This window comes from Calliopsis andreniformis, unplaced genomic scaffold (genome assembly GCF_051401765.1).
Source record: "Calliopsis andreniformis isolate RMS-2024a unplaced genomic scaffold, iyCalAndr_principal scaffold0007, whole genome shotgun sequence".
Lineage (NCBI taxonomy): Eukaryota > Metazoa > Arthropoda > Insecta > Hymenoptera > Andrenidae > Calliopsis > Calliopsis andreniformis.
In genome coordinates this window covers 9,564,331-9,636,419 of record NW_027480425.1, presented here as the reverse complement: position 1 = coordinate 9,636,419, position 72,089 = coordinate 9,564,331, and positions in this window count along the sequence as shown.

Here is a 72,089-nt window from a genome sequence, read left to right as displayed (position 1 = left end):
GCCCTAACTATTCGATCTGGTGGTACAACGCCCTAGGGTGAAGCCTAGGTTGACCGGAACGTATAAATGACCATAACTTTCACACTGGCAGAAATTATTCGTCTTATACAATGGAAAAACCGTTCTATTTATTTTGTATTTTATGCTTCGGGCGTTGACTTCTAAGGCCCTAACTGTTTGATCTGGCGGAGCAACGCCCTAGAGTGAAGCCGAAGTTTCCCGGAACGTAGAAATGAAAATCACTTTCAAACTGGTTGCAATTATTCCTGTTATATGATGGAAAAACTGTTGTATTTTTAATGTATTTTATGCCTCTGGCGTTGACTTCTAAGGCACTAACAATTCGACCTGGTGGAGCAACGCAATAGAGTGAAGCCTAGGTTGCCCGGAACGTAGAATTGGCCATTAGTTTCAAACTGGTTGCAATTATTCCTGTTATATGATGGAAACACTGTTGTATTTTTATTGCATTTTATGCTTCGGGCGTTGACTTCTAAGGCCCTAACTATTCAATCTGTTGGAGCAACGCCCTAGGGTTGAAGCCTAGGTTTCTCGGAAAGTAGAAATGTCCATAAGTTTCATGCTGGTTGCAATTATTCGTTTTATACGAAGGAAAAACTGTTGTACTTTTATTGTATTTTATGCTTCTGGCGTTGACTTCTAAGGCACTAACTATTCGATCTGGTGGAGCAACGCCCTAGGGTGTAGCCTAGGTTGCCCGTAAAGTAGAAATGACCATAGCTTTCATACTGGTTGCAATTATTCGTTTTATATGATGGAAAAACTGTTATATTTATATTGTATTTTATGCTTCGGGCGTTGACTTCTAAGGCCCTAACTGTTTGATCTGGTGGAGCAACGCCCTATGGTGAAGCCTAGGTTGACCGGAACGTAGAAATGACCATAACTTTCACACTGGTTGCTATTATTCGTTCTATACGATGGAAAAACTGTTACATTTATATAGTATCTTATGCTTCTGGCGTTGACTTCTTAGGCCCTAACACTTCGATCTGGTGGAAAAACGACCTAGAGTGAGGTCTAGGTTGCCTGGAACGTAGAACTGACCATAACTTTTACACTGGTAGCAATTATTCGTTTTATACAATGGAAAAACTGTTCTATTCATTTTGTATTTTATGCATCTTGCATTGACTTCTAAGGCCCTAACTATTCAATCTGTTGGAGCAACGCCCTAGGGTGAAGTCTACGTTGCCCGGAACGTAGAAATGACCATAACTTTCACACTGGTTGCTATTATTCGTACTATACGATGGAAAAACTGTTATATTTATATTGTATCTTATGCTTCTGGCGTTGACTTGTTAGGCTCTAACAATTCGATCTGGTGGAACAACGACCTAGAGTGAGGCCTAGGTAGCCCGGAACGTAGAAATGACCATCACTTCCATACTGGTAGCAATTATTCGTTTTATACGATGGAAAAACTGTTTTATTTATATTGTATTTTATGCTTCTGGCGTTGACTTCTTAGGCCCTAACTGTTCGATCTGGTGGAACAACGCCCTAGAGTGAAGCCTAGGTTATCCGGAACGTAGAAATGACCAGTACATTCACACTGGTTGCAGTTATTCCTGTAAAACAATGGAAAAACTGTTGCATCTTTATTGTATTTTATGCTTCTGGCGTTGACTTCTAAGGCCCCGACTATTCGATCGGGTGGCGCAACGCCCTAGGGTGAAGCCTAGGTTGGCCGGAATGTAGAAATGTCCATAACTTTCACACTGGTTGCAATTATTCGTTTTATACGATTGAAAAGCTGTTGTATTTATATTGTATTTTATGCTTGCGACGTTGACTTCTTAGGCCCTAACTATTCCATCTGGTGGAACAACGCCCTAGGGTAAAGCCAAGGTTGCGCGGAACGTAGAAATGACCATAACTTTCACACTGGTTGCTATCATTCGTTTTATATGATGGAAAAACTGTTGTATTGATATTGCATTTTATGCTTCTGGCGTTGACTTCTTAGGCCCAAACTATTCGACCTTGTGGAACAACGCCCTAGAGTGAAGCCTAGGTTGCCTGGATCGTAGAAATGACCATCACTTTCACACGGGTTGCAATTATTCCTGTTATAGGATGGAAAGACTGTTGTAGTTTTATTGTGTTTTATACTTCAGGCGTTGACTTCTGAGGCCGTAGCTACTCGATGTGGTGGAAGAACGCCCTACTGTGAAGCCTAGGTTGCCCGGAACGTAGAAATGACCATAACTTTTACACTGGTAGCAATTATTCGTTTTATACAATGGAAAAACCGTTCTATTTATTTTGTATTTTATGCATCGGGCGTTGACTTCTGAGGCCCTAACTGTTTGATCTGGTGGAGCAACGCCCTAGAGTGAAGCCTAGGTTGCCCGGAACGTAGAAATGACCATAACTTTCACACTGGTTGCTATTATTCGTTTTATACGATGGAAAAGCCGTTATATTTATATTGTATTTATGCTTCTGGCGTTGGCTTCTGAGGCCGTAGCTATTCGATGTGGTGGAAGAACGCCACACAGTGAAGCCTAGGTTGCCCGGAACGTAGAAATGTCCATATCTTTCACACTGTTTGCAATTTTTCGTTTTATACGATGGAAAAACTGTTTTATTTATTTTGTATTTTATGCTTCGGGCGTTGACTTCTAAGGCCCTAACTATTCGATCTAGTGGAGCAACGCCCTAGAGTGCAGCCTAGGTTGCCCGGAACGTAGAAATGACCATAACTTTTACACTGGTAGCAATTATTCGTTTTATACAATGGAAAAACTGTTCTATTTATTTTGTATTTAATGCTTCGGGCGTTGACTTCTAAGACCCTAACTGTTCGATCTGGTGGAGCAACGCCCTAGAGTGAAGCCTAGGTTGCCTGGAACGTAGAAATGACCATCACTTTCACACGGGTTGCAATTATTCCTGTTATAGAATGGAAAGACTGTTGTATTTTTATTGTATTTTATACTTCAGGCGTTGACTTCTGAGGCCGTATCTATCCGATGTGGTGGAAGAACGCCATACAGTGAAGCCTAGGTTGCCCGGAACGTAGAAATGACCATAACTTTCACACTGGTTGCAATTATTTGTTTTATACGATGGAAAAGCTGTTGTATTTATATCGTATTTTATGCTTCGGGCGCTGACTTCTAAGGCCCTAACTGTTTGATCTGGTGGAGCAACGCCCTAGAGTGAAGCCTAGGTTGCCCGGAACGTAGAAATGACCATAACTTTCACACTGGTTGCTATCATTCGTTCTATACGATGGAAAAGCTGTTGTATTTATATCGTATTTTATGCTTCTGGCGTTGACTTCTTAGGCCGTTGCTATCCGATGTGGTGGAAGAACGCCATAGAGTGAAGCCTAGGTAGCCCGGAACGTAGAAATGTCCATATCTTTCACACTGTTTGCAATTATACATTTTATACGATGGCAAAGCTGTTGTATTTATATTGTATTTTATGCTTCTGGCGTTGACTTCTTAGGCCCTAACTATTCGATCAGGTGGAGCGATGACTCAGAGTTAAGTCTAGGATGCCCGAAACGCCGAAATGATCATTACTTTCACGCCTGTTGCAATTATTCCTGTTATAGGATGGAAAGACTGTTGTATTTTTATTGTATTTTATTCTTCAGGCGTTGACTTCTGAGGCCGTAGCTATTCGATGTGGTGGAAGAACGCCATACAGTGAAGCCTAGGTTGCCCGGAACATAGAAATGACCATTACTTTCATACTGTTTGCAATTATTCCTTTTATACGATGGAAAAGCTGTTGTATTTATATCGTATTTTATGCTTCTGGCGTTGACTTCTAAGGACCTAACTATTCGGTCTGGTGGAGCAACGCCCTAGAGTGAAGCCTAGGTTGCTCGGAATGTAGAACTGACCATAACTTTCACACTGGTTGCAATTATTCGTTTTATACCATGGAAAAACTGTTGCATCTTTATCGTATTTTGTGCGTCTCGCGTTGACTTCTTAGGCCGTAACTATTCGATCTGGTGGAGCACCGCCCTGGAGTGAAACCTAGGTTGCCCGGAACGTAGAAATGACCACTACTATCACACTGGTTGCAAATTATTCCTGCTAAACGATGGAAAAGCTGTTTTATTTATATCGTATTTTATGCTTCTGGCGTTCACTTCTTAGGCCCTAACTATTCGATCTGGTGGTACAACGCCCTAGAGTAAAGCCCAGGTTGCCCGGAACGTAGAAATGACCATAACTTTCACACTGGTTGCAATTATTTGTTTTATACGATGGAAAAGCTGTTGTATTTATATCGTATTTTATGCTTCTGGCGTTGACTTCTAAGGACCTAACTATTCGGTCTGGTGGAGCAACGCCCTAGAGTGAAGCCTAGGTTGCTCGGAATGTAGAAATGTCCATAACTTTCACACTGGTTGCAATTATTCGTTTTATACGATGGAAAAACTGTTGCATCTTTATCGTATTTTGTGCTTCTGGCGTTGACTTCTTAGGCCGTAACTATTCGATCTGGTGGAGCACCGCCCTAGGGTGAAGCCTAGGTTGCCCGGAACGTAGAAATGACCATAACTTTTACACTGGCAGCAATTGTTCGTTTTATACAATGGAAGAACCGTTCTATTTATTTTGTATTTTATGCTTCGGGCGTTGACTTCTAATGCCCTATCTGTTTGATCTGGTGGAGCATCGCCGTAGAGTGAAGCCTAGGTTGCCCGGAACGTAGAAATGACCATAACTTTCACACTGGTTGCTATTATTCGTTTTATACGATGGAAAAACTGTTATATTTATATTGTATTTAAGCTTCTGGCGTTGACTTCTGAGGCCGTTGCTATTCGATGTGGTGGAAGAACGCCATAGAGTGAAGCCTAGGTAGCCCGGATCGTAGAAATGTCCATATCTTTCACACTGTTTGCAAGTTTTCGTTTTGTACGATTAAAAAACTGTTTTATTTATTTTGTATTTTATGCTTCGGTCGTTGACTTCTAAGGCCCTAACTATTCGATCTGGTGGAGCAACGCCCTAGAGTGCAGCCTAGATTGCCCGGAACGTAGAAATGACCATAACTTTCACACTGGTTGCAATTATTCGTTTTATATGGTGGAAAAACTGTTGTATTTATATTGTATTTTATGCTTCTGGCGTTGACTTCTAAGGCCCTAACGATTCGATCAGCTGGTGCAACGCCCTAGAGTGAAGTCTAGGTTGCCCGAAATGTAGAAATGACCATAACTTTCACACTGGTTGCAAGTATTCGTTTTATACGATGGAAAAGCTGTTGTATTTATATCGTATTTTATGCTTCTGGCGTTGACTTCTTAGGCCCTAACTATTCCATCTGGTGGAACAACGCCCCAGGGTGAAGCCTAGGTTGCCCGGAACGTAGAAATGACCATAACTTTCACACTGGTTGCTATTATTCGTTTTATACGATGGAAAATCCGTTATATTTATACTGTATTTTATGCTTCTGGCGTTGACTTCTGAGGCCGTTGCTATTGGATGTGGTGGAGGAACGCCATAGAGTGAAGCCTAGGTAGCCCGGAACGTAGAAATGACCATAACTTTTACACTGGCAGCAATTATTCGTTTTATACATGGAAAAACTGTTCTATTTATTTTGTATTTTATGCTTCTGGCGTTGACTTCTAAGGCCCTACCTATTCGATCTGGCGGAGCAACACCCTACAGTGAAGCCTAGGTTGCTCGGAACGTAGTAATGACCATTACCTTCACACTGTTTGCAATAATTCATTTTATACGATGGCAAAGCTGTTGTATTTATATCGTATTTTATGCTTCTGGCGTTGACATCTAGGGCTCTATCTCTTCGATTTGGTGGAGCAACGCCTCAGAGTTAAACCTAGGATGCCCGAAACGTCGAAATGGTCATTGCTTTCGCACTGGTTGCAATTAGTCATGCTATACGATGGAAAATCAGTTGCATATTTACTGTATTTTATGCTTCTGGCGTTGACTTCTAAGGCCGTAGCTTTTAGCTGTGGTGGAACAACGCCCTAGAGTGACGCCTAGGTTGCCCGGCACGTAGAAATGACCATTACTTTCACAATGTTTGCAATTATTCATTTTATACGATGGTAAGCTGTTGTACTTATATTGCATTTTATTCTTCTGGCGTTGACTTCTTAGGCCTTATCTATTCGATCTGGTGGAACAACGCCCTAGAGTGGAGCCTAGGTTACCAGGAACGTAGAAATGACCATTACTTTCACACTGTTTGCAAATATACATTATATACGATGGAAAGGCTGTTGTATTTATATTGTATTATATGCTTCTGGCGTTGACTTCTTAGGCCCTGACTATTTAACCTGGTGGAGCACCGCCCTAGAGTGAAGCCTAGGTTGTCCGGAACGTAGAACACACCATTACCTTCACACTGGTTGCAATTATTCCTGTTATACGATGGAAAATCTGTTGCATCTTTATTGTATTTTATTCTTCTGGCGTTGACTTGTTAGGCCCTAACTGTTCCATCTGGTGGAACAACGCCCTAGGGTGAATCCTAGGTTGCCCGGAACGTAGAAATGACCAACTCTTTCACACTGGTAGCAATCATTCGTTTTATACATGGAAAAGCTGTTATATATATATTGCATTTTATGCTTCTGGCATTGAATTCTAAGTCCCTAGCTATTCGATCTGGTGGAGCAATGCCATAGAGTGAAGCCTAGGTTGCCCGGAACGTAGTAATGACCATCGCTTTCACAATGTATGCAATTATTCATTTTATTCGGTGCAAAAGCTGTTGTACTTAGATTGTATTTTATTCTTCTGGCGTTGAATTCATAGTCCCTAGCTATTCGATCTGGTGGAGCAACGCCCTAGAGTGAAACCAGGATTACCCGGAACGTAGAAATGACCTGTACTTTCACACTGTTCGCAGTTATTCCTGTTATACGATGGAACAACTGTTGCATCTTTATTGTATTTTATGCTTCTGGCGTTGACTTCTAAGGCCCTAACGATTCGATCAGGTGGTGCAACGCCCTAGAGTGAAGTCTAGGTTGCTCGAAATGTAGAAATGGCCATAACTTTCACACTGGTTGCAAGTATTCGTTTTATACGATGGAAAAGCTGTTGTATTTATATCGTATTTTATGATTCTGGCGTTGACTTCTTAGGCCCTAACTATTCCATCTGGTGGAACAGCGCCCTAGGGTGAAGCCTGGGTTGCCCGGAACGTAGAAATGACCATAACTTTCACACTGGTTGCTATTATTCGTTTTATACGATGGAAAATCCGTTATATTTATACTGTATTTTATGCTTCTGGCGTTGACTTCTGAGGCCGTTGCTATTCGATGTGGTGGAAGAACGCCATAGAGTGAAGCCTAGGTAGCCCGGATCGTAGAAATGTCCATATCTTTCACACTGTTTGCAATTAGCCATTTTATACGATGGCAAAGCTGTTGTATTTATATTGTATTTTATGCTTCTGGCGTTGACTTCTTAGGCCCTAACTATTCGGTCAGGTGGAGCGATGCCTCAGGGTTAAGTCTAGGATGCCCGAAACGCCGAAATGATCATTACTTTCACGCTTGTTGCAATTATTCCTGTTAGAGGATGGAAAGACTGTTGTATTTTTATTGTATTTTATACTTCAGGCGTTGACTTCTGAGGCCGTAGCTATTCGATGTGGTGGAAGAACGCCATACAGTGAAGCCTAGGTTGCCCGGAACGTAGAAATGACCATTACTTTCATACTGTTTGCAATTATTCCTTTTATACGATGGAAAAGCTGTTGTATTTATATCGTACTTTATGCTTCTGGCGTTGACTTCTAAGGACCTAACTATTCGGTCTGGTGGAGCAACGCCCTAGAGTGAAGCCTAGGTTGCTCGGAATGTAGAAATGACCTTAACTTTCACACTGGTTGCAATTATTCGTTTTATACGATGGAAAAACTGTTGCATCTTTATCGTATTTTGTGCTTCTGGCGTTGACTTCTTAGGCCGTAACTATTCGATGTGGTGGAGCACCGCCCTGGAGTGAAACCTAGGTTGCCCGGAACGTAGAAATGACTACTACTATCACACTGGTTGCAAATTATTCCTGCTATGCGATGGAAAAACTGTTGTATTTTTATTGCATTTTATGCTTCGGGCATTGACTTCTAAGGCCCTAACTATTCAGTCTGTTGGAGCAACGCCCTAGGGTGAAGCCTAGGTTGCCCGGAACGTAGAAATGACCATAACTTTCACACTGGCTACAATCATTCGTTTTATACGATGGAAAAGCTGTTGTATTTATATCGTATTTTATGATTCTGGCGTTGACTTCTTAGGCCCTAAGTATTCCATCTGGTGGAACAACGCCCTAGGGTGAAGCCTAGGTTGCCCGGAACGTAGAAATGACCATAACTTTCACACTGGTTGCTATTATTCGTTTTATACGATGGAAAATCCGTTATATTTATACTGTATTTTATGCTTCTGGCGTTAACTTCTGAGGCCGTTGCTATTCGATGTGGTGGAAGAACGCCATAGAGTGAAGCCTAGGTAGCCCGGAACGTAGAAATGACCATAACTTTTACACTGGCAGCAATTATTCGTTTTATACAATGGATAAACCGTTCTATTTATTTTGTATTTTATGCTTCGGGCGTTGACTTCTAATGCCCTATCTGTTTGATCTGGTGGAGCATCGCCGTAGAGTGAAGCCAAGGTTGCACGGAACGTAGAAATGACCATAACTTTCACACTGGTTGCTATTATTCGTTTTATACGATGGAAAAACTGTTATATTTATATTGTATTTAAGCTTCTGGCGTTGACTTCTGAGGCCGTTGCTATTCGATGTGGTGGAAGAGCGCCATAGAGTGAAGCCTAGGTAGCCCGGATCGTAGAAATGTCCATATCTTTCACACTGGTAGCAATTATTCGTTTTATACAATGGAAAAACTGTTCTATTTATTTTGTATTTAATGCTTCGGGCGTTGACTTCTAAGGCCCCAACTGTTTGATCTGGTGGAGCAACGCCACAGAGTGAAGCCTAGGTAGCCCGGAACGTAGAAATGTCCATATCTTTCACACGGGTTGCAATTATTCCTGTTATAGGATGGAAAGACTGTTGTATTTTTATTGTATTTTATACTTCAGGCGTTGACTTCTGAGGCCGTATCTATCCGATGTGGTGGACGAACGCCATACAGTTAAGCCTAGGTTGCCCGGAACGTAGAAATGACCATAACTTTCACACTGGTTGCAATTATTTGTTTTATACGATGGAAAAGCTGTTGTATTTATATCGTACTTTATGCTTCGGGCGCTGACTTCTAAGGCCCTAACTGTTTGATCTGGTGGAGCAACGCCCTAGAGTGAAGCCTAGGTTGCGCGGACCGTAGAAATGACCATAACTTTCACACTGGTTGCTATTATTCGTTTTATACGATGGAAAAGCCGTTATATTTATATTGTATTTTATGCTTCTGGCGTTGACTTCTGAGGCCGTTGCTATTCGATGTGGTGGAAGAACGCCATAGAGTGAAGCCTAGGTAGCCCGGAACGTATAAATGTCCATATCTTTCACACTGTTTGTAATTATTCATTTTATACGATGGCAAAGCTGTTGTATTTATATTGTATTTTATGCTTCTGGCGTTGACTTCTTTGGCCCTAACTATTCGATCAGGTGGAACAACGCCCTAGAGTAAAGCCCAGGTTGCGCGGAACGTAGAAATGACCATAACTTTCACACTGGTAGCAATTATTCGTTTTATACAATGGAAAAACTGTTCTATTTATTTTGTATTTAATGCTTCGGGCGTTGACTTCTAAGGCCCCAACTGTTTGATCTGGTGGAGCAACGCCATAGAGTGAAGCCTAGGTAGCCCGGAACGTAGAAATGTCCATATCTTTCACACGGGTTGCAATTATTCCTGTTATAGGATGGAAAGACTGTTGTATTTTTATTGTATTTTATACTTCAGGCGTTGACTTCTGAGGCCGTATCTATCCGATGTGGTGGAAGAACGCCATACAGTGAAGCCTAGGTTGCCCGGAACGTAGAAATGACCATAACTTTCACACTGGTTGCTATCATTCGTTTTAAACGATGGAAAAGCTGTTGTATTTATTTCGTATTTTATGCTTCTGGCGTTGACTTCTTAGGCCCTAACTATTCCATCTGGTGGAACAACGCCCTAGAGTAAAGCCTAGGTTGCCCGGAACGTAGAAATGACCATAACTTTCACACTGGTTGCTATTATTCGTTTTATACGATGGAAAAACTGTTATATTTATATTGTATTTAAGCTTCTGGCGTTGACTTCTGAAGCCGTTGCTATTCGATGTGGTGGAAGAACGCCATAGAGTGAAGCCTAGGTAGCCCGGATCGTAGAAATGTCCATATCTTTCACACTGTTTGCAATTTTTCGTTTTGTACGATTAAAAAACTGTATTATTTATATCGTATTTTATGCTTCGGGCGTTGACATCTAAGGCCCTAACTATTCGATCTGGTGGAGCAACGCCCTAGAGTGCAGCCTAGATTGCCCGGAACGTAGAATTGACCATAACTTTCACACTGGTTGCTATCATTCGTTCTATACGATGGAAAAGCTGTTGTATTTATATCGTATTTTATGCTTCTGGCGTTGACTTCTTAGGCCGTTGCTATCCGATGTGGTGGAAGAACGCCATAGAGTGAAGCCTAGGTAGCCCGGAACGTAGAAATGTCCATATCTTTCACACTGTTTGCAATTATTCATTTTATACGATGGCAAAGCTGTTGTATTTATATTGTATTTTATGCTTCTGGCGTTGACTTCTTAGGCCCTAACTATTCGATCAGGTGGAGCGATGCCTCAGAGTTAAGTCTAGGATGCCCGAAACGCCGAAATGATCATTACTTTCACACCTGTTGCAATTATTCCTGTTATAGGATGGAAAGACTGTTGTATTTTTATTGTATTTTATACTTCAGGCGTTGACTTCTGAGGCCGTAGCTATTCGATGTGGTGGAAGAACGCCATACAGTGAAGCCTAGGTTGCCCGGAACATAGAAATGACCATTACTTTCATACTGTTTGCAATTATTCCTTTTATACGATGGAAAAGCTGTTGTATTTATATCGTATTTTATGCTTCTGGCGTTGACTTCTAAGGACCTAACTATTCGGTCTGGTGGAGCAACGCCCTAGAGTGAAGCCTAGGTTGCTCGGAATGTAGAACTGACCATAACTTTCACACTGGTTGCAATTATTCGTTTTATACCATGGAAAAACTGTTGCATCTTTATCGTATTTTGTGCGTCTCACGTTGACTTCTTAGGCCGTAACTATTCGATCTGGTGGAGCACCGCCCTGGAGTGAAACCTAGGTTGCCCGGAACGTAGAAATGACCACTACTATCACACTGGTTGCAAATTATTCCTGCTAAACGATGGAAAAGCTGTTTTATTTATATCGTATTTTATGCTTCTGGCGTTCACTTCTTAGGCCCTAACTATTCGATCTGGTGGTACAACGCCCTAGAGTAAAGCCCAGGTTGCCCGGAACGTAGAAATGACCATAACTTTCACACTGGTAGCAATTATTCGTTTGATACAATGGAAAAACTGTTCTATTTATTTTGTATTTAATGCTTCGGGCGTTGACTTGTAAGGCCCTAACTATTCGATCAGGTGCAGCAACGCGCTAGCGTGAAGCCTAGGTTGCCCGGAACGTAGAAATGACCATAACTTTCACACTGGCTGCAATTATTCGTTTTTTACGATGGAAAAGCTGTTGTATTTATATCGTATTTTACGCTTCTGGCATTCACTTCTTAGGCCCTAGCTATTCGATCTGGTGGTACAACGCCCTAGGGTGAAGCCTAGGTTGCCCGGAACGTAGAAATGACCATAACTTTTACACTGGCAGCAATTGTTCGTTTTATACAATGGAAGAACCGTTCTATTTATTTTGTATTTTATGCTTCGGGCGTTGACTTCTAATGCCCTATCTGTTTGATCTGGTGGAGCATCGCCGTAGAGTGAAGCCTAGGTTGCCCGGAACGTAGAAATGACCATAACTTTCACACTGGTTGCTATTATTCGTTTTATACGATGGAAAAACTGTTATATTTATATTGTATCTAAGCTTCTGGCGTTGACTTCTGAGGCCGTTGCTATTCGATGTGGTGGAAGAACGCCATAGAGTGAAGCCTAGGTAGCCCGGATCGTAGAAATGTCCATATCTTTCACACTGTTTGCAAGTTTTCGTTTTGTACGATTAAAAAACTGTTTTATTTATTTTGTATTTTATGCTTCGGTCGTTGACTTCTAAGGCCCTAACTATTCGATCTGGTGGAGCAACGCCCTAGAGTGCAGCCTAGATTGCCCGGAACTTAGAAATGACCATAACTTTCACACTGGTTGCAATTATTCGTTTTATATGGTGGAAAGACTGTTGTACTTATATTGTATTTTATGCTTCTGGCGTTGACTTCTAAGGCCCTAACGATTCGATCAGGTGGTGCAACGCCCTAGAGTGAAGTCTAGGTTGCTCGAAATGTAGAAATGACCATAACTTTCACACTGGTTGCAAGTATTCGTTTTATACGATGGAAAAGCTGTTGTATTTATATCGTATTTTATGCTTCTGGCGTTGACTTCTTAGGCCCTAACTATTCCATCTGGTGGAACAACGCCCTAGGGTGAAGCATAGGTTGCCCGGAACGTAGAAATGACCATAACTTTCACACTGGTTGCTATTATTCGTTTTATACGATGGAAAATCCGTTATATTTATACTGTATTTTATGCTTCTGGCGTTGACTTCTGAGGCCGTTGCTATTCGATGTGGTGGAAGAACGCCATAGAGTGAAGCCTAGGTAGTCCGGAACGTAGAAATGACCATAACTTTTACACTGGCAGCAATTATTCGTTTTATACAATGGAAAAACCGTTCTATTTATTTTGTATTTTATGCTTCGGGCGTTGACTTCTAATGCCCTATCTGTTTGATCTGGTGGAGCATCGCCGTAGAGTGAAGACTAGGTTGCCCGGAACGTAGAAATGACCAACTCTTTCACACTGGTAGCAATTATTCGTTTTATACATGGAAAAGCTGTTATATATATATTGCATTTTATGCTTCTGGCATTGAATTCTAAGTCCCTAGCTATTCGATCTGGTGGAGCAACGCCATAGAGTGAAGCCTAGGTTGCCCGGAACGTAGTAATGACCATTGCTTTCACAATGTATGCAATTATTCATTTTATTCGGTGGAAAAGCTGTTGTACTTAGATTGTATTTTATTCTTCTGGCGTTGAATTCATAGTCCCTAGCTATTCGATCTGGTGGAGCAACGCCCTAGAGTGAAACCAGGATTACCCGGAACGTAGAAATGACCTGTACTTTCACACTGTTCGCAGTTATTCCTGTTATACGATGGAAGAACTATTGCATCTTTATTGTATTTTATGCTTCTGGCGTTGACTTCTAAGGCCCTAACGATTCGATCAGGTGGTGCAACGCCCTAGAGTGAAGTCTAGGTTGCTCGAAATGTAGAAATGACCATAACGTTCACACTGGTTGCAAGTATTCGTTTTATACGATGGAAAAGCTGTTCTATTTATTTTGTATTTAATGCTTCGGGCGTTGACTTCTAAGGCCCCAACTGTTTGATCTGGTTGAGCAACGCCATAGAGTGAAGCCTAGGTAGCCCGGAACGTAGAAATGTCCATATCTTTCACACGGGTTGCAATTATTCCTGTTATAGGATGGAAAGACTGTTGTATTTTAATTGTATTTTATACTTCAGGCGTTGACTTCTGAGGCCGTATCTATCCGATGTGGTGGAAGAACGCCATACAGTTAAGCCTAGGTTGCCCGGAACGTAGAAATGACCATAACTTTCACACTGGTTGCAATTATTTGTTTTATACGATGGAAAAGCTGTTGTATTTATATCGTATTTTATGCTTCGGGCGCTGACTTCTAAGGCCCTAACTGTTTGATCTGGTGGAGCAACGCCCTAGAGTGAAGCCTAGGTTGCCCGGAACGTAGAAATGACCATAACTTTCACATTGGTTGCTATTATTCGTTTTATACGATGGAAAAGCCGTTATATTTATATTGTATTTTATGCTTCTGGCGTTGACTTCTGAGGCCGTTGCTATTCGATGTGGTGGAAGAACGCCATAGAGTGAAGCCTAGGTAGCCCGGAACGTATAAATGTCCATATCTTTCACACTGTTTGTAATTATTCATTTTATACGATGGCAAAGCTGTTGTATTTATATTGTATAATATGCTTCTGGCGTTGACTTCTTTGGCCCTAACTATTCGATCAGGTGGAACAACGCCCTAGAGTAAAGCCCAGGTTGCGCGGAACGTAGAAATGACCATAACTTTCACACTGGTAGCAATTATTCGTTTTATACATGGAAAAACTGTTCTATTTATTTTGTATTTTATGCTTCTGGCGTTGACTTCTTAGGCCCCAACAATTCCATCTGGTGGAACAACGCCCTACGGTGAAGCCTAGGTTGCCCGGAACGTAGAAATGACCATAAGTTTCATACTGGTTGCAACTATTCGTTTTATACGATGGAAAAACTGTTGTATTTGTATTGTATTTTATGCTTCTGGCGTTCACTTCTTAGGCCCGAACTATTCGATCTGGTGGAACAACGGCCGAGGGTGAAGCCTAGGTTGCCCGGAACGTAGAAATGACCATAACTTTTACACTGGTAGCAATTATTCGTTTTATACGATGGAAAAACTGTTATATTTATATTGTCTTTTATGCTTCGGGCGTTGACTTCTACGGCCGTAGCTATTCGATGTGGTGGAGTAATGCCCTAGAGTGAAACCTGGCTTACCCGGATCGTAGAAATGACCATCACTTTCACACTGGTTATAATTATTCCTGTTGTACGATGGAAAAATTGTTGTATTTTTATTGTATTTTATGCTTCGGGCGATGACTTCTAAGGCCCTAACTATTCGACCTGGTGTAGCAATGCACTAGGGTGAAGCCTATGTTACCCGGAACGTGGAAATGACCATAATTTTCACACGGTTTGCCATTATTCGTTTTATACGATGGAAAAGCTGTTGTATTTATATCTTATTTTATGCTTCTGGCGTTGACTTCTTAGATCCCAGCTATTCCATCTGGTAGAACAACGCCCTCTGGTGAAGCCTAGGTTGCCCGGAACGTAGAAATGACCATAACTTTCACACAGGAAGCAATTATTCGTTTTATACACGAAAAGCTGTCCTATTTATTTTGTATTTTATGCTTCTGGCGTTGACTTCTTAGGCCCTAACTATTCGACCTGGTGGAGCATCGTCCTGGGGTGAAGTCTAGGTTGCCCGGAACGTAGACATGACCATAACTTACACACTGGTTACCATTATTCGTTTTATACGATGGAAAAGCTGTTGTATTTATATCGTATTTTATGCTTCTGGCGCTGACTTCTTAGGCCCTAACTATTCCATCTGGTGGAACAACGCCCTAGGGTGAAGCCTAGGTTGCCCGGAACGTAGAAATGACCATAACTTTCACACTGGTAGCAATTATTCGTTTTATACGATGGAAAAGCTGTAGTATTTATATCGTATTTTATGCTTCTGGCGTTGACTTCTTAGGCCCTAACTATTCCATCTGGTGGAACAGCGCCCTGCAGTGAAGCCTAGGTTGCCCGGAACGTAGAAATGACCATAACTTTCACACTGGTAGCAATTATTCGTTTTATACAATGAAAAACTGTTGTATTTATTTTGTATTTTATGCTTCTGGCGTTGACTTCTAAGGCCCTACCTATTCGATCTGGCGGAGCAACCCCCTACAGTGAAGCCTAGGTTGCTCGGAACGTAGAAATGACCATTACCTTCACACTGTTTGCAATAATTCATTTTATACGATGGCAAAGCTGTTGTATTTATATGGTATTTTATGCTTCTGGCGTTGACTTCTAAGGCCCTATCTCTTCGATTTGGTGGAGCAACGCCTCAGAGTTAAGCCTAGGATGCCCGAAACGTCGAAATGGTCATTACTTTCGCACTGGTTGCAATTAGTCATGCTATACGATGGAAAATCAGTTGCATATTTATTGTATTTTATGCTTCTGGCGTTGACTTCTAAGGCCGTAGCTTTTAGCTGTGGTGGAGCAACGCCCTAGAGTGACGCCTAGGTTGCCCGTCACGTAGAAATGACCATTACTTTCACAATGTTTGCAATTATTCATTTTATACGATGGTAAACTGTTGTACTTATATTGCATTTTATTCTACTGGCGTTGACTTCTTAGGCCCTAACTATTCGATCTGGTGGAACAACGCCCTAGAGTGAAGCCTAGGTTACCAGGAACGTAGAAATAACCATTACTTTCACACTGTTTGCAAATATACGTTATATACGATGGAAAGGCTGTTGTATTTATATTGTATTTTATGCATCTGGCGTTGACTTCTTAGGCCCTAACTATTTAACCTGGTGGAGCACCGCCCTAGAGTGAAGCCTAGGTTGCCCGGAACGTAGAACATACCATTACCTTCACACTGGTTGCAATTATTCGTTTTATACGATGGAAAAACTGTTGTATTTATATTGTATTTTATGCTTCTGGCGTTGACTTCTAAGGCACTAACCATTCGATCTGGTGGAGCAACGCCGTAGAGTGAAGCCTAGGTTGCCCGGAACGTAGAATTGGCCATCACTTTCAAACTGGATGCAATTAATCCTGTTATACGATGGAAAAACTGTTGTATTTTTATTGACTTTTATGCTTCGGGAGTTGACTTCTAAGTGCCTAACTATTCAATCTGTTGGAGCAACGCCCTAGGGTGAAGCCTAGGTTGCCCGGAAAGTAGAAATGACGTTAACTTTCATACTGGTTGCAATTATTCGTTTTATACGATGGAAAAACTGTTGTATTTATATTGTATTTTATGCATCTGGCGTTGACTTCTAAGGCACTAACTATTCGATCTAGTGGATCAACGCCCTAGAGTGAAGCCTAGGTTGCCCGGTACGTAGAAATGACCATCACTCTCAAACTGGTTGCAATTATTCCTGTTATATGATGGAAAAACTGTTGTATTTTTATTGCATTTTATGCTTCGGGCATTGACTTCTAAGGCCCTGACTATTCAATCTGTTGGAGCAATGCCCTAGGGTGAAGTCTAGGTTGCCCGGAAAATATAAATGACCATAAGTTTCATACTGGTTGCAATTATTCGTTTTATACGATGGAAAAACTGTTGTATTTGTATTGTATTTTATGCTTCTGGCGTTCACTCCTTACGCCCGAACTATTCGATCTGATGGAACAACGGCCGAGGGTGAAGCCTAGGGTGCCCGGAACGTAGAAATGACCATATCTTTTACACTGGTAGCAATTATTCGTTTTATACAATGGAAAAACTGTTCTATATATTTTGTATTTAATGCTTCGGGCGTTGGCTTCTAAGGCCCTAACTGTTTGATCTGGCGCAGCAACGCCCTAGAGTGAAGCCTAGGTTGCCCGGAACGTAGAAGTGACCATAACTTTCACACTGGTTGCTATTATTCGTTTTATACGATGGAAAAACTGATATATTTATTTTGTATTTTATGCTTCGGGCGTTGACTTCTACGGCCGTAGCTAATCGATGTGGTGGAGTAATGCCCTAGAGTGAAACCTGGGTTATCCGGATCGTAGAAATGACCATCACTTTCACACTGGTTGCAATTATTCCTGTTATACGATGGAAAAATTGTTGTATTTTTATTGTATTGTATGCTTCGAGCGATGACTTCTAAGGCCCTAACTATTCGATCTGGTGTAGCAATGCACTAGGGTGAAGCCTATGTTGCCCGGAACGTGGAAATGACCATAACTTTCACACGGTTTGCCATTATTCGTTTTAAGCGATGGAAAAGCTGTTGTATTTATATCTTATTTTATGCTTCTGGCGTTGACTTCTTAGGTCCCAGCTATTCCATCTGGTAGAACAACGCCCTCTGGTGAAGCCTAGGTTGCCCGGAACGTAGAAATGACCATAACTTTCACACAGGAAGCAATTATTCGTTTTATACATGGAAAAGCTGTCCTATTTATTTTGTATTTTATGCATCGGGCGTTGACTTCTAAGGGCCTAGCTATTCGATCTGGTCGAGCAACAGCCTAGAGTGAAGCCGAGGTTGCCCGGAACGTAGAAATGACCATAACTTTCACACTGGTTGCCATTATTCGTATTATACGATGGAAAAGCTGTTGTATTTATATCGTATTTTATGCTTCTGGCGTTGACTTCTTAGGCCCCAACTATTGCATCTGGTGGAGCAACCCCCTATGGTGAAGCCTAGGTTGCCCGGAACGTAGAAATGACCATAACTTTCACACTGGAAACAATTATTCGTTATATACATGGAACATCTGTTCTATTTATTTTATATTTTATGCTTCGGGCGTTGACCTCTAAGGCCCTAACTATTCGATCTGGTGGAGCAACGGCCTAGAGTGAAGCCTAGGTTGCCCGGAACGTAGAAATGACCATAGCTTTCACACTGGTTGCTATTATTCGTTTTATACGATGGAAAAACTGTTATATTTATATTGTATTTTATGCTTCTGCCGTTGACTTCTTAAGCCCTAACTATTCGATCTGGTGGAACAACGCCCCAGAGTGAAGCCTAGGTTGCCCGGAACGTAGAAATGACCATAACTTTCACACAGGTTGCAATTATTCGTTTTATACGATGGAAAAGCTGTTTTATTTATATCGTATTTTATGCTTCTGGCGTTGACTTCTTAGGCCCTAACTATTCAATCTGTTGGATCAACGCCCTAGGGTGAAGCCTAGGTTGCCCGGAACGTACAAATGACCATAACTTTTACACTGACAGCAATTATTCGTTTTATACAATGGAAAAACTGTTCTATTTATTTTGTATTTAATGCTTCGGGCGTTGACTTCTAGGGCCCTAACTGTTTGATCTGGAGGAGCCAGCCCTAGAGTGAGGCCTAGGCCGCTCGGAACGTAGAAATGACCATAACTTTCACACTGGTTTATATTATTCGTTTTATACGATGGAAAAATTGTTATATTTATATTGTATTTTATGCTTCTGGCGTTGACTTCTTAGGCCCTAACTCTTCGATCTGGTGGAGCAACGCCTGAGAGTTAAGTCTAGGATGCCCGAAACGTCGAAATGATCATTACTTTCGCACTGGTTGTAATTAGTCATGCTATACGATGGAAAAACTGTTGCATTTTAATTGTATTTTCTGCTACTGGCTTTGACTTCTAAGGTCGTAGCTATTCGATCTGGTGGAGCAACGCCCTAGAGTGAAGCCTAGATTGCCCGGAACGTATAACTGACCATAACATTCACACTGGTTGAAATTATTCCTGTTATACGATGGAAAAACTGTTGTATTTTTATTGTATTTTATGCTTCGGCGTTGACTTCTAAGGCCCTAACTATTCGATCTGGTGGAGCAACGCCCTAGAGTGAAGCCTCGGTTGCCCGGAAAGTAGAAATAACCATAACTTTCATACTGGTAGCAATTATTCGTTTTATATGATGGAAAAACTGTTGTATTTATGTTGTATTTTATTCTTCTGGCGTTGAATTCTATGTCCCTAGCTATTCGATCTGGTGGAGCTACGTCCTAGAATGAAACCTAGGTTACCCGGAACGTAGAAATCACGAGTACTTTCACACTGTTTGCAGTTATTCCTGTTATTCGATGGAAAGACTGTTGCATCTTTATTGTATTTTATGCTTCTGGCGTTGACTTCTAAGGCCGTAGCTATTAGATGTGGTGGAGCAACGCCGTAGAGTGACGCCAAGGTTGCAGGAACGTAGAAATGTCCATTACTTTCACACTGGTTGCTATTATTCGTTTTATACGATGGAAAAACTGTTATACTTATATTGTATTTTATGCTTCTGACGTTGACTTCTTAGGCCCTAACTACTCGATCTGGTGGAACAACGCCCTAGAGTGAAGCCTAGGTTGCCCGAAACGTAGGACATACCATTACATTCACACTGGTTGCAATTACTCCTGCTATACGATGGAAAAACTGTTGTATTTTAATTGTATTTTATGCTTCTGGCGTTTAATTCTAAGTCCCTAGCTATTAGATCTGGTGGAGCAACACCCTACAGTGAAGCCTAGGTTGCCCGGAACGTATATATGACCATAACCTACACAATGGCTGCAATTATTCGTTTTATACGATGGAACGACTGTTCCATTTATTTTGTAGTTTATGCTTCTGGCGCTGACTTCTACGACCCCAACTCTTCGATCTGGTGTAGCAACGCATCAGGGTTAAGTCTAGGATGCCCGAAACGTCGAAATGATCATTACTTTCATACTGGTAGCAATTTGTCATGCTATACTCTGGAAAAACTGTTGCATTTTTATCGTATTTTCTGCTTCTGGCTTTGGCTTCTACGGTCGTAGCTATTCGATCTGGTGGAGCAACGCCCCAGAGTGAAGCCTAGATTGCCCGGAACGTATAACTGACCATAACATTCACACTGGTTGCAATTATTCCTGTTATACGATGGAAAAACTGTTGTATTTATATTGTATTTTATGCTTCCGGCGTTCACTTCTTAGGCACTAACTTTTCAATCTGTTGGAGCAACGCCCTAGCGTGAATCCTAGGTTGCCCGGGAAGTAGAAATGACCATAACTTTCATACTGGTTGCAATTATCCGTTTTATACGATGGAAAAACTGTTGTATTTATATTGTATTTTATGGTTCTGGCGTTCACTTCTTAGGCCTTAACCATTCGATCTGGTGGAACAACGCACTAGAGTGAAGTCTAGGTTGACCGGAACGAAGAAATGACCATCACTTTCACACTGGTTGCAATTATACATATTGTAGGATGGAAAACCTGTTGTATTTATATTGTATTTTATGCTTCTGGTGTTGACTTCTAAGGACCTAACTATTCAATCTGTTGGAGGAACGCCCTAGGGTGAAGCCTAGGCTGCCCGGAACGTAGAAATGACCATATCTTTCACACTGGTTGCTATTGTTCCTGTTATACGATGGAAAAGCTGTTGTATTTATATTGTACCTTATGCTTCTGGTGTTGACTTCTAAGGCCCTAACTATTCGATCTGGTGGAGCAACGCCCTAGGGTGAAGCCTAGGTTGCACGGATAGTAGAAATGACCATAACTTTCATAGTGGTTGCAATTATTCGTTTTATACGACGGAAAAACTGTTGTATTTATATTGTATTTTTTGCTTCTGGCGTTGACTTCTGAGGCCCTAACTATTCGATCTGTTGGAGCAACGCCCTAGAGTGAAGCCTAGGTTGCCCGGAACGTAGAAATGACCATCAGTTTAAAACTGGTTACAATTATTCCTGTTATACGATGGAAAAACTGTTGTATTTATATTGTATTTTATGCTTCTGGCGTTCACTTCTTAGGCCTTAACTATTCGATCTGGTGGAACAACGCACCAGGGTGAAGCCTAGGTTTCCCGGAACGTAGAAATGGCCATAACATTCACACTGGTAGCAATTATTCGATTTATACAATGGTAGAACTGTTCTATTTATTTTGTGTTTTATGTTTCGCGCGTTGACTTCTAAGGCCCTAACTATTCGATCTAGTGGAGCAGCGCCCTAGAGTGAAGCCTAGGTTGCCTGGAAAGTAGAAATGTCCATAACTTTCATACTGGTTGCAATTATTCGTTTTATACGATGGAAGAACTGTTGTATTTATACTGTATTTTATGCTTCTGACGTTGACTTCTAAGGCACTAACTATTCGATCTGGTGGAGCTACGCCCTAGAGTGAAACCTAGTTTGCCCGGAACGTAGAAATGCCCATTACTTTCACACTCTTTGCAATTATTCATTTTATACGATGGAAAAGCTGTTGCATTTATATTGTATTTTATGCTTCTGGCGTTGGCTTCTTAGGCCCTAACTATTCGATCTGGTGGACCAACGCCTTAGAGTGAAGCCTTGGTTTCCCGGAACGTAGAAATGACCATCACTTTCATACTGGTTGCAATTATTCGTTTTATACGATGGAAAAACTGTTGTGCTTATATGGTATTTTATGCTTGTGGCGTTGAATTCTAAGGCACTAGCTATTCGATCTGGTGGAGCAACGCCCTAGAGTGAAGCCTAGGGTGCCCGGAACGTAGAAATGACCATCACTTTCAAACTGGTTGCAACTATCCCTGTTATATGATGGAAAAACTGTTGCATTTTTATTGCATTTTATGCTTCGGGCGTTGACTTCTAAGGCCCTAACTATTCAGTCTGTTGGAGCAACGCCCTAGGGTGAAGCCTAGGTTGCCCGGAAAGTAGAAATGACCATAACTTTCATACTGGTTGCAATTATCCGGTTTATACGATGGAAGAACTGTTGTATTTATATTGTATTTTATGCTTCTGGCGTTCACTTCTTAGGCACTAACTTTTCAATCTGTTGGAGCAACGCCCTAGCGTGAATCCTAGGTTGCCCGCGAAGTAGAAATGACCATAACTTTCAGACTGGTTGCAATTACTCCTGTTATATGATGGAAAAACTGTTGTATTTTTATTGCATTTGATGCTTCGGGCGTTGACTTCTCAGGCACTAACTATTCAATCTGTTGGAGCAACGCCCTAGGGTGAATCCTAGGTTGCCCGGAAAGTAGAAATGACCATAACTTTCATACTGGTTGCAATTATCCGGTTTATACGTTGGAAAAACTGTTGTATTTATATTGTATTTTATGCTTCTGGCGTTCACTTCTTAGGCACTAACTTTTCAATCTGTTGGAGCAACGCCCTAGCGTGAATCCTAGGTTGCCCGCGAAGTAGAAATGACCATAACTTTCAAACTGGTTGCAATTACTCCTGTTATATGATGGAAAAACTGTTGTATTTTTATTGCATTTGATGCTTCGGGCGTTGACTTCTCAGGCACTAACTATTCAATCTGTTGGAGCAACGCCCTAGGGTGAATCCTAGGTTGCCCGGAAAGTAGAAATGACCATAACTTTCATACTGGTTGCAATTATCCGGTTTATACGTTGGAAAAACTGTTGTATTTATATTTTATTTTATGCTTCTGGCGTTCACTTCTTAGGCCTTAACCATTCGATCTGGTGGAACAACGCACTAGAGTGAAGTCTAGGTTGCCCGGAACGAAGAAATGACCATCACTTTCACACTGGTTGCAATTATTCATATTATAGGATGGAAAACCAGTTGTATTTATATTGTATTATATGCTTCTGGCGTTCACTTCTTAGGTCCTAACTATTCGATCGGGTGGAACAACGCCCTAGGGTGAAGCCTAGGTTGCCCGGAAAGTAGAAATGACCATCACTTTCACACTGGTTGCAATTATTCATATTATAGGATGGAAAACCTGTTGTATTTATATTGTATTTTATGCTCCTGGTGTTGACTTCAAAGGACCTAACTATTCAATCTGTTGGAGCAACGCCCTAGGGTGAAGCCTAGGCTGCCCGGAAAGTAGAAATGTCCATAACTTTCATACTGGTTGCAATTATTCGTTTTATACGATGGAAAAACTGTTGTATTTATATTGTATTTTATGCTTCTGACGTTGACTTCTAAGGCACCAACTATTCGATCTGTTGGAGCAACGCCCTAGAGTGAAGCCCAGGTTGCCCGGAACGTAGAAATGACCATAACATTCACACTGGTTGCCATTATTCGTTTTATACGATGGAAAAACTGTTGTATTTATATTGTATTATATGCTTCTGGCGTTCACTTCTTAGGCCCTAACTATTCGATCGGGTGGAGCAACGCCCTAGAGTGAAGCCTAGGGTACCCGGAACGTAGAAATGACCATCACTTTCAAACTGGTTGCAACTATCCCTGTTATATGATGGAAAAACTGTTGTATTTTTATTGCATTTGATGCTTCGGGCGTTGACTTCTCAGGCACTAACTATTCAATCTGTTGGAGCAACGCCCTAGGGTGAATCCTAGGTTGCCCGGAAAGTAGAAATGACCATAACTTTCATACTGGTTGCAATTATCCGGTTTATACGTTGGCAAAACTGTTGCATTTATATTGTATTTTATGCTTCTGGCGTTCACTTCTTAGGCACTAACTTTTCAATCCGTTGGAGCAACGCCCTAGCGTGAATCCTAGGTTGCCCGCGAAGTAGAAATGACCATAACTTTCAAACTGGTTGCAATTACTCCTGTTATATGATGGAAAAACTGTTGTATTTTTATTGCATTTGATGCTTCGGGCGTTGACTTCTCAGGCACTAACTATTCAGTCTGTTGGAGCAACGCCCTAGGGTGAATCCTAGGTTGCCCGGAAAGTAGAAATGACCATAACTTTCATACTGGTTGCAATTATCCGGTTTATACGTTGGAAAAACTGTTGTATTTATATTCTATTTTATGCTTCTGGCGTTCACTTCTTAGGCACTAACTTTTCAATCTGTTGGAGCAACGCCCTATCGTGAATCCTAGGTTGCCCGGGAAGTAGAAATGACCATATCTTTCATACTGGTTGCAATTATCCGTTTTATACGATGGAAAAACTGTTGTATTTATATTGTATTTTATGCTTCTGGCGTTCACTTCTTAGGCCTTAACCATTCGATCTGGTGGAACAACGCACTAGAGTGAAGTCCAGGTTGCCCGGAACGAAGAAATGACCATCACTTTCACACTGGTTGCAATTATTCATATTATAGGATGGAAAACCTGTTGTATTTATATTGTATTATATGCTTCTGGCGTTCACTTCTTAGGTCCTAACTATTCGATCGGGTGGAACAACGCCCTAGGGTGAAGCCTAGGTTGCCCGGAAAGTAGAAATGACCATCACTTTCACACTGGTTGCAATTATTCATATTATAGGATGGAAAACCTGTTGTATTTATATTGTATTTTATGCTCCTGGTGTTGACTTCTAAGGACCTAACTATTCAATCTGTTGGAGCAACGCCCTAGGGTGAAGCCTAGGCTGCCCGGAGAGTAGAAATGTCCATAACTTTCATACTGGTTGCAATTATTCGTTTTATACGATGGAAAAACTGTTGTATTTATATTGTATTTTATGCTTCTGACGTTGACTTCTAAGGCACCAACTATTCGATCTGTTGGAGCAACGCCCTAGAGTGAAGCCCAGGTTGCCCGGAACGTAGAAATGACCATAACATTCACACTGGTTGCCATTATTCGTTTTATACGATGGAAAAACTGTTGTATTTATATTGTATTATATGCTTCTGGCGTTCACTTCTTAGGCCTTAACTATTCGATCTGGTGGAACAACGCACCAGGGTGAAGCCTAGGTTTCCCGGAACGTAGAAATGGCCATAACATTCACACTGGTAGCAATTATTCGATTTATACAATGGTAGAACTGTTCTATTTATTTTGTGTTTTATGTTTCGCGCGTTGACTTCTAAGGCCCTAACTATTCGATCTAGTGGAGCAGCGCCCTAGAGTGAAGCCTAGGTTGCCTGGAAAGTAGAAATGTCCATAACTTTCATACTGGTTGCAATTATTCGTTTTATACGATGGAAGAACTGTTGTATTTATACTGTATTTTATGCTTCTGACGTTGACTTCTAAGGCACTAACTATTCGATCTGGTGGAGCTACGCCCTAGAGTGAAACCTAGTTTGCCCGGAACGTAGAAATGCCCATTACTTTCACACTCTTTGCAATTATTCATTTTATACGATGGAAAAGCTGTTGCATTTATATTGTATTTTATGCTTCTGGCGTTGGCTTCTTAGGCCCTAACTATTCGATCTGGTGGACCAACGCCTTAGAGTGAAGCCTTGGTTTCCCGGAACGTAGAAATGACCATCACTTTCATACTGGTTGCAATTATTCGTTTTATACGATGGAAAAACTGTTGTGCTTATATGGTATTTTATGCTTGTGGCGTTGAATTCTAAGGCACTAGCTATTCGATCTGGTGGAGCAACGCCCTAGAGTGAAGCCTAGGGTGCCCGGAACGTAGAAATGACCATCACTTTCAAACTGGTTGCAACTATCCCTGTTATATGATGGAAAAACTGTTGCATTTTTATTGCATTTGATGCTTCGGGCGTTGACTTCTCAGGCACTAACTATTCAATCTGTTGGAGCAACGCCCTAGGGTGAATCCTAGGTTGCCCGGAAAGTAGAAATGACCATAACTTTCATACTGGTTGCAATTATCCGGTTTATACGTTGGAAAAACTGTTGTATTTATATTGTATTTTATGCTTCTGGCGTTCACTTCTTAGGCACTAACTTTTCAATCTGTTGGAGCAACGCCCTAGCGTGAATCCTAGGTTGCCCGCGAAGTAGAAATGACCATAACTTTCAAACTGGTTGCAATTACTCCTGTTATATGATGGAAAAACTGTTGTATTTTTATTGCATTTGATGCTTCGGGCGTTGACTTCTCAGGCACTAACTATTCAATCTGTTGGAGCAACGCCCTAGGGTGAATCCTAGGTTGCCCGGAAAGTAGAAATGACCATAACTTTCATACTGGTTGCAATTATCCGGTTTATACGTTGGAAAAACTGTTGTATTTATATTCTATTTTATGCTTCTGGCGTTCACTTCTTAGGCACTAACTTTTCAATCTGTTGGAGCAACGCCCTAGCGTGAATCCTAGGTTGCCCGGGAAGTAGAAATGACCATATCTTTCATACTGGTTGCAATTATCCGTTTTATACGATGGAAAAACTGTTGTATTTATATTGTATTTTATGCTTCTGGCGTTCACTTCTTAGGCCTTAACCATTCGATCTGGTGGAACAACGCACTAGAGTGAAGTCTAGGTTGCCCGGAACGAAGAAATGACCATCACTTTCACACTGGTTGCAATTATTCATATTATAGGATGGAAAACCTGTTGTATTTATATTGTATTATATGCTTCTGGCGTTCACTTCTTAGGTCCTAACTATTCGATCGGGTGGAACAACGCCCTAGGGTGAAGCCTAGGTTGCCCGGAAAGTAGAAATGACCATCACTTTCACACTGGTTGCAATTATTCATATTATAGGATGGAAAACCTGTTGTATTTATATTGTATTTTATGCTCCTGGTGTTGACTTCTAAGGACCTAACTATTCAATCTGTTGGAGCAACGCCCTAGGGTGAAGCCTAGGCTGCCCGGAAAGTAGAAATGTCCATAACTTTCATACTGGTTGCAATTATTCGTTTTATACGATGGAAAAACTGTTGTATTTATATTGTATTTTATGCTTCTGACGTTGACTTCTAAGGCACCAACTATTCGATCTGTTGGAGCAACGCCCTAGAGTGAAGCCCAGGTTGCCCGGAACGTAGAAATGACCATAACATTCACACTGGTTGCCATTATTCGTTTTATACGATGGAAAAACTGTTGTATTTATATTGTATTATATGCTTCTGGCGTTCACTTCTTAGGCCCTAACTATTCGATCGGGTGGAGCAACGCCCTAGAGTGAAGCCTAGGGTACCCGGAACGTAGAAATGACCATCACTTTCAAACTGGTTGCAACTATCCCTGTTATATGATGGAAAAACTGTTGTATTTTTATTGCATTTGATGCTTCGGGCGTTGACTTCTCAGGCACTAACTATTCAATCTGTTGGAGCAACGCCCTAGGGTGAATCCTAGGTTGCCCGGAAAGTAGAAATGACCATAACTTTCATACTGGTTGCAATTATCCGGTTTATACGTTGGCAAAACTGTTGTATTTATATTGTATTTTATGCTTCTGGCGTTCACTTCTTAGGCACTAACTTTTCAATCTGTTGGAGCAACGCCCTAGCGTGAATCCTAGGTTGCCCGCGAAGTAGAAATGACCATAACTTTCAAACTGGTTGCAATTACTCCTGTTATATGATGGAAAAACTGTTGTATTTTTATTGCATTTGATGCTTCGGGCGTTGACTTCTCAGGCACTAACTATTCAATCTGTTGGAGCAACGCCCTAGGGTGAATCCTAGGTTGCCCGGAAAGTAGAAATGACCATAACTTTCATACTGGTTGCAATTATCCGGTTTATACGTTGGAAAAACTGTTGTATTTATATTCTATTTTATGCTTCTGGCGTTCACTTCTTAGGCACTAACTTTTCAATCTGTTGGAGCAACGCCCTAGCGTGAATCCTAGGTTGCCCGGGAAGTAGAAATGACCATACCTTTCATACTGGTTGCAATTATCCGTTTTATACGATGGAAAAACTGTTGTATTTATATTGTATTTTATGCTTCTGGCGTTCACTTCTTAGGCCTTAACCATTCGATCTGGTGGAACAACGCACTAGAGTGAAGTCCAGGTTGCCCGGAACGAAGAAATGACCATCACTTTCACACTGGTTGCAATTATTCATATTATAGGATGGAAAACCTGTTGTATTTATATTGTATTATATGCTTCTGGCGTTCACTTCATAGGTCCTAACTATTCGATCGGGTGGAACAACGCCCTAGGGTGAAGCCTAGGTTGCCCGGAAAGTAGAAATGACCATCACTTTCACACTGGTTGCAATTATTCATATTATAGGATGGAAAACCTGTTGTATTTATATTGTATTTTATGCTCCTGGTGTTGACTTCTAAGGACCTAACTATTCAATCTGTTGGAGCAACGCCCTAGGGTGAAGCCTAGGCTGCCCGGAGAGTAGAAATGTCCATAACTTTCGTACTGGTTGCAATTATTCGTTTTATACGATGGAAAAACTGTTGTATTTATATTGTATTTTATGCTTCTGACGTTGACTTCTAAGGCACCAACTATTCGATCTGTTGGAGCAACGCCCTAGAGTGAAGCCCAGGTTGCCCGGAACGTAGAAATGACCATAACATTCACACTGGTTGCCATTATTCGTTTTATACGATGGAAAAACTGTTGTATTTATATTGTATTATATGCTTCTGGCGTTCACTTCTTAGGCCCTAACTATTCGATCGGGTGGAACAACGCCCTAGGGTGAAGCCTAGGTTGCCCGGAACGTAGAAATGACCATTACTTTCACACTCTTTGCAATTATTCATTTTATACGATGGAAAAGCTGATGCACTTATATTGTATTTTATGCTTTTGGCGTTGACTTCTTAGGCCCTAACTATTCGATCTGGTGGACCAACGCCTTAGAGTGAAGCCTTGGTTTGCCGGAACGTAGAAATGACCATCACTTTCATACTGGTTGCAATTATTCGTTTTATACGATGGAAAAACTGTTGTGCTTATATTGTATTTTATGCTTGTGGCGTTGAATTCTAAGGCACTAGCTATTCGATCTGGTGGAGCAACGCCCTAGAGTGAAGCCTAGGGTGCCCGGAACGTAGAAATGACCATAACATTCACACTGGTTGCCATTATTCGTTTTATACGATGGAAAAACTGTTGTATTTATATTGTATTATATGCTTCTGGCGTTCACTTCTTAGGCCCTAACTATTCGATCGGGTGGAGCAACGCCCTAGAGTGAAGCCTAGGGTACCCGGAACGTAGAAATGACCATCACTTTCAAACTGGTTGCAACTATCCCTGTTATATGATGGAAAAACTGTTGTATTTTTATTGCATTTGATGCTTCGGGCGTTGACTTCTCAGGCACTAACTATTCAATCTGTTGGAGCAACGCCCTAGGGTGAATCCTAGGTTGCCCGGAAAGTAGAAATGACCATAACTTTCATACTGGTTGCAATTATCCGGTTTATACGTTGGCAAAACTGTTGTATTTATATTGTATTTTATGCTTCTGGCGTTCACTTCTTAGGCACTAACTTTTCAATCTGTTGGAGCAACGCCCTAGCGTGAATCCTAGGTTGCCCGCGAAGTAGAAATGACCATAACTTTCAAACTGGTTGCAATTACTCCTGTTATATGATGGAAAAACTGTTGTATTTTTATTGCATTTGATGCTTCGGGCGTTGACTTCTCAGGCACTAACTATTCAATCTGTTGGAGCAACGCCCTAGGGTGAATCCTAGGTTGCCCGGAAAGTAGAAATGACCATAACTTTCATACTGGTTGCAATTATCCGGTTTATACGTTGGAAAAACTGTTGTATTTATACTCTATTTTATGCTTCTGGCGTTCACTTCTTAGGCAGTAACTTTTCAATCTGTTGGAGCAACGCCCTAGCGTGAATCCTAGGTTGCCCGGGAAGTAGAAATGACCATATCTTTCATACTGGTTGCAATTATCCGTTTTATACGATGGAAAAACTGTTGTATTTATATTGTATTTTATGCTTCTGGCGTTCACTTCTTAGGCCTTAACCATTCGATCTGGTGGAACAACGCACTAGAGTGAAGTCCAGGTTGCCCGGAACGAAGAAATGACCATCACTTTCACACTGGTTGCAATTATTCATATTACAGGATGGAAAACCTGTTGTATTTATATTGTATTATATGCTTCTGGCGTTCACTTCTTAGGTCCTAACTATTCGATCGGGTGGAACAACGCCCTAGGGTGAAGCCTAGGTTGCCCGGAAAGTAGAAATGACCATCACTTTCACACTGGTTGCAATTATTCATATTATAGGATGGAAAACCTGTTGTATTTATATTGTATTTTATGCTCCTGGTGTTGACTTCTAAGGACCTAACTATTCAATCTGTTGGAGCAACGCCCTAGGGTGAAGCCTAGGCTGCCCGGAGAGTAGAAATGTCCATAACTTTCATACTGGTTGCAATTATTCGTTTTATACGATGGAAAAACTGTTGTATTTATATTGTATTTTATGCTTCTGACGTTGACTTCTAAGGCACCAACTATTCGATCTGTTGGAGCAACGCCCTAGAGTGAAGCCCAGGTTGCCCGGAACGTAGAAATGACCATAACATTCACACTGGTTGCCATTATTCGTTTTATACGATGGAAAAACTGTTGTATTTATATTGTATTATATGCTTCTGGCGTTCACTTCTTAGGCCTTAACTATTCGATCTGGTGGAACAACGCACCAGGGTGAAGCCTAGGTTTCCCGGAACGTAGAAATGGCCATAACATTCACACTGGTAGCAATTATTCGATTTATACAATGGTAGAACTGTTCTATTTATTTTGTGTTTTATGTTTCGCGCGTTGACTTCTAAGGCCCTAACTATTCGATCTAGTGGAGCAGCGCCCTAGAGTGAAGCCTAGGTTGCCTGGAAAGTAGAAATGTCCATAACTTTCATACTGGTTGCAATTATTCGTTTTATACGATGGAAGAACTGTTGTATTTATACTGTATTTTATGCTTCTGACGTTGACTTCTAAGGCACTAACTATTCGATCTGGTGGAGCTACGCCCTAGAGTGAAACCTAGTTTGCCCGGAACGTAGAAATGCCCATTACTTTCACACTCTTTGCAATTATTCATTTTATACGATGGAAAAGCTGTTGCATTTATATTGTATTTTATGCTTCTGGCGTTGGCTTCTTAGGCCCTAACTATTCGATCTGGTGGACCAACGCCTTAGAGTGAAGCCTTGGTTTCCCGGAACGAAGAAATGACCATCACTTTCACACTGGTTGCAATTATTCATATTACAGGATGGAAAACCTGTTGTATTTATATTGTATTATATGCTTCTGGCGTTCACTTCTTAGGTCCTAACTATTCGATCGGGTGGAACAACGCCCTAGGGTGAAGCCTAGGTTGCCCGGAAAGTAGAAATGACCATCACTTTCACACTGGTTGCAATTATTCATATTATAGGATGGAAAACCTGTTGTATTTATATTGTATTTTATGTTCCTGGTGTTGACTTCTAAGGACCTAACTATCCAATCTGTTGGAGCAACGCCCTAGGGTGAAGCCTAGGCTGCCCGGAGAGTAGAAATGTCCATAACTTTCATACTGGTTGCAATTATTCGTTTTATACGATGGAAAAACTGTTGAATTTATATTGTATTTTATGCTTCTGACGTTGACTTCTAAGGCACCAACTATTCGATCTGTTGGAGCAACGCCCTAGAGTGAAGCCCAGGTTGCCCGGAACGTAGAAATGACCATAACATTCACACTGGTTGCCATTATTCGTTTTATACGATGGAAAAACTGTTGTATTTATATTGTATTATATGCTTCTGGCGTTCACTTCTTAGGCCTTAACTATTCGATCTGTTGGAACAACGCACCAGGGTGAAGCCTAGGTTTCCCGGAACGTAGAAATGGCCATAACATTCACACTGGTAGCAATTATTCGATTTATACAATGGTAGAACTGTTCTATTTATTTTGTGTTTTATGTTTCGCGCGTTGACTTCTAAGGCCCTAACTATTCGATCTAGTGGAGCAGCGCCCTAGAGTGAAGCCTAGGTTGCCTGGAAAGTAGAAATGTCCATAACTTTCATACTGGTTGCAATTATTCGTTTTATACGATGGAAGAACTGTTGTATTTATACTGTATTTTATGCTTCTGACGTTGACTTCTAAGGCACTAACTATTCGATCTGGTGGAGCTACGCCCTAGAGTGAAACCTAGTTTGCCCGGAACGTAGAAATGCCCATTACTTTCACACTCTTTGCAATTATTCATTTTATACGATGGAAAAGCTGTTGCATTTATATTGTATTTTATGCTTCTGGCGTTGGCTTCTTAGGCCCTAACTATTCGATCTGGTGGACCAACGCCTTAGAGTGAAGCCTTGGTTTCCCGGAACGTAGAAATGACCATCACTTTCAAACTGGTTGCAACTATCCCTGTTATATGATGGAAAAACTGTTGTATTTTTATTGCATTTGATGCTTCGGGCGTTGACTTCTCAGGCACTAACTATTCAATCTGTTGGAGCAACGCCCTAGGGTGAATCCTAGGTTGCCCGGAAAGTAGAAATGACCATAACTTTCATACTGGTTGCAATTATCCGGTTTATACGTTGGCAAAACTGTTGTATTTATATTGTATTTTATGCTTCTGGCGTTCACTTCTTAGGCACTAACTTTTCAATCTGTTGGAGCAACGCCCTAGCGTGAATCCTAGGTTGCCCGCGAAGTAGAAATGACCATAACTTTCAAACTGGTTGCAATTACTCCTGTTATATGATGGAAAAACTGTTGTATTTTTATTGCATTTGATGCTTCGGGCGTTGACTTCTCAGGCACTAACTATTCAATCTGTTGGAGCAACGCCCTAGGGTGAATCCTAGGTTGCCCGGAAAGTAGAAATGACCATAACTTTCATACTGGTTGCAATTATCCGGTTTATACGTTGGAAAAACTGTTGTATTTATATTCTATTTTATGCTTCTGGCGTTCACTTCTTAGGCACTAACTTTTCAATCTGTTGGAGCAACGCCCTAGCGTGAATCCTAGGTTGCCCGGGAAGTAGAAATGACCATACCTTTCATACTGGTTGCAATTATCCGTTTTATACGATGGAAAAACTGTTGTATTTATATTGTATTTTATGCTTCTGGCGTTCACTTCTTAGGCCTTAACCATTCGATCTGGTGGAACAACGCACTAGAGTGAAGTCCAGGTTGCCCGGAACGAAGAAATGACCATCACTTTCACACTGGTTGCAATTATTCATATTATAGGATGGAAAACCTGTTGTATTTATATTGTATTATATGCTTCTGGCGTTCACTTCATAGGTCCTAACTATTCGATCGGGTGGAACAACGCCCTAGGGTGAAGCCTAGGTTGCCCGGAAAGTAGAAATGACCATCACTTTCACACTGGTTGCAATTATTCATATTATAGGATGGAAAACCTGTTGTATTTATATTGTATTTTATGCTCCTGGTGTTGACTTCTAAGGACCTAACTATTCAATCTGTTGGAGCAACGCCCTAGGGTGAAGCCTAGGCTGCCCGGAGAGTAGAAATGTCCATAACTTTCGTACTGGTTGCAATTATTCGTTTTATACGATGGAAAAACTGTTGTATTTATATTGTATTTTATGCTTCTGACGTTGACTTCTAAGGCACCAACTATTCGATCTGTTGGAGCAACGCCCTAGAGTGAAGCCCAGGTTGCCCGGAACGTAGAAATGACCATAACATTCACACTGGTTGCCATTATTCGTTTTATACGATGGAAAAACTGTTGTATTTATATTGTATTATATGCTTCTGGCGTTCACTTCTTAGGCCCTAACTATTCGATCGGGTGGAACAACGCCCTAGGGTGAAGCCTAGGTTGCCCGGAACGTAGAAATGACCATTACTTTCACACTCTTTGCAATTATTCATTTTATACGATGGAAAAGCTGATGCACTTATATTGTATTTTATGCTTTTGGCGTTGACTTCTTAGGCCCTAACTATTCGATCTGGTGGACCAACGCCTTAGAGTGAAGCCTTGGTTTGCCGGAACGTAGAAATGACCATCACTTTCATACTGGTTGCAATTATTCGTTTTATACGATGGAAAAACTGTTGTGCTTATATTGTATTTTATGCTTGTGGCGTTGAATTCTAAGGCACTAGCTATTCGATCTGGTGGAGCAACGCCCTAGAGTGAAGCCTAGGGTGCCCGGAACGTAGAAATGACCATAACATTCACACTGGTTGCCATTATTCGTTTTATACGATGGAAAAACTGTTGTATTTATATTGTATTATATGCTTCTGGCGTTCACTTCTTAGGCCCTAACTATTCGATCGGGTGGAGCAACGCCCTAGAGTGAAGCCTAGGGTACCCGGAACGTAGAAATGACCATCACTTTCAAACTGGTTGCAACTATCCCTGTTATATGATGGAAAAACTGTTGTATTTTTATTGCATTTGATGCTTCGGGCGTTGACTTCTCAGGCACTAACTATTCAATCTGTTGGAGCAACGCCCTAGGGTGAATCCTAGGTTGCCCGGAAAGTAGAAATGACCATAACTTTCATACTGGTTGCAATTATCCGGTTTATACGTTGGCAAAACTGTTGTATTTATATTGTATTTTATGCTTCTGGCGTTCACTTCTTAGGCACTAACTTTTCAATCTGTTGGAGCAACGCCCTAGCGTGAATCCTAGGTTGCCCGCGAAGTAGAAATGACCATAACTTTCAAACTGGTTGCAATTACTCCTGTTATATGATGGAAAAACTGTTGTATTTTTATTGCATTTGATGCTTCGGGCGTTGACTTCTCAGGCACTAACTATTCAATCTGTTGGAGCAACGCCCTAGGGTGAATCCTAGGTTGCCCGGAAAGTAGAAATGACCATAACTTTCATACTGGTTGCAATTATCCGGTTTATACGTTGGAAAAACTGTTGTATTTATACTCTATTTTATGCTTCTGGCGTTCACTTCTTAGGCAGTAACTTTTCAATCTGTTGGAGCAACGCCCTAGCGTGAATCCTAGGTTGCCCGGGAAGTAGAAATGACCATATCTTTCATACTGGTTGCAATTATCCGTTTTATACGATGGAAAAACTGTTGTATTTATATTGTATTTTATGCTTCTGGCGTTCACTTCTTAGGCCTTAACCATTCGATCTGGTGGAACAACGCACTAGAGTGAAGTCCAGGTTGCCCGGAACGAAGAAATGACCATCACTTTCACACTGGTTGCAATTATTCATATTACAGGATGGAAAACCTGTTGTATTTATATTGTATTATATGCTTCTGGCGTTCACTTCTTAGGTCCTAACTATTCGATCGGGTGGAACAACGCCCTAGGGTGAAGCCTAGGTTGCCCGGAAAGTAGAAATGACCATCACTTTCACACTGGTTGCAATTATTCATATTATAGGATGGAAAACCTGTTGTATTTATATTGTATTTTATGCTCCTGGTGTTGACTTCTAAGGACCTAACTATTCAATCTGTTGGAGCAACGCCCTAGGGTGAAGCCTAGGCTGCCCGGAGAGTAGAAATGTCCATAACTTTCATACTGGTTGCAATTATTCGTTTTATACGATGGAAAAACTGTTGTATTTATATTGTATTTTATGCTTCTGACGTTGACTTCTAAGGCACCAACTATTCGATCTGTTGGAGCAACGCCCTAGAGTGAAGCCCAGGTTGCCCGGAACGTAGAAATGACCATAACATTCACACTGGTTGCCATTATTCGTTTTATACGATGGAAAAACTGTTGTATTTATATTGTATTATATGCTTCTGGCGTTCACTTCTTAGGCCTTAACTATTCGATCTGGTGGAACAACGCACCAGGGTGAAGCCTAGGTTTCCCGGAACGTAGAAATGGCCATAACATTCACACTGGTAGCAATTATTCGATTTATACAATGGTAGAACTGTTCTATTTATTTTGTGTTTTATGTTTCGCGCGTTGACTTCTAAGGCCCTAACTATTCGATCTAGTGGAGCAGCGCCCTAGAGTGAAGCCTAGGTTGCCTGGAAAGTAGAAATGTCCATAACTTTCATACTGGTTGCAATTATTCGTTTTATACGATGGAAGAACTGTTGTATTTATACTGTATTTTATGCTTCTGACGTTGACTTCTAAGGCACTAACTATTCGATCTGGTGGAGCTACGCCCTAGAGTGAAACCTAGTTTGCCCGGAACGTAGAAATGCCCATTACTTTCACACTCTTTGCAATTATTCATTTTATACGATGGAAAAGCTGTTGCATTTATATTGTATTTTATGCTTCTGGCGTTGGCTTCTTAGGCCCTAACTATTCGATCTGGTGGACCAACGCCTTAGAGTGAAGCCTTGGTTTCCCGGAACGAAGAAATGACCATCACTTTCACACTGGTTGCAATTATTCATATTACAGGATGGAAAACCTGTTGTATTTATATTGTATTATATGCTTCTGGCGTTCACTTCTTAGGTCCTAACTATTCGATCGGGTGGAACAACGCCCTAGGGTGAAGCCTAGGTTGCCCGGAAAGTAGAAATGACCATCACTTTCACACTGGTTGCAATTATTCATATTATAGGATGGAAAACCTGTTGTATTTATATTGTATTTTATGTTCCTGGTGTTGACTTCTAAGGACCTAACTATTCAATCTGTTGGAGCAACGCCCTAGGGTGAAGCCTAGGCTGCCCGGAGAGTAGAAATGTCCATAACTTTCATACTGGTTGCAATTATTCGTTTTATACGATGGAAAAACTGTTGAATTTATATTGTATTTTATGCTTCTGACGTTGACTTCTAAGGCACCAACTATTCGATCTGTTGGAGCAACGCCCTAGAGTGAAGCCCAGGTTGCCCGGAACGTAGAAATGACCATAACATTCACACTGGTTGCCATTATTCGTTTTATACGATGGAAAAACTGTTGTATTTATATTGTATTATATGCTTCTGGCGTTCACTTCTTAGGCCTTAACTATTCGATCTGTTGGAACAACGCACCAGGGTGAAGCCTAGGTTTCCCGGAACGTAGAAATGGCCATAACATTCACACTGGTAGCAATTATTCGATTTATACAATGGTAGAACTGTTCTATTTATTTTGTGTTTTATGTTTCGCGCGTTGACTTCTAAGGCCCTAACTATTCGATCTAGTGGAGCAGCGCCCTAGAGTGAAGCCTAGGTTGCCTGGAAAGTAGAAATGTCCATAACTTTCATACTGGTTGCAATTATTCGTTTTATACGATGGAAGAACTGTTGTATTTATACTGTATTTTATGCTTCTGACGTTGACTTCTAAGGCACTAACTATTCGATCTGGTGGAGCTACGCCCTAGAGTGAAACCTAGTTTGCCCGGAACGTAGAAATGCCCATTACTTTCACACTCTTTGCAATTATTCATTTTATACGATGGAAAAGCTGTTGCATTTATATTGTATTTTATGCTTCTGGCGTTGGCTTCTTAGGCCCTAACTATTCGATCTGGTGGACCAACGCCTTAGAGTGAAGCCTTGGTTTCCCGGAACGTAGAAATGACCATCACTTTCATACTGGTTGCAATTATTCGTTTTATACGATGGAAAAACTGTTGTGCTTATATGGTATTTTATGCTTGTGGCGTTGAATTCTAAGGCACTAGCTATTCGATCTGGTGGAGCAACGCCCTAGAGTGAAGCCTAGGGTGCCCGGAACGTAGAAATGACCATCACTTTCAAACTGGTTGCAACTATCCCTGTTATATGATGGAAAAACTGTTGCATTTTTATTGCATTTTATGCTTCGGGCGTTGACTTCTAAGGCCCTAACTATTCAGTCTGTTGGAGCAACGCCCTAGGGTGAAGCCTAGGTTGCCCGGAAAGTAGAAATGACCATAACTTTCATACTGGTTGCAATTATCCGGTTTATACGATGGAAAAACTGTTGTATTTATATTGTATTTTATGCTTCTGGCGTTCACTTCTTAGGCACTAACTTTTCAATCTGTTGGAGCAACGCCCTAGCGTGAATCCTAGGTTGCCCGCGAAGTAGAAATGACCATAACTTTCAAACTGGTTGCAATTACTCCTGTTAAATGATGGAAAAACTGTTGTATTTTTATTGCATTTGATGCTTCGGGCGTTGACTTCTCAGGCACTAACTATTCAATCTGTTGGAGCAACGCCCTAGGGTGAATCCTAGGTTGCCCGGAAAGTAGAAATGACCATAACTTTCATACTGGTTGCAATTATCCGGTTTATACGTTGGAAAAACTGTTGTATTTATATTGTATTTTATGCTTCTGGCGTTCACTTCTGAGGCACTAACTTTTCAATCTGTTGGAGCAACGCCCTAGCGTGAATCCTAGGTTGCCCGCGAAGTAGAAATGACCATAACTTTCAAACTGGTTGCAATTACTCCTGTTATATGATGGAAAAACTGTTGTATTTTTATTGCATTTGATGCTTCGGGCGTTGACTTCTCAGGCACTAACTATTCAATCTGTTGGAGCAACGCCCTAGTGTGAATCCTAGGTTGCCCGCAAAGTAGAAATGACCATAACTTTCATACTGGTTGCAATTATCCGGTTTATACGTTGGAAAAACTGTTGTATTTATATTCTATTTTATGCTTCTGGCGTTCACTTCTTAGGCACTAACTTTTCAATCTGTTGGAGCAACGCCCTAGCGTGAATCCTAGGTTGCCCGGGAAGTAGAAATGACCATATCTTTCATACTGGTTGCAACTATCCGTTTTATACGATGGAAAAACTGTTGTATTTATATTGTATTTTATGCTTCTGGCGTTCACTTCTTAGGCCTTAACCATTCGATCTGGTGGAACAACGCACTAGAGTGAAGTCTAGGTTGCCCGGAACGAAGAAATGACCATCACTTTCACACTGGTTGCAATTATTCATATTATAGGATGGAAAACCTGTTGTATTTATATTGTATTATATGCTTCTGGCGTTCACTTCTTAGGTCCTAACTATTCGATCGGGTGGAACAACGCCCTAGGGTGAAGCCTAGGTTGCCCGGAAAGTAGAAATGACCATCACTTTCACACTGGTTGCAATTATTCATATTATAGGATGGAAAACCTGTTGTATTTATATTGTATTTTATGCTCCTGGTGTTGACTTCTAAGGACCTAACTATTCAATCTGTTGGAGCAACGCCCTAGGGTGAAGCCTAGGCTGCCCGGAAAGTAGAAATGTCCATAACTTTCATACTGGTTGCAATTATTCGTTTTATACGATGGAAAAACTGTTGTATTTATATTGTATTTTATGCTTCTGACGTTGACTTCTAAGGCACCAACTATTCGATCTGTTGGAGCAACGCCCTAGGGTGAATCCTAGGTTGCCCGGAAAGTAGAAATGACCATAACTTTCATACTGGTTGCAATTATCCGGTTTATACGTTGGAAAAACTGTTGTATTTATATTCTATTTTATGCTTCTGGCGTTCACTTCTTAGGCACTAACTTTTCAATCTGTTGGAGCAACGCCCTAGCGTGAATCCTAGGTTGCCCGGGAAGTAGAAATGACCATATCTTTCATACTGGTTGCAATTATCCGTTTTATACGATGGAAAAACTGTTGTATTTATATTGTATTTTATGCTTCTGGCGTTCACTTCTTAGGCCTTAACCATTCGATCTGGTGGAACAACGCACTAGAGTGAAGTCCAGGTTGCCCGGAACGAAGAAATGACCATCACTTTCACACTGGTTGCAATTATTCATATTATAGGATGGAAAACCTGTTGTATTTATATTGTATTATATGCTTCTGGCGTTCACTTCTTAGGTCCTAACTATTCGATCGGGTGGAACAACGCCCTAGGGTGAAGCCTAGGTTGCCCGGAAAGTAGAAATGACCATCACTTTCACACTGGTTGCAATTATTCATATTATAGGATGGAAAACCTGTTGTATTTATATTGTATTTTATGCTCCTGGTGTTGACTTCTAAGGACCTAACTATTCAATCTGTTGGAGCAACGCCCTAGGGTGAAGCCTAGGCTGCCCGGAGAGTAGAAATGTCCATAACTTTCATACTGGTTGCAATTATTCGTTTTATACGATGGAAAAACTGTTGTATTTATATTGTATTTTATGCTTCTGACGTTGACTTCTAAGGCACCAACTATTCGATCTGTTGGAGCAACGCCCTAGAGTGAAGCCCAGGTTGCCCGGAACGTAGAAATGACCATAACATTCACACTGGTTGCCATTATTCGTTTTATACGATGGAAAAGCTGTTGTATTTATATTGTATTATATGCTTCTGGCGTTCACTTCTTAGGCCCTAACTATTCGATCGGGTGGAACAACGCCCTAGGGTGAAGCCTAGGTTGCCCGGAACGTAGAAATGACCATTACTTTCACACTCTTTGCAATTATTCATTTTATACGATGGAAAAGCTGTTGCACTTATATTGTATTTTATGCTTTTGGCGTTGACTTCTTAGGCCCTAACTATTCGATCTGGTGGACCAACGCCTTAGAGTGAAGCCTTGGTTTGCCGGAACGTAGAAATGACCATCACTTTCATACTGGTTGCAATTATTCGTTTTATACGATGGAAAAACTGTTGTGCTTATATTGTATTTTATGCTTGTGGCGTTGAATTCTAAGGCACTAGCTATTCGATCTGGTGGAGCAACGCCCTAGAGTGAAGCCTAGGGTGCCCGGAACGTAGAAATGACCATCACTTTCAAACTGGTTGCAATTATTCATATTATAGGATGGAAAACCTGTTGTATTTATATTGTATTTTATGCTCCTGGTGTTGACTTCTAAGGACCTAACTATTCAATCTGTTGGAGCAACGCCCTAGGGTGAAGCCTAGGCTGCCCGGAGAGTAGAAATGTCCATAACTTTCATACTGGTTGCAATTATTCGTTTTATACGATGGAAAAACTGTTGTATTTATATTGTATTTTATGCTTCTGACGTTGACTTCTAAGGCACCAACTATTCGATCTGTTGGAGCAACGCCCTAGAGTGAAGCCCAGGTTGCCCGGAACGTAGAAATGACCATAACATTCACACTGGTTGCCATTATTCGTTTTATACGATGGAAAAACTGTTGTATTTATATTGTATTATATGCTTCTGGCGTTCACTTCTTAGGCCTTAACTATTCGATCTGGTGGAACAACGCACCAGGGTGAAGCCTAGGTTTCCCGGAACGTAGAAATGGCCATAACATTCACACTGGTAGCAATTATTCGATTTATACAATGGTAGAACTGTTCTATTTATTTTGTGTTTTATGTTTCGCGCGTTGACTTCTAAGGCCCTAACTATTCGATCTAGTGGAGCAGCGCCCTAGAGTGAAGCCTAGGTTGCCTGGAAAGTAGAAATGTCCATAACTTTCATACTGGTTGCAATTATTCGTTTTATACGATGGAAGAACTGTTGTATTTATACTGTATTTTATGCTTCTGACGTTGACTTCTAAGGCACTAACTATTCGATCTGGTGGAGCTACGCCCTAGAGTGAAACCTAGTTTGCCCGGAACGTAGAAATGCCCATTACTTTCACACTCTTTGCAATTATTCATTTTATACGATGGAAAAGCTGTTGCATTTATATTGTATTTTATGCTTCTGGCGTTGGCTTCTTAGGCCCTAACTATTCGATCTGGTGGACCAACGCCTTAGAGTGAAGCCTTGGTTTCCCGGAACGTAGAAATGACCATCACTTTCAAACTGGTTGCAACTATCCCTGTTATATGATGGAAAAACTGTTGCATTTTTATTGCATTTTATGCTTCGGGCTTGACTTCTAAGGCCCTAACTATTCAGTCTGTTGGAGCAACGCCCTAGGGTGAAGCCTAGGTTGCCCGGAAAGTAGAAATGACCATAACTTTCATACTGGTTGCAATTATCCGGTTTATACGATGGAAAAACTGTTGTATTTATATTGTATTTTATGCTTCTGGCGTTCACTTCTTAGGCACTAACTTTTCAATCTGTTGGAGCAACGCCCTAGCGTGAATCCTAGGTTGCCCGCGAAGTAGAAATGACCATAACTTTCAAACTGGTTGCAATTACTCCTGTTAAATGATGGAAAAACTGTTGTATTTTTATTGCATTTGATGCTTCGGGCGTTGACTTCTCAGGCACTAACTATTCAATCTGTTGGAGCAACGCCCTAGGGTGAATCCTAGGTTGCCCGCAAAGTAGAAATGACCATAACTTTCATACTGGTTGCAATTATCCGGTTTATACGTTGGAAAAACTGTTGTATTTATATTCTATTTTATGCTTCTGGCGTTCACTTCTTAGGCACTAACTTTTCAATCTGTTGGAGCAACGCCCTAGCGTGAATCCTAGGTTGCCCGGGAAGTAGAAATGACCATATCTTTCATACTGGTTGCAACTATCCGTTTTATACGATGGAAAAACTGTTGTATTTATATTGTATTTTATGCTTCTGGCGTTCACTTCTTAGGCCTTAACCATTCGATCTGGTGGAACAACGCACTAGAGTGAAGTCTAGGTTGCCCGGAACGAAGAAATGACCATCACTTTCACACTGGTTGCAATTATTCATATTATAGGATGGAAAACCTGTTGTATTTATATTGTATTATATGCTTCTGGCGTTCACTTCTTAGGTCCTAACTATTCGATCGGGTGGAACAACGCCCTAGGGTGAAGCCTAGGTTGCCCGGAAAGTAGAAATGACCATCACTTTCACACTGGTTGCAATTATTCATATTATAGGATGGAAAACCTGTTGTATTTATATTGTATTTTATGCTCCTGGTGTTGACTTCTAAGGACCTAACTATTCAATCTGTTGGAGCAACGCCCTAGGGTGAAGCCTAGGCTGCCCGGAAAGTAGAAATGTCCATAACTTTCATACTGGTTGCAATTATTCGTTTTATACGATGGAAAAACTGTTGTATTTATATTGTATTTTATGCTTCTGACGTTGACTTCTAAGGCACCAACTATTCGATCTGTTGGAGCAACGCCCTAGGGTGAATCCTAGGTTGCCCGGAAAGTAGAAATGACCATAACTTTCATACTGGTTGCAATTATCCGGTTTATACGTTGGAAAAACTGTTGTATTTATATTCTATTTTATGCTTCTGGCGTTCACTTCTTAGGCACTAACTTTTCAATCTGTTGGAGCAACGCCCTAGCGTGAATCCTAGGTTGCCCGGGAAGTAGAAATGACCATATCTTTCATACTGGTTGCAATTATCCGTTTTATACGATGGAAAAACTGTTGTATTTATATTGTATTTTATGCTTCTGGCGTTCACTTCTTAGGCCTTAACCATTCGATCTGGTGGAACAACGCACTAGAGTGAAGTCCAGGTTGCCCGGAACGAAGAAATGACCATCACTTTCACACTGGTTGCAATTATTCATATTATAGGATGGAAAACCTGTTGTATTTATATTGTATTATATGCTTCTGGCGTTCACTTCTTAGGTCCTAACTATTCGATCGGGTGGAACAACGCCCTAGGGTGAAGCCTAGGTTGCCCGGAAAGTAGAAATGACCATCACTTTCACACTGGTTGCAATTATTCATATTATAGGATGGAAAACCTGTTGTATTTATATTGTATTTTATGCTCCTGGTGTTGACTTCTAAGGACCTAACTATTCAATCTGTTGGAGCAACGCCCTAGGGTGAAGCCTAGGCTGCCCGGAAAGTAGAAATGTCCATAACTTTCATACTGGTTGCAATTATTCGTTTTATACGATGGAAAAACTGTTGTATTTATATTGTATTTTATGCTTCTGACGTTGACTTCTAAGGCACCAACTATTCGATCTGTTGGAGCAACGCCCTAGAGTGAAGCCCAGGTTGCCCGGAACGTAGAAATGACCATAACATTCACACTGGTTGCCATTATTCGTTTTATACGATGGAAAAACTGTTGTATTTATATTGTATTATATGCTTCTGGCGTTCACTTCTTAGGCCTTAACTATTCGATCTGGTGGAACAACGCACCAGGGTGAAGCCTAGGTTTCCCGGAACGTAGAAATGGCCATAACATTCACACTGGTAGCAATTATTCGATTTATACAATGGTAGAACTGTTCTATTTATTTTGTGTTTTATGTTTCGCGCGTTGACTTCTAAGGCCCTAACTATTCGATCTAGTGGAGCAGCGCCCTAGAGTGAAGCCTAGGTTGCCTGGAAAGTAGAAATGTCCATAACTTTCATACTGGTTGCAATTATTCGTTTTATACGATGGAAGAACTGTTGTATTTATACTGTATTTTATGCTTCTGACGTTGACTTCTAAGGCACTAACTATTCGATCTGGTGGAGCTACGCCCTAGAGTGAAACCTAGTTTGCCCGGAACGTAGAAATGCCCATTACTTTCACACTCTTTGCAATTATTCATTTTATACGATGGAAAAGCTGTTGCATTTATATTGTATTTTATGCTTCTGGCGTTGGCTTCTTAGGCCCTAACTATTCGATCTGGTGGACCAACGCCTTAGAGTGAAGCCTTGGTTTCCCGGAACGTAGAAATGACCATCACTTTCATACTGGTTGCAATTATTCGTTTTATACGATGGAAAAACTGTTGTGCTTATATGGTATTTTATGCTTGTGGCGTTGAATTCTAAGGCACTAGCTATTCGATCTGGTGGAGCAACGCCCTAGAGTGAAGCCTAGGGTGCCCGGAACGTAGAAATGACCATCACTTTCAAACTGGTTGCAACTATCCCTGTTATATGATGGAAAAACTGTTGCATTTTTATTGCATTTTATGCTTCGGGCTTGACTTCTAAGGCCCTAACTATTCAGTCTGTTGGAGCAACGCCCTAGGGTGAAGCCTAGGTTGCCCGGAAAGTAGAAATGACCATAACTTTCATACTGGTTGCAATTATCCGGTTTATACGATGGAAAAACTGTTGTATTTATATTGTATTTTATGCTTCTGGCGTTCACTTCTTAGGCACTAACTTTTCAATCTGTTGGAGCAACGCCCTAGCGTGAATCCTAGGTTGCCCGCGAAGTAGAAATGACCATAACTTTCAAACTGGTTGCAATTACTCCTGTTAAATGATGGAAAAACTGTTGTATTTTTATTGCATTTGATGCTTCGGGCGTTGACTTCTCAGGCACTAACTATTCAATCTGTTGGAGCAACGCCCTAGGGTGAATCCTAGGTTGCCCGCAAAGTAGAAATGACCATAACTTTCATACTGGTTGCAATTATCCGGTTTATACGTTGGAAAAACTGTTGTATTTATATTCTATTTTATGCTTCTGGCGTTCACTTCTTAGGCACTAACTTTTCAATCTGTTGGAGCAACGCCCTAGCGTGAATCCTAGGTTGCCCGGGAAGTAGAAATGACCATATCTTTCATACTGGTTGCAACTATCCGTTTTATACGATGGAAAAACTGTTGTATTTATATTGTATTTTATGCTTCTGGCGTTCACTTCTTAGGCCTTAACCATTCGATCTGGTGGAACAACGCACTAGAGTGAAGTCTAGGTTGCCCGGAACGAAGAAATGACCATCACTTTCACACTGGTTGCAATTATTCATATTATAGGATGGAAAACCTGTTGTATTTATATTGTATTATATGCTTCTGGCGTTCACTTCTTAGGTCCTAACTATTCGATCGGGTGGAACAACGCCCTAGGGTGAAGCCTAGGTTGCCCGGAAAGTAGAAATGACCATCACTTTCACACTGGTTGCAATTATTCATATTATAGGATGGAAAACCTGTTGTATTTATATTGTATTTTATGCTCCTGGTGTTGACTTCTAAGGACCTAACTATTCAATCTGTTGGAGCAACGCCCTAGGGTGAAGCCTAGGCTGCCCGGAAAGTAGAAATGTCCATAACTTTCATACTGGTTGCAATTATTCGTTTTATACGATGGAAAAACTGTTGTATTTATATTGTATTTTATGCTTCTGACGTTGACTTCTAAGGCACCAACTATTCGATCTGTTGGAGCAACGCCCTAGGGTGAATCCTAGGTTGCCCGGAAAGTAGAAATGACCATAACTTTCATACTGGTTGCAATTATCCGGTTTATACGTTGGAAAAACTGTTGTATTTATATTCTATTTTATGCTTCTGGCGTTCACTTCTTAGGCACTAACTTTTCAATCTGTTGGAGCAACGCCCTAGCGTGAATCCTAGGTTGCCCGGGAAGTAGAAATGACCATATCTTTCATACTGGTTGCAATTATCCGTTTTATACGATGGAAAAACTGTTGTATTTATATTGTATTTTATGCTTCTGGCGTTCACTTCTTAGGCCTTAACCATTCGATCTGGTGGAACAACGCACTAGAGTGAAGTCCAGGTTGCCCGGAACGAAGAAATGACCATCACTTTCACACTGGTTGCAATTATTCATATTATAGGATGGAAAACCTGTTGTATTTATATTGTATTATATGCTTCTGGCGTTCACTTCTTAGGTCCTAACTATTCGATCGGGTGGAACAACGCCCTAGGGTGAAGCCTAGGTTGCCCGGAAAGTAGAAATGACCATCACTTTCACACTGGTTGCAATTATTCATATTATAGGATGGAAAACCTGTTGTATTTATATTGTATTTTATGCTCCTGGTGTTGACTTCTAAGGACCTAACTATTCAATCTGTTGGAGCAACGCCCTAGGGTGAAGCCTAGGCTGCCCGGAGAGTAGAAATGTCCATAACTTTCATACTGGTTGCAATTATTCGTTTTATACGATGGAAAAACTGTTGTATTTATATTGTATTTTATGCTTCTGACGTTGACTTCTAAGGCACCAACTATTCGATCTGTTGGAGCAACGCCCTAGAGTGAAGCCCAGGTTGCCCGGAACGTAGAAATGACCATAACATTCACACTGGTTGCCATTATTCGTTTTATACGATGGAAAAGCTGTTGTATTTATATTGTATTATATGCTTCTGGCGTTCACTTCTTAGGCCCTAACTATTCGATCGGGTGGAACAACGCCCTAGGGTGAAGCCTAGGTTGCCCGGAACGTAGAAATGACCATTACTTTCACACTCTTTGCAATTATTCATTTTATACGATGGAAAAGCTGTTGCACTTATATTGTATTTTATGCTTTTGGCGTTGACTTCTTAGGCCCTAACTATTCGATCTGGTGGACCAACGCCTTAGAGTGAAGCCTTGGTTTGCCGGAACGTAGAAATGACCATCACTTTCATACTGGTTGCAATTATTCGTTTTATACGATGGAAAAACTTTTGTGCTTATATTGTATTTTATGCTTGTGGCGTTGAATTCTAAGGCACTAGCTATTCGATCTGGTGGAGCAACGCCCTAGAGTGAAGCCTAGGGTGCCCGGAACGTAGAAATGACCATCACTTTCAAACTGGTTGCAACTATCCATGTTATGTGATGGAAAAACTGTTGCATTTTTATTGCATTTTATGCTTCGGGCGTTGACTTCTAAGGCCCTAACTATTCAGTCTGTTGGAGCAACGCCCTAGGGTGAAGCCTAGGTTGCCCGGAAAGTAGAAATGTACATAACTTTCATACTGGTTGCAATTATCCGGTTTATACGATGGAAAACCTGTTTTATTTATATTGTATTTTATGCTCCTGGTGTTGACTTCTTAGGCCCTAACTATTCGATCTGGTGGAGCAACGCCCTAGAGTGAAGCCTAGGTTGCCCGGAACGTAGAAATGACCATCACTTTCAAACTGGTTACAATTATTCCTGTTATACGATGGAAAAACTGTTGTATTTTTATTGCATTTTATGCTTCGGGCGTTGACTTCTAAGGCACTAACTATTCAGTCTGTTGAAGCAACGCCCTAGGGTGTAGCCTAGGTTGCCCGGAAAGTAGAAATGTCCATGACTTTCATACTGGTTGCAATTATCCGGTTTATGCGATGGAAAAACTGTTGTATTTATATTGTATTTTATGCTTCTGGCGTTCACTTCTTAGGCACTAAGTTTTCAATCTGTTGGAGCAACGCCCTAGCGTGAATCCTAGGTTGCCCGGGAAGTAGAAATGACCATAACTTTCAAACTGGTTGCAATTACTCCTGTTGTATGATGGAAAAACTGTTGTATTTTTATTGCATTTGATGCTTCGGGCGTTGACTTCTCAGGCACTAACTATTCAATCTGTTGGAGCAACGCCCTAGGGTGAATCCTAGGTTGCCCGGAAAGTAGAAATGACCATAACTTTCATACTGGTTGCAATTATCCGGTTTATACGATGGAAAAACTGTTGTATTTATATTGTATTTTATGATTCTGGCGTTCACTTCTTAGGCACTAACATTTCAATCTGTTAGAGCAACGCCCTAGCGTGAATCCTAGGTTGCCCGGAAAGTAGAAATGACCATAACTTTCAAACTGGTTGCAATTATTCCTGTTATACGATGGAAAAACTGTTGTATTTATATTGTATTTTATGCTTCTGGCGTTGACTTCTAAGACAATTAGTATTCGATATGGTGGAGCAACGCCCTAGAGTGAAGCCTAGGGTGCCCGGAACGTAGAAATGTCCATCACTTTCAAACTGGTTGCAATTACTCCTGTAATATGATGGAAAAACTGTTGTATTTTTATTGCATTTTATGCTTCGGGCGTTGACTTCTAAGGCACTAACTATTCAATCTGTTGGAGCAACGCCCTAGGGTGAATCCTAGGTTGCCCGGAAAGTAGAAATGGCCATAACTTTCATACTGGTTGCAATTATCCGGTTTATACGATGGAAAAACTGTTGTATTTATATTGTATTTTATGCTTCTGGCGTTCACTTCTTGGGCCTTAACTATTCGATCTGTTGGAGCAACGCCCTGGAGTGAAGCCTTGGTTTCCCGGAACGTAGAAATGACCATGACTTTCATACTGGTTGCAATTATCCGTTTTATACGATGGAAAAATTGTTGCATTTATATTGTATTTTATGCTTCTGGCGTTCACTTCTTAGGCCTTAACCATTCGATCTGGTGGAACAACGCAATAGGGTGAAGTCTAGGTTTCGCGGAACGAAGAAATGACCATCACTTTCACACTGGTTGCAATTATTCATATTATAGGATGGAAAACCTGTTGTATTTATATTGTATTTTATGCTCCTGGTGTTGACTTCTAAGGACCTAACTATTCAATCTGTTGGAGCAACGCCCTAGGGTGAAGCCTAGGCTGCCCGGAAAGTAGAAATGTCCATAACTTTCATACTGGTTGCAATTATTCGTTTTATACGATGGAAAAACTGTTGTATTTATATTGTATTTTATGCTTCTGACGTTGACTTCTAAGGCACCAACTATTCGATCTGATGGAGCAACGCCCTAGAGTGAAGTCCAGGTTGCCCGGAACGTAGAAATGACCATAACTTTCACACTGGTTGCCATTATTCGTTTTATACGATGGAAAAACTGTTGTATTTATATTGTATTATATGCTTCTGGCGTTCACTTCTTAGGCCCTAACTATTCGATCGGGTGGAACAACGCCCTAGGGTGAAGCCTAGGTTGCCCGGAACGTAGAAATGACCATTACTTTCACACTCTTTGCAATTATTCATTTTATACGATGGAAAAGCTGTTGCACTTATATTGTATTTTATGCTTCTGGCGTTGACTTCTTAGGCCCTAACTATTCGATCTGGTGGACCAACGCCTTAGAGTGAAGCCTTGGTTTCCCGGAACGTAGAAATGACCATCACTTTCATACTGGTTGCAATTATTCGTTTTATACGATGGAAAAACTGTTGTGCTTATATTGTATTTTATGCTTGTGGCGTTGAATTCTAAGGCACTAGCTATTCGATCTGGTGGAACAACGCCCTAGAGTGAAGCCTAGGTTGCCCGCGAAGTAGAAATGACCATAACTTTCAAACTGGTTACAATTACTCCTGTTATATGATGGAAAAACTGTTGTATTTTTATTGCATTTGATGCTTCGGGCGTTGACTTCTCAGGCACTAACTATTCAATCTGTTGGAGCAACGCCCTAGGGTGAATCCTAGGTTGCCCGGAAAGTAGAAATGACCATAACTTTCATACTGGTTGCAATTATCCGGTTTATACGTTGGAAAAACTGTTGTATTTATATTCTATTTTATGCTTCTGGCGTTCACTTCATAGGCACTAACTTTTCAATCTGTTGGAGCAACGCCCTAGCGTGAATCCTAGGTTGCCCGGGAAGTAGAAATGACCATATCTTTCATACTGGTTGCAATTATCCGTTTTATACGATGGAAAAACTGTTGTATTTATATTGTATTTTATGCTTCTGGCGTTCACTTCTTAGGCCTTAACCATTCGATCTGGTGGAACAACGCACTAGAGTGAAGTCTAGGTTGCCCGGAACGAAGAAATGACCATCACTTTCACACTGGTTGCAATTATTCATATTATAGGATGGAAAACCTGTTGTATTTATATTGTATTATATGCTTCTGGCGTTCACTTCCTAGGTCCTAACTATTCGATCGGGTGGAACAACGCCCTAGGGTGAAGCCTAGGTTGCCCGGAAAGTAGAAATGACCATAACTTTCAAACTGGTTGCAATTATTCCTGCTTTACGATGGAAAAACTGTTGTATTTATATTGTATTTTATGCTTCTGGCGTTGACTTCTAAGACAATTAGTATTCGATATGGTGGAGCAACGCCCTAGAGTGAAGCCTAGGGTGCCCGGAACGTAGAAATGTCCATCACTTTCAAACTGGTTGCAATTACTCCTGTAATATGATGGAAAAACTGTTGTATTTTTATTGCATTTTATGCTTCGGGCGTTGACTTCTAAGGCACTAACTATTCAATCTGTTGGAGCAACGCCCTAGGGTGAATCCTAGGTTGCCCGGAAAGTAGAAATGGCCATAACTTTCATACTGGTTGCAATTATCCGGTTTATACGATGGAAAAACTGTTGTATTTATATTGTATTTTATGCTTCTGGCGTTCACTTCTTGGGCCTTAACTATTCGATCTGTTGGAGCAACGCCCTGGAGTGAAGCCTTGGTTTCCCGGAACGTAGAAATGACCATGACTTTCATACTGGTTGCAATTATCCGTTTTATACGATGGAAAAATTGTTGCATTTATATTGTATTTTATGCTTCTGGCGTTCACTTCTTAGGCCTTAACCATTCGATCTGGTGGAACAACGCAATAGGGTGAAGTCTAGGTTTCGCGGAACGAAGAAATGACCATCACTTTCACACTGGTTGCAATTATTCATATTATAGGATGGAAAACCTGTTGTATTTATATTGTATTTTATGCTCCTGGTGTTGACTTCTAAGGACCTAACTATTCAATCTGTTGGAGCAACGCCCTAGGGTGAAGCCTAGGCTGCCCGGAAAGTAGAAATGTCCATAACTTTCATACTGGTTGCAATTATTCGTTTTATACGATGGAAAAACTGTTGTATTTATATTGTATTTTATGCTTCTGACGTTGACTTCTAAGGCACCAACTATTCGATCTGATGGAGCAACGCCCTAGAGTGAAGTCCAGGTTGCCCGGAACGTAGAAATGACCATAACTTTCACACTGGTTGCCATTATTCGTTTTATACGATGGAAAAACTGTTGTATTTATATTGTATTATTTGCTTCTGGCGTTCACTTCTTAGGCCCTAACTATTCGATCGGGTGGAACAACGCCCTAGGGTGAAGCCTAGGTTGCCCGGAACGTAGAAATGACCATTACTTTCACACTCTTTGCAATTATTCATTTTATACGATGGAAAAGCTGTTGCACTTATATTGTATTTTATGCTTCTGGCGTTGACTTCTTAGGCCCTAACTATTCGATCTGGTGGACCAACGCCTTAGAGTGAAGCCTTGGTTTCCCGGAACGTAGAAATGACCATCACTTTCATACTGGTTGCAATTATTCGTTTTATACGATGGAAAAACTGTTGTGCTTATATTGTATTTTATGCTTGTGGCGTTGAATTCTAAGGCACTAGCTATTCGATCTGGTGGAACAACGCCCTAGAGTGAAGCCTAGGTTGCCCGCGAAGTAGAAATGACCATAACTTTCAAACTGGTTACAATTACTCCTGTTATATGATGGAAAAACTGTTGTATTTTTATTGCATTTGATGCTTCGGGCGTTGACTTCTCAGGCACTAACTATTCAATCTGTTGGAGCAACGCCCTAGGGTGAATCCTAGGTTGCCCGGAAAGTAGAAATGACCATAACTTTCATACTGGTTGCAATTATCCGGTTTATACGTTGGAAAAACTGTTGTATTTATATTCTATTTTATGCTTCTGGCGTTCACTTCATAGGCACTAACTTTTCAATCTGTTGGAGCAACGCCCTAGCGTGAATCCTAGGTTGCCCGGGAAGTAGAAATGACCATATCTTTCATACTGGTTGCAATTATCCGTTTTATACGATGGAAAAACTGTTGTATTTATATTGTATTTTATGCTTCTGGCGTTCACTTCTTAGGCCTTAACCATTCGATCTGGTGGAACAACGCACTAGAGTGAAGTCTAGGTTGCCCGGAACGAAGAAATGACCATCACTTTCACACTGGTTGCAATTATTCATATTATAGGATGGAAAACCTGTTGTATTTATATTGTATTATATGCTTCTGGCGTTCACTTCCTAGGTCCTAACTATTCGATCGGGTGGAACAACGCCCTAGGGTGAAGCCTAGGTTGCCCGGAAAGTAGAAATGACCATAACTTTCAAACTGGTTGCAATTATTCCTGCTTTACGATGGAAAAACTGTTGTATTTATATTGTATTTTATGCTTCTGGCGTTGACTTCTAAGGCACTAAGTATTCGATATGGTGGAGCAACGCCCTAGATTGAAGCCTAGGGTGCCCGGAACGTAGAAATGACCATCACTTTCAAACTGGTTGCAATTACCCCTGTTATACGATGAAAAACTGATGTATTTATATTGTATTTTATGCTTCTGGCGTTCACTTCTTAGGCCTTAACTATTCGATCTGGTGGAACGACGCACTAGGGTGAAGCATAGGTTGCCCGGAACGTAGAAATGACCATAACTTTCACACTGGTAGCAATTATTCGATATATACAATGGAAAAACTGTTCTATTTATTTTGTGATTTATGTTTCGCGCGTTGACTTCTAAGGCCCTAACTATTCGATCTGGTGGAGCATCGCCCTAGGGTGAAGCCTAGGTTGCCCGGAAAGTAGAAATGTCCATAACATTCATACTGGTTGCAATTATTCGTTTTATACGGTGGAAAAACTGTTGTATTTATACTGTATTTTATGTTTGTGACGTTGACTTCTAAGGCACTAACTATTCGATCTGGTGGAGCAACGCCCTAGAGTGAAACCTAGGTTGCCCGGAACGTAGAAAGGACCATATCTTTCACACTGGCTGCTATTGTTCCTGTTATACGATGGAAAAGCTGTTGTATTTATATTGTACCTTATGCTTCTGGTGTTGACTTCTAAGGCCCTAACTATTCGATCTGGTGGAGCAACGCCCTAGGGTGAAGCCTAGGTTGCCCGGATAGTAGAAATGACCATAACTTTCATAGTGGTTGCAATTATTCGTTTTATACGATAGAAAAACTGTTGTATTTATATTGTATTTTATGCTTCTGGCGTTGACTTCTGAGGCCCTAACTATTCGATCTGTTGGAGCAACGCCCTAGAGTGAAGCCTTGGTTTCCCGGAACGTAGAAATGACCATGACTTTCATACTGGTTGCAATTATTCATATTATAGGATGGAAAACATGTTTTATTTATATTGTATTTTATGCTTCTGGCTCTGACTTCTTAGGCCCTAACTATTCGATCTGGTGGAACACGCCCTAGAGTGAAGTCTAGGTTGCACGGAACGTAGAAATGACCATCACTTTCACACTGGTTGCAATTATTCATATTATAGGATGGAAAACCTGTTTTATTTATTTTGTATTTTATGCTCCTGGTGTTGACTTCTTAGGCCCTAACTATTCGATATGGTGGAGCAACGCCCTAGAGTGAAGCCTAGGTTGCCCGGAACGTAGAAATGACCATCACTTTCAAACTGGTTACAATTATTCCTGTTATACGATGGAAAAACTGTTGTATTTTTATTGCATTTTATGCTTCGGGCTTTGACTTCTAAGGCACTAACTATTCAGTCTGTTGAAGCAACGCCCTAGGGTGTAGCCTAGGTAGCCCGGAAAGTAGAAATGTCCATAACTTTCATACTGGTTGCAATTATCCGGTTTATACGATGGAAAAACTGTTGTATTTATATTGTATTTTATGCTTCTGGCGTTCACTTCTTAGGCACTCAGTTTTCAATCTGTTGGAGCAACGCCCTAGCGTGAATCCAAGGTTGCCCGGGAAGTAGAAATGACCATAACTTTCAAACTGGTTGCAATTACTCCTGTTATATGATGGAAAAACTGTTGTATTTTTATTGCATTTGATGCTTCGGGCGTTGACTTTTCAGGCACTAACTATTCAATCTGTTGGAGCAACGCCCTAGGGTGAATCGTAGGTTGCCCGGAAAGTAGAAATGACCATAACCTTCATACTGGTTGCAATTATCCGGTTTATACGATGGAAAAACTGTTGTATTTATATTGTATTTTATGATTCTGGCGTTCACTTCTTAGGCACTAACATTTCAATCTGTTGGAGCAACGCCCTAGCGTGAATCCTAGGTTGCCCGGAAAGTAGAAATGACCATAACTTTCAAACTGGTTGCAATTATTCCTGTTATACGATGGAAAAACTGTTGTATTTATATTGTATTTTATGCTTCTGGCGTTGACTTCGAAGACAATTAGTATTCGATATGGTGGAGCAACGCCCTAGAGTGAAGCCTAGGGTGCCCGGAACGTAGAAATGTCCATCACTTTCAAACTGGTTGCAATTACTCCTGTAATATGATGGAAAAACTGTTGTATTTTTATTGCATTTTATGCTTCGGGCGTTGACTTCTAAGGCACTAACTATTCAATCTGTTGGAGCAACGCCCTAGGGTGAATCCTAGGTTGCCCGGAAAGTAGAAATGGCCATAACTTTCATACTGGTTGCAATTATCCGGTTTATACGATGGAAAAACTGTTGTATTTATATTGTATTTTATGCTTCTGGCGTTCACTTCTTGGGCCTTAACTATTCGATCTGTTGGAGCAACGCCCTGGAGTGAAGCCTTGGTTTCCCTGAACGTAGAAATGACCATGACTTTCATACTGGTTGCAACTATTCGTTTTATATGATGGAAAAACTGTTGTATTTATATTGTATTTTATGCTTCTGGTGTCGACTTCTTAGGCCCTAACTATTCGATCTGGTGGAGCAACGCCCTAGAGTGAAGCCTAGGTTGCCCGGAACGTAGAAATGACCATCACTTTCAAACTGGTTACAATTATTCCTATTATACGATGGAAAAAGTGTTGTATTTTTATTGCATTTTATGCTTCGGGCGTTGACTTCTAAGGCCCTAACTATTCAATCTGTTGGAGCAACGCCCTAGGGTGAAGCCTAGGTTGCCCGGAAAGTAGAAATGTCCATAACTTTCATACCGGTTGCAATTATTCGTTTTATACGATGCATAAACTGTTGTATTTATATTGTGTTTTATGCTTCTGGCGTTCACTTCTTAGGCCTTAACTATTCGATCTGGTGGAACAACGCACTAGGGTGAAGCCTAGGTTGCCCGGAACGTAGAAATGACCATAACTTTCACACTGGTAGCAATTATTCGATTTATACAATGGACAAACGGTTCTATTTATTTTGTGTTTTATGTTCCGCGCGTTGACTTCTAAGGCCCTAACTATTCGATCTGGTGGAGCAACGCCATAGAGTGAAACCTAGGTTGCCCGGAAAGTAGAAATGTCCATAACTTTCATACTGGTTGCAATTATTCGTTTTATACGATGGAAAAACTGTTGTATTTATAGTGTATTTTATGCTGCTGACGTTGACTTCTAACGCACTAACTATTCGATCTGGTGGAGCAACGCCCTAGGGTGAAGCCTAGGTTGCCCGGAAAGTAGAAATGTACATAACTTTCATACTGGTTGCAATTATCCGGTTTATACGATGGAAAAACTGTTGTATTTATATTGTATTTTATGCTTCTGGCGTTCACTTCTTAGGCACTAACTTTTCAATCTGTTGGAGCAACGCCCTAGCGTGAATCCTAGGTTGCCCGCGAAGTAGAAATGACCATAACTTTCAAACTGGTTGCAATTACTCCTGTTATATGATGGAAAAACTGTTGTATTTTTATTGCATTTGATGCTTCGGGCGTTGACTTCTCAGGCACTAACTATTCAATCTGTTGGAGCAACGCCCTAGGGTGAATCCTAGGTTGCCCGGAAAGTAGAAATGACCATAACTTTCATACTGGTTGCAATTATCCGGTTTATACGTTGGAAAAACTGTTGTATTTATATTGTATTTTATGCTTCTGGCGTTCACTCCTTAGGCACTAACTTTTCAATCTGTTGGAGCAACGCCCTAGCGTGAATCCTAGGTTGCCCGCGAAGTAGAAATGACCATAACTTTCAAACTGGTTGCAATTACTCCTGTTATATGATGGAAAAACTGTTGTATTTTTATTGCATTTGATGCTTCGGGCGTTGACTTCTCAGGCACTAACTATTCAATCTGTTGGAACCACGCCCTAGGGTGAATCCTAGGTTGCCCGGAAAGTAGAAATGACCATAACTTTCATACTGGTTGCAATTATCCGTTTTATACGATGGAAAAACTGTTGTATTTATATTGTATTTTATGCTTCTGGCGTTCACTTCTTAGGCCTTAACCATTCGATCTGGTGGAACAACGCACTAGAGTGAAGTCTAGGTTGCCCGGAACGAAGAAATGACCATCACTTTCACACTGGTTGCAATTATTCATATTATAGGATGGAAAACCTGTTGTATTTATATTGTATTATATGCTTCTGGCGTTCACTTCCTAGGTCCTAACTATTCGATCGGGTGGAACAACGCCCTAGGGTGAAGCCTAGGTTGCCCGGAAAGTAGAAATGACCATAACTTTCAAACTGGTTGCAATTATTCCTGCTTTACGATGGAAAAACTGTTGTATTTATATTGTATTTTATGCTTCTGGCGTTGACTTCTAAGGCACTAAGTATTCGATATGGTGGAGCAACGCCCTAGATTGAAGCCTAGGGTGCCCGGAACGTAGAAATGACCATCACTTTCAAACTGGTTGCAATTACCCCTGTTATACGATGAAAAACTGATGTATTTATATTGTATTTTATGCTTCTGGCGTTCACTTCTTAGGCCTTAACTATTCGATCTGGTGGAACGACGCACTAGGGTGAAGCATAGGTTGCCCGGAACGTAGAAATGACCATAACTTTCACACTGGTAGCAATTATTCGATATATACAATGGAAAAACTGTTCTATTTATTTTGTGATTTATGTTTCGCGCGTTGACTTCTAAGGCCCTAACTATTCGATCTGGTGGAGCATCGCCCTAGGGTGAAGCCTAGGTTGCCCGGAAAGTAGAAATGTCCATAACATTCATACTGGTTGCAATTACCCCTGTTATACGATGAAAAACTGATGTATTTATATTGTATTTTATGCTTCTGGCGTTCACTTCTTAGGCCTTAACTATTCGATCTGGTGGAACGACGCACTAGGGTGAAGCATAGGTTGCCCGGAACGTAGAAATGACCATAACTTTCACACTGGTAGCAATTATTCGATATATACAATGGAAAAACTGTTCTATTTATTTTGTGATTTATGTTTCGCGCGTTGACTTCTAAGGCCCTAACTATTCGATCTGGTGGAGCATCGCCCTAGGGTGAAGCCTAGGTTGCCCGGAAAGTAGAAATGTCCATAACATTCATACTGGTTGCAATTATTCGTTTTATACGGTGGAAAAACTGTTGTATTTACACTGTATTTTATGTTTGTGACGTTGACTTCTAAGGCACTAACTATTCGATCTGGTGGAGCAACGCCCTAGAGTGAAACCTAGGTTGCCCGGAACGTAGAAAGGACCATATCTTTCACACTGGCTGCTATTGTTCCTGTTATACGATGGAAAAGCTGTTGTATTTATATTGTACCTTATGCTTCTGGTGTTGACTTCTAAGGCCCTAACTATTCGATCTGGTGGAGCAACGCCCTAGGGTGAAGCCTAGGTTGCCCGGATAGTAGAAATGACCATAACTTTCATAGTGGTTGCAATTATTCGTTTTATACGATAGAAAAACTGTTGTATTTATATTGTATTTTATGCTTCTGGCGTTGACTTCTGAGGCCCTAACTATTCGATCTGTTGGAGCAACGCCCTAGAGTGAAGCCTTGGTTTCCCGGAACGTAGAAATGACCATGACTTTCATACTGGTTGCAATTATTCATATTATAGGATGGAAAACATGTTTTATTTTGTATTGTATTTTATGCTTCTGGCTCTGACTTCTTAGGCCCTAACTATTCGATCTGGTGGAACACGCCCTAGAGTGAAGTCTAGGTTGCACGGAACGTAGAAATGACCATCACTTTCACACTGGTTGCAATTATTCATATTATAGGATGGAAAACCTGTTTTATTTATTTTGTATTTTATGCTCCTGGTGTTGACTTCTTAGGCCCTAACTATTCGATATGGTGGAGCAACGCCCTAGAGTGAAGCCTAGGTTGCCCGGAACGTAGAAATGACCATCACTTTCAAACTGGTTACAATTATTCCTGTTATACGATGGAGAAACTGTTGTATTTTTATTGCATTTTATGCTTCGGGCTTTGACTTCTAAGGCACTAACTATTCAGTCTGTTGAAGCAACGCCCTAGGGTGTAGCCTAGGTAGCCCGGAAAGTAGAAATGTCCATAACTTTCATACTGGTTGCAATTATCCGGTTTATACGATGGAAAAACTGTTGTATTTATATTGTATTTTATGCTTCTGGCGTTCACTTCTTAGGCACTAAGTTTTCAATCTGTTGGAGCAACGCCCTAGCGTGAATCCAAGGTTGCCCGGGAAGTAGAAATGACCATAACTTTCAAACTGGTTGCAATTACTCCTGTTATATGATGGAAAAACTGTTGTATTTTTATTGCATTTGATGCTTCGGGCGTTGACTTTTCAGGCACTAACTATTCAATCTGTTGGAGCAACGCCCTAGGGTGAATCCTAGGTTGTCCGGAAAGTAGAAATGACCATAACCTTCATACTGGTTGCAATTATCCGGTTTATACGATGGAAAAACTGTTGTATTTATATTGTATTTTATGATTCTGGCGTTCACTTCTTAGGCACTAACATTTCAATCTGTTGGAGCAACGCCCTAGCGTGAATCCTAGGTTGCCCGGAAAGTAGAAATGACCATAACTTTCAAACTGGTTGCAATTATTCCTGTTATACGATGGAAAAACTGTTGTATTTATATTGTATTTTATGCTTCTGGCGTTGACTTCGAAGACAATTAGTATTCGATATGGTGGAGCAACGCCCTAGAGTGAAGCCTAGGGTGCCCGGAACGTAGAAATGTCCATCACTTTCAAACTGGTTGCAATTACTCCTGTAATATGATGGAAAAACTGTTGTATTTTTATTGCATTTTATGCTTCGGGCGTTGACTTCTAAGGCACTAACTATTCAATCTGTTGGAGCAACGCCCTAGGGTGAATCCTAGGTTGCCCGGAAAGTAGAAATGGCCATAACTTTCATACTGGTTGCAATTATCCGGTTTATACGATGGAAAAACTGTTGTATTTATATTGTATTTTATGTTTCTGGCGTTCACTTCTTGGGCCTTAACTATTCGATCTGTTGGAGCAACGCCCTGGAGTGAAGCCTTGGTTTCCCGGAACGTAGAAATGACCATGACTTTCATACTGGTTGCAACTATTCGTTTTATATGATGGAAAAACTGTTGTATTTATATTGTATTTTATGCTTCTGGTGTCGACTTCTTAGGCCCTAACTATTCGATCTGGTGGAGCAACGCCCTAGAGTGAAGCCTAGGTTGCCCGGAACGTAGAAATGACCATCACTTTCAAACTGGTTACAATTATTCCTATTATACGATGGAAAAAGTGTTGTATTTTTATTGCATTTTATGCTTCGGGCGTTGACTTCTAAGGCCCTAACTATTCAATCTGTTGGAGCAACGCCCTAGGGTGAAGCCTAGGTTGCCCGGAAAGTAGAAATGTCCATAACTTTCATACCGGTTGCAATTATTCGTTTTATACGATGCATAAACTGTTGTATTTATATTGTGTTTTATGCTTCTGGCGTTCACTTCTTAGGCCTTAACTATTCGATCTGGTGGAACAACGCACTAGGGTGAAGCCTAGGTTGCCCGGAACGTAGAAATGACCATAACTTTCACACTGGTAGCAATTATTCGATTTATACAATGGACAAACGGTTCTATTTATTTTGTGTTTTATGTTCCGCGCGTTGACTTCTAAGGCCCTAACTATTCGATCTGGTGGAGCAACGCCATAGAGTGAAACCTAGGTTGCCCGGAAAGTAGAAATGTCCATAACTTTCATACTGGTTGCAATTATTCGTTTTATACGATGGAAAAACTGTTGTATTTATACTGTATTTTATGCTTCTGACGTTGACTTCTAACGCACTAACTATTCGATCTGGTGGAGCAACGCCCTACAGTGAAACCTAGGTTGCCCGGAACGTAGAAATGACCATTACTTTCACACACTTTGCAATTATTCATTTTATACGATGGAAAAGCTGTTGCATTTATATTGTATTTTATGCTTCTGGCGTTGACTTCTTAGGCCGTAACTATTCGATCTGGTGGAGCAACGCCTTAGAGTGACGCCTAGGTTGCCCGGAACGTAGAAATGACCATTACTTTCAAACTGGTTACAATTATTCCTGTTATACGATGGAAATCTGTTGTATTTTTATTGCATTTAATGCTTCGGGCGTTGACTTCTAAGACCCTAACTATTCAATCTGTTGGGGCAACGCCCTAGGGTGAAGCCTAGGTTGCCCGGAAAGTAGAAATGTCCATAACTTTCATACTGGTTGCAATTATTCGTTTTATACGATGGAAAAACTGTTGTATTTATATTGTATTTTATGCTTCTGACGTTGACTTCTAAGGCACCAACTATTCGATCTGGTGGACCAACGCCCTACAGTGAAGCCTAGGTTGCACGGAACGTAGAAATGACCATTACCTTCGCACTGTTTGCAATTATTCCTGTTATACGGTGGAAAAACTGTTGTATTTTTATTGTATTTTATGCTTCGGGTGTTTACTTCTAAACCCCTAACCATTCGATATGGTGGAGCCACATCCTTGGGTGAAGCCTAGGTTGCCCGGAACGTAGAAATGACCATAACTTTCACTCTGGTTGCAATTATTCGTTTTATACGATGGAAAAACTGTTGTATTTATATTGTATTTTATGCTTCTGGCGTTCACTTCTTAGGCCCTAACTATTCGATCGGGTAGAACAACGCCCTAGGGTGAAGCCTAGGTTGCCCGGCAAGTAGAAATGACCATAACTTTCAAACTGGTTGCAATTATTCCTGTTATACGATGGAAAAACTGTTGTATCTATATTGTATTCTATGCTTCTGGCGTTGACTTCTAAGGCACTAAGTATTCGATATGGTGGAGCAACACCCTAGAGTGTAGCCTAGGTTACACGGAACGTAGAAATGACCATTACTTTCCCACTCTTTGCAATTATTCATTTTATACGATGGAAAAGCTGTTGCATTTATATTGTATTTTATGCTCCTGGTGTTGACTTCTTAGGCACTAACTATCCGATCTGGTGGAGCGACGCCCTAGAGTGAAGCCTAGGTTGCCCGGAACGTAGAAATGACCATCACTTTCAAACTGGTTACAATTATTCCTGTTATACGATGGAAAAACTGTTGTATTTTTATTGCATTTTATGCTTCTGGCGTTGACTTCTAAGACAATTAGTATTCGATATGGTGGAGCAACGCCCTAGAGTGAAGCCTAGGGTGCCCGGAACGTAGAAATGTCCATCACTTTCAAACTGGTTGCAATTACTCCTGTAATATGATGCAAAAACTGTTGTATTTTTATTGCATTTTATGCTTCGGGCGTTGACTTCTAAGGCACTAACTATTCAATCTGTTGGAGCAACGCCCTAGGGTGAATCCTAGGTTGCCCGGAAAGTAGAAATGGCCATAACTTTCATACTGGTTGCAATTATCCGGTTTATACGATGGAAAAACTGTTGTATTTATATTGTATTTTATGCTTCTGGCGTTCACTTCTTGGGCCTTAACTATTCGATCTGTTGGAGCAACGCCCTGGAGTGAAGCCTTGGTTTCCCGGAACGTAGAAATGACCATGACTTTCATACTGGTTGCAATTATTCGTTTTATATGATGGAAAAACTGTTGTATTTATATTGTATTTTATGCTTCTGGTGTCGACTTCTTAGGCCCTAACTACTCGATCTGGTGGAGCAACGCCCTAGAGTGAAGCCTAGGTTGCCCGGAACGTAGAAATGACCATCACTTTCAAACTGGTTACAATTACTCCTATTATACGATGGAAAAAGTGTTGTATTTTTATTGCATTTTATGCTTCGGGCGTTGACTTCTAAGGCCCTAACTATTCAATCTGTTGGAGCAACGCCCTAGGGTGAAGCCTAGGTTGCCCGGAAAGTAGAAATGTCCATAACTTTCATACCGGTTGCAATTATTCGTTTTATACGATGGATAAACTGTTGTATTTATATTGTATTTTATGCTTCTGACGTTGACTTCTAAGGCACCAACTATTCGATCTGGTGGACCAACGCCCTACAGTGAAGCCTAGGTTGCACGGAACGTAGAAATGACCATTACCTTCGCACTGTTTGCAATTATTCCTGTTATACGGTGGAAAAACTGTTGTATTTTTATTGTATTTTATGCTTCGGGTGTTTACTTCTAAACCCCTAACCATTCGATATGGTGGAGCCACATCCTTGGGTGAAGCCTAGGTTGCCCGGAACGTAGAAATGACCATAACTTTCACTCTGGTTGCAATTATTCGTTTTATACGATGGAAAAACTGTTGTATTTATATTGTATTTTATGCTTCTGGCGTTCACTTCTTAGGCCCTAACTATTCGATCGGGTAGAACAACGCCCTAGGGTGAAGCCTAGGTTGCCCGGCAAGTAGAAATGACCATAACTTTCAAACTGGTTGCAATTATTCCTGTTATACGATGGAAAAACTGTTGTATCTATATTGTATTCTATGCTTCTGGCGTTGACTTCTAAGGCACTAAGTATTCGATATGGTGGAGCAACACCCTAGAGTGTAGCCTAGGTTACACGGAACGTAGAAATGACCATTACTTTCCCACTCTTTGCAATTATTCATTTTATACGATGGAAAAGCTGTTGCATTTATATTGTATTTTATGCTCCTGGTGTTGACTTCTTAGGCACTAACTATCCGATCTGGTGGAGCGACGCCCTAGAGTGAAGCCTAGGTTGCCCGGAACGTAGAAATGACCATCACTTTCAAACTGGTTACAATTATTCCTGTTATACGATGGAAAAACTGTTGTATTTTTATTGCATTTTATGCTTCTGGCGTTGACTTCTAAGACAATTAGTATTCGATATGGTGGAGCAACGCCCTAGAGTGAAGCCTAGGGTGCCAGGAACGTAGAAATGTCCATCACTTTCAAACTGGTTGCAATTACTCCTGTAATATGATGCAAAAACTGTTGTATTTTTATTGCATTTTATGCTTCGGGCGTTGACTTCTAAGGCACTAACTATTCAATCTGTTGGAGCAACGCCCTAGGGTGAATCCTAGGTTGCCCGGAAAGTAGAAATGGCCATAACTTTCATACTGGTTGCAATTATCCGGTTTATACGATGGAAAAACTGTTGTATTTATATTGTATTTTATGCTTCTGGCGTTCACTTCTTGGGCCTTAACTATTCGATCTGTTGGAGCAACGCCCTGGAGTGAAGCCTTGGTTTCCCGGAACGTAGAAATGACCATGACTTTCATACTGGTTGCAATTATTCGTTTTATATGATGGAAAAACTGTTGTATTTATATTGTATTTTATGCTTCTGGTGTCGACTTCTTAGGCCCTAACTACTCGATCTGGTGGAGCAACGCCCTAGAGTGAAGCCTAGGTTGCCCGGAACGTAGAAATGACCATCACTTTCAAACTGGTTACAATTACTCCTATTATACGATGGAAAAAGTGTTGTATTTTTATTGCATTTTATGCTTCGGGCGTTGACTTCTAAGGCCCTAACTATTCAATCTGTTGGAGCAACGCCCTAGGGTGAAGCCTAGGTTGCCCGGAAAGTAGAAATGTCCATAACTTTCATACCGGTTGCAATTATTCGTTTTATACGATGGATAAACTGTTGTATTTATATTGTATTTTATGCTTCTGACGTTGACTTCTAAGGCACCAACTATTCGATCTGGTGGACCAACGCCCTACAGTGAAGCCTAGGTTGCACGGAACGTAGAAATGACCATTACCTTCGCACTGTTTGCAATTATTCCTGTTATACGGTGGAAAAACTGTTGTATTTTTATTGTATTTTATGCTTCGGGTGTTTACTTCTAAACCCCTAACCATTCGATATGGTGGAGCCACATCCTTGGGTGAAGCCTAGGTTGCCCGGAACGTAGAAATGACCATAACTTTCACTCTGGTTGCAATTATTCGTTTTATACGATGGAAAAACTGTTGTATTTATATTGTATTTTATGCTTCTGGCGTTCACTTCTTAGGCCCTAACTATTCGATCGGGTAGAACAACGCCCTAGGGTGAAGCCTAGGTTGCCCGGCAAGTAGAAATGACCATAACTTTCAAACTGGTTGCAATTATTCCTGTTATACGATGGAAAAACTGTTGTATCTATATTGTATTCTATGCTTCTGGCGTTGACTTCTAAGGCACTAAGTATTCGATATGGTGGAGCAACACCCTAGAGTGTAGCCTAGGTTACACGGAACGTAGAAATGACCATTACTTTCCCACTCTTTGCAATTATTCATTTTATACGATGGAAAAGCTGTTGCATTTATATTGTATTTTATGCTCCTGGTGTTGACTTCTTAGGCACTAACTATCCGATCTGGTGGAGCAACGCCCTAGAGTGAAGCCTAGGTTGCCCGGAACGTAGAAATGACCATCACTTTCAAACTGGTTACAATTATTCCTGTTATACGATGGAAAAACTGTTGTATTTTTATTGCATTTTATGCTTCTGGCGTTGACTTCTAAGACAATTAGTATTCGATATGGTGGAGCAACGCCCTAGAGTGAAGCCTAGGGTGCCCGGAACGTAGAAATGTCCATCACTTTCAAACTGGTTGCAATTACTCCTGTAATATGATGGAAAAACTGTTGTATTTTTATTGTGTTTTATGCTTCTGGCGTTCACTTCTTAGGCCTTAACTATTCGATCTGGTGGAACAACGCACTAGGGTGAAGCCTAGGTTGCCCGGAACGTAGAAATGACCATAACTTTCACACTGGTAGCAATTATTCGATTTATACAATGGACAAACGGTTCTATTTATTTTGTGTTTTATGTTCCGCGCGTTGACTTCTAAGGCCCTAACTATTCGATCTGGTGGAGCAACGCCATAGAGTGAAACCTAGGTTGCCCGGAAAGTAGAAATGTCCATAACTTTCATACTGGTTGCAATTATTCGTTTTATACGATGGAAAAACTGTTGTATTTATACTGTATTTTATGCTTCTGACGTTGACTTCTAACGCACTAACTATTCGATCTGGTGGAGCAACGCCCTACAGTGAAACCTAGGTTGCCCGGAACGTAGAAATGACCATTACTTTCACACACTTTGCAATTATTCATTTTATACGATGGAAAACCTGTTGCATTTATATTGTATTTTATGCTTCTGACGTTGACTTCTTAGGCCGTAACTATTCGATCTGGTGGAGCAACGCCTTAGAGTGACGCCTAGGTTGCCCGGAACGTAGAAATGACCATTACTTTCAAACTGGTTACAATTATTCCTGTTATACGATGGAAATCTGTTGTATTTTTATTGCATTTAATGCTTCGGGCGTTGACTTCTAAGACCCTAACTATTCAATCTGTTGGGGCAACGCCCTAGGGTGAAGCCTAGGTTGCCCGGAAAGTAGAAATGTCCATAACTTTCATACTGGTTGCAATTATTCGTTTTATACGATGGAAAAACTGTTGTATTTATATTGTATTTTATGCTTCTGACGTTGACTTCTAAGGCACCAACTATTCGATCTGGTGGACCAACGCCCTACAGTGAAGCCTAGGTTGCACGGAACGTAGAAATGACCATTACCTTCGCACTGTTTGCAATTATTCCTGTTATACGGTGGAAAAACTGTTGTATTTTTATTGTATTTTATGCTTCGGGTGTTTACTTCTAAACCCCTAACCATTCGATATGGTGGAGCCACATCCTTGGGTGAAGCCTAGGTTGCCCGGAACGTAGAAATGACCATAACTTTCACTCTGGTTGCAATTATTCGTTTTATACGATGGAAAAACTGTTGTATTTATATTGTATTTTATGCTTCTGGCGTTCACTTCTTAGGCCCTAACTATTCGATCGGGTAGAACAACGCCCTAGGGTGAAGCCTAGGTTGCCCGGCAAGTAGAAATGACCATAACTTTCAAACTGGTTGCAATTATTCCTGTTATACGATGGAAAAACTGTTGTATCTATATTGTATTCTATGCTTCTGGCGTTGACTTCTAAGGCACTAAGTATTCGATATGGTGGAGCAACACCCTAGAGTGTAGCCTAGGTTACACGGAACGTAGAAATGACCATTACTTTCCCACTCTTTGCAATTATTCATTTTATACGATGGAAAAGCTGTTGCATTTATATTGTATTTTATGCTCCTGGTGTTGACTTCTTAGGCACTAACTATCCGATCTGGTGGAGCGACGCCCTAGAGTGAAGCCTAGGTTGCCCGGAACGTAGAAATGACCATCACTTTCAAACTGGTTACAATTATTCCTGTTATACGATGGAAAAACTGTTGTATTTTTATTGCATTTTATGCTTCTGGCGTTGACTTCTAAGACAATTAGTATTCGATATGGTGGAGCAACGCCCTAGAGTGAAGCCTAGGGTGCCCGGAACGTAGAAATGTCCATCACTTTCAAACTGGTTGCAATTACTCCTGTAATATGATGCAAAAACTGTTGTATTTTTATTGCATTTTATGCTTCGGGCGTTGACTTCTAAGGCACTAACTATTCAATCTGTTGGAGCAACGCCCTAGGGTGAATCCTAGGTTGCCCGGAAAGTAGAAATGGCCATAACTTTCATACTGGTTGCAATTATCCGGTTTATACGATGGAAAAACTGTTGTATTTATATTGTATTTTATGCTTCTGGCGTTCACTTCTTGGGCCTTAACTATTCGATCTGTTGGAGCAACGCCCTGGAGTGAAGCCTTGGTTTCCCGGAACGTAGAAATGACCATGACTTTCATACTGGTTGCAATTATTCGTTTTATATGATGGAAAAACTGTTGTATTTATATTGTATTTTATGCTTCTGGTGTCGACTTCTTAGGCCCTAACTACTCGATCTGGTGGAGCAACGCCCTAGAGTGAAGCCTAGGTTGCCCGGAACGTAGAAATGACCATCACTTTCAAACTGGTTACAATTACTCCTATTATACGATGGAAAAAGTGTTGTATTTTTATTGCATTTTATGCTTCGGGCGTTGACTTCTAAGGCCCTAACTATTCAATCTGTTGGAGCAACGCCCTAGGGTGAAGCCTAGGTTGCCCGGAAAGTAGAAATGTCCATAACTTTCATACCGGTTGCAATTATTCGTTTTATACGATGGATAAACTGTTGTATTTATATTGTATTTTATGCTTCTGACGTTGACTTCTAAGGCACCAACTATTCGATCTGGTGGACCAACGCCCTACAGTGAAGCCTAGGTTGCACGGAACGTAGAAATGACCATTACCTTCGCACTGTTTGCAATTATTCCTGTTATACGGTGGAAAAACTGTTGTATTTTTATTGTATTTTATGCTTCGGGTGTTTACTTCTAAACCCCTAACCATTCGATATGGTGGAGCCACATCCTTGGGTGAAGCCTAGGTTGCCCGGAACGTAGAAATGACCATAACTTTCACTCTGGTTGCAATTATTCGTTTTATACGATGGAAAAACTGTTGTATTTATATTGTATTTTATGCTTCTGGCGTTCACTTCTTAGGCCCTAACTATTCGATCGGGTAGAGCAACGCCCTAGGGTGAAGCCTAGGTTGCCCGGCAAGTAGAAATGACCATAACTTTCAAACTGGTTGCAATTATTCCTGTTATACGATGGAAAAACTGTTGTATCTATATTGTATTCTATGCTTCTGGCGTTGACTTCTAAGGCACTAAGTATTCGATATGGTGGAGCAACACCCTAGAGTGTAGCCTAGGTTACACGGAACGTAGAAATGACCATTACTTTCCCACTCTTTGCAATTATTCATTTTATACGATGGAAAAGCTGTTGCATTTATATTGTATTTTATGCTCCTGGTGTTGACTTCTTAGGCACTAACTATCCGATCTGGTGGAGCAACGCCCTAGAGTGAAGCCTAGGTTGCCCGGAACGTAGAAATGACCATCACTTTCAAACTGGTTACAATTATTCCTGTTATACGATGGAAAAACTGTTGTATTTTTATTGCATTTTATGCTTCTGGCGTTGACTTCTAAGACAATTAGTATTCGATATGGTGGAGCAACGCCCTAGAGTGAAGCCTAGGGTGCCCGGAACGTAGAAATGTCCATCACTTTCAAACTGGTTGCAATTACTCCTGTAATATGATGGAAAAACTGTTGTATTTTTATTGCATTTTATGCTTCGGGCGTTGACTTCTAAGGCACTAACTATTCAATCTGTTGGAGCAACGCCCTAGGGTGAATCCTAGGTTGCCCGGAAAGTAGAAATGGCCATAACTTTCATACTGGTTGCAATTATGCGGTTTATACGATGGAAAAACTGTTGTATTTATATTGTATTTTATGCTTCTGGCGTTCACTTCTTGGGCCTTAACTATTCGATCTGTTGCAGCAACGCCCTGGAGTGAAGCCTTGGTTTCCCGGAACGTAGAAATGACCATGACTTTCATACTGGTTGCAATTATTCGTTTTATATGATGGAAAAACTGTTGTATTTATATTGTATTTTATGCTTCTGGTGTCGACTTCTTAGGCCCTAACTATTCGATCTGGTGGAGCAACGCCCTAGAGTGAAGCCTAGGTTGCGCGGAACGTAGAAATGACCATCACTTTCAAACTGGTTACAATTATTCCTATTATACGATGGAAAAAGTGTTGTATTTTTATTGCCTTTTATGCTTCGGGCGTTGACTTCTAAGGCCCTAACTATTCAATCTGTTGGAGCAACGCCCTAGGGTGAAGCCTAGGTTGCCCGGAAAGTAGAAATGTCCATAACTTTCATACCGGTTGCAATTATTCGTTTTATACGATGGATAAACTGTTGTATTTATATTGTGTTTTATGCTTCTGGCGTTCACTTCTTAGGCCTTAACTATTCGATCTGGTGGAACAACGCACTAGGGTGAAGCCTAGGTTGCCCGGAACGTAGAAATGACCATAACTATCACACTGGTAGCAATTATTCGATTTATACAACGGACAAACGGTTCTATTTATTTTCTCTTTTATGTTCCGCGCGTTGACTTCTAAGGCCCTAACTATTCGATCTGGTGGAGCAACGCCTTAGAGTGAAACCTAGGTTGCCCGGAAAGTAGAAATGTCCATAACTTTCATACTTGTTGCAATTATTCGTTTCATACGATGGAAAAACTGTTGTATTTATACTGTATTTTATGCTTCTGACGTTGACTTCTAACGCACTAACTATTCGATCTGGTGGAGCAACGCCCTACAGTGAAACCTAGGTTGCCCGGAACGTAGAAATGACCATTACTTTCACACACTTTGCAATTATTCATTTTATACGATGGAAAAGCTGTTACATTTATATTGTATTTTATGCTTCTGGCGTTGACTTCTTAGGCCCTAACTATTCAGTCTGTTGGAGCAACGCCCTAGGGTGAAGCCTAGGTTGCCCGGAAAGTAGAAATGTACATAACTTTCATACTGGTTGCAATTATCCGGTTTATACGATGGAAAAACTGTTGTATTTATATTGTATTTTATGCTTCTGGCGTTCACTTCTTAGGCACTAACTTTTCAATCTGTTGGAGCAACGCCCTAGCGTGAATCCTAGGTTGCCCGCGAAGTAGAAATGACCATAACTTTCAAACTGGTTGCAATTACTCCTGTTATATGATGGAAAAACTGTTGTATTTTTATTGCATTTGATGCTTCGGGCGTTGACTTCTCAGGCACTAACTATTCAATCTGTTGGAGCAACGCCCTAGGGTGAATCCTAGGTTGCCCGGAAAGTAGAAATGACCATAACTTTCATACTGGTTGCAATTATCCGGTTTATACGTTGGAAAAACTGTTGTATTTATATTGTATTTTATGCTTCTGGCGTTCACTCCTTAGGCACTAACTTTTCAATCTGTTGGAGCAACGCCCTAGCGTGAATCCTAGGTTGCCCGCGAAGTAGAAATGACCATAACTTTCAAACTGGTTGCAATTACTCCTGTTATATGATGGAAAAACTGTTGTATTTTTATTGCATTTGATGCTTCGGGCGTTGACTTCTCAGGCACTAACTATTCAATCTGTTGGAACCACGCCCTAGGGTGAATCCTAGGTTGCCCGGAAAGTAGAAATGACCATAACTTTCATACTGGTTGCAATTATCCGTTTTATACGATGGAAAAACTGTTGTATTTATATTGTATTTTATGCTTCTGGCGTTCACTTCTTAGGCCTTAACCATTCGATCTGGTGGAACAACGCACTAGAGTGAAGTCTAGGTTGCCCGGAACGAAGAAATGACCATCACTTTCACACTGGTTGCAATTATTCATATTATAGGATGGAAAACCTGTTGTATTTATATTGTATTATATGCTTCTGGCGTTCACTTCCTAGGTCCTAACTATTCGATCGGGTGGAACAACGCCCTAGGGTGAAGCCTAGGTTGCCCGGAAAGTAGAAATGACCATAACTTTCAAACTGGTTGCAATTATTCCTGCTTTACGATGGAAAAACTGTTGTATTTATATTGTATTTTATGCTTCTGGCGTTGACTTCTAAGGCACTAAGTATTCGATATGGTGGAGCAACGCCCTAGATTGAAGCCTAGGGTGCCCGGAACGTAGAAATGACCATCACTTTCAAACTGGTTGCAATTACCCCTGTTATACGATGAAAAACTGATGTATTTATATTGTATTTTATGCTTCTGGCGTTCACTTCTTAGGCCTTAACTATTCGATCTGGTGGAACGACGCACTAGGGTGAAGCATAGGTTGCCCGGAACGTAGAAATGACCATAACTTTCACACTGGTAGCAATTATTCGATATATACAATGGAAAAACTGTTCTATTTATTTTGTGATTTATGTTTCGCGCGTTGACTTCTAAGGCCCTAACTATTCGATCTGGTGGAGCATCGCCCTAGGGTGAAGCCTAGGTTGCCCGGAAAGTAGAAATGTCCATAACATTCATACTGGTTGCAATTATTCGTTTTATACGGTGGAAAAACTGTTGTATTTACACTGTATTTTATGTTTGTGACGTTGACTTCTAAGGCACTAACTATTCGATCTGGTGGAGCAACGCCCTAGAGTGAAACCTAGGTTGCCCGGAACGTAGAAAGGACCATATCTTTCACACTGGCTGCTATTGTTCCTGTTATACGATGGAAAAGCTGTTGTATTTATATTGTACCTTATGCTTCTGGCGTTCACTTCTTAGGCCTTAACTATTCGATCTGGTGGAACGACGCACTAGGGTGAAGCATAGGTTGCCCGGAACGTAGAAATG